The sequence below is a fragment of the Sorghum bicolor genome, chromosome 6 (assembly GCF_000003195.3).
Source record: "Sorghum bicolor cultivar BTx623 chromosome 6, Sorghum_bicolor_NCBIv3, whole genome shotgun sequence".
Lineage (NCBI taxonomy): Eukaryota > Viridiplantae > Streptophyta > Magnoliopsida > Poales > Poaceae > Sorghum > Sorghum bicolor.
Window position 1 is genome coordinate 6,214,677 of NC_012875.2, and position 72,089 is coordinate 6,286,765.

At 45.3% G+C, this 72,089-nt stretch overlaps 2 protein-coding genes and 1 long non-coding RNA gene across 3 annotated transcripts; 1 reads left to right on the forward strand and 2 right to left on the reverse strand.

Annotated features, from left to right (window-relative positions):
• On the reverse strand, nucleotides 4,365–6,526 carry LOC110436213. Its single transcript, XR_002454005.1, has 2 exons — nucleotides 5,406–6,526; nucleotides 4,365–4,644 (listed from the first exon to the last, which is right to left on the reverse strand). It is a non-coding gene; the product is annotated as an uncharacterized LOC110436213 (long non-coding RNA).
• LOC8067785 (glycerol-3-phosphate dehydrogenase SDP6, mitochondrial) lies at nucleotides 11,374–35,158 on the reverse strand. Its single transcript, XM_002447497.2, has 7 exons — nucleotides 34,677–35,158; nucleotides 33,100–33,573; nucleotides 22,431–22,762; nucleotides 21,435–21,595; nucleotides 18,519–18,777; nucleotides 12,063–12,360; nucleotides 11,374–11,990 (listed from the first exon to the last, which is right to left on the reverse strand). The coding sequence occupies exons 1-7, from the start codon at nucleotides 35,029–35,031 to the stop codon at nucleotides 11,983–11,985; spliced, it is 1,887 nt and encodes a 628-aa protein (XP_002447542.2). The 5' UTR covers nucleotides 35,032–35,158; the 3' UTR covers nucleotides 11,374–11,982.
• LOC8067786 lies at nucleotides 55,998–57,080 on the forward strand. Its single transcript, XM_021463501.1, has one exon. It carries the CDS (start codon nucleotides 55,998–56,000, stop codon nucleotides 57,078–57,080), a length of 1,083 nt encoding a protein of 360 aa, XP_021319176.1.

Consider the following 72,089-nt stretch of genomic DNA (forward strand, 5'->3'; position numbering starts at 1 on the left):
TCCGTTTAAAATCCGATGGCCTAAATTGAATCATACCCCTTCGGCCGTGACTTTTGCAAAAGAGCCCCCCTGGTTTTTAAAGATCTAACCCGCAGTCCAAAACGTAATTTCAAAAATACACTTTCCGATTTTGAAGACGTAAACTCAGTACTCAGATTCAATATATGTTTTCAGAAAATTACAAGTTTGCCACTGGTTTTATATTGCTCATAAAATATTCGTTTTAACTCCGTTTTGATCCGTTCAAATTGCGTTAGATTCATAATCACAAGATCTACATGTTAGTCTCACTGTTTTACAAGTTTACAACTTTTTATTTTCGTGATCCTATTTAATTAATTACTTTTCTAAAGAAAATCTTAGGAAAATCATAACTTCTTCGTTGTAGCTTCGATTTTCGTGATCTTTACGTCTGTGTGATCATTGTACAACGTAGATTCATTTTATAAACTTTTCATCTTTATTTTCTACTGTTGGTGTATTGTTCTAATTATAGGTTTGTTTGCTTTGTATGATTGCCTCTGGATGATTGATGTTGATGTGATGACTGAGTTTAGACGATGAGCTTTTGCGTGGTGATCAAGAAGCAGATTGTGCAAGGTTTGGATCTAAAAGAAGGATCTGAGTTTCAAGGCAAGTATAGCATGGGATCATACTTGTTTCCTAACAACTTTAATCACACAATTCATATTGCATGTGTCTCTTTGCTAAGGATTTCCTAGTATTGATCTTATACCTTGTCACCTATGGTTTTGCATTGGGTAGCTTATGCTAGTGCTCCACTAAACCATGATCTTGTAATTTGATTAAAGGAATATGCAATAAACATTAAAAGATGACTTTTTAGCAACTTTGGTAAAGAGGGCTGGAGCATTGGGCTATCTTATGGTGCTCTAGTTTCTCTCCATAAGGACTTATCTGTATCTGACCATTCGGGACATACAGTACAACTGTGAGGGCTACATGGCTCTGGCTTTAGCTTAGTATGAGGACCTTTTCTAGCTTGTTAGTGGTTACCCGTGTGGCGCAAATGGGGAATAGCAGACCGTGGATTCCTGCGGGTGAATCACATGGACTGACTAACGAAACCAAGCGGCCCTAACTTGTTAGACAAACCTTTGAAAGGCTTCATAGTGAACCCTGCCGGTCTTCCTTGGTAGTGGGCTAAGAGGTCGACGGGCCTCGGGCGAAAGGGTAAATCATGACTCACAGTGAAAGTGTACAACCTCTGCAGAGTGTAAAACTGATATATCAGCCGTGCTCACGGTCACGAGCGGCCTTGGACCAATACAGAATAAATGATCACTAATGGAAAATCATTAAAGTTATTGTTGTTAATATGTTGTTTATGCTATTCTTTATTCACTTTATTTGATCATGAGTTTACTATGGGACTTGACAACTTGATGCTACTCATGTGCTAAAAAAAATTGTGACAACTAAAAGCTACATGCAGTTCAACCAGTGTCTAGCCTTTGAGCCTCATGAACCCTATGTTATTCTTGCTGAGTACGAGATGTACTTACGCTTGTCTTTACATTTTATTTGGATAAAAATCCCGGATGGGTACCAGATTGCAAGCTTGGAAAAGAGTTTAGGCTTGTGCTCAATCAGTCAGTTGTCCCTGTGGATTTGGAGCTTTCGCCCGAAGAACAGAGTGTCTTTCCGTTGTTTGCTATCTAAGGTTATATCTTTTATACTAAGTTCGTTATATAAGCATTGTCTATTGATATTACCCCTATTTTGTGGCTACATGTGAGATTTGACTTCCTGGGCTCACATATGGTGTGTATCTGGTTTTGTTCTTAAAACCGGGTGCTACAATGCAAAAGTGATCCTTGATTATGCATATTTCGGAGATGTAGTAACATTTGACACTAGGTTTGGATCAAACAAAGAGTATAGGCCGTTTGGCATTTTTCTTGAATTGAACCAGTTCAGAGAAACCACTATTTTCAGTGCTGCAATTCTCTTTGATCAAATTGAAGACTCTTTTACATGGCTCTTTGAGACTTTTCTAGCTGCACATAATGGAAATCAACCTAGAACTATATATACAGATCAAGACACAGCAATGGGAAAGGCTATAAATAATGTGTTCATAAAGTCAGGTCATGCTTTGTGCACCTTTCACATAATGCAGAATGGTGTCAAACTTTTATCTCAAACTCAAGATGAAGATGAGGGTGTAGAGGAAGATGAAGAATCTCATATTCTCTTAGATTTTAGTGCATGTGTGTATGGCTATGAGGACAGGGCAGAATTTGAAGAAGCATTTGACAATATGAGAACTAAAGTGCAGAAGCAAACTTGGTGAGATCCTTTCAACCAAACAACTTCATGTAGTTGTGCACAATAGGACAGGTATATTGTGTGCACATGGTTTGAAAGTTCTTGATTTAATGAATGTAAAAATATTGCCAACACATTATATCTTAAAGAGATGGACTAGAGAAGCACGCATTCTAGATAGGCAAGGAAGACAAGTGGTAGAAAATCCAAAACTGGAAGCTCAACTTCGGCACAAGTTTTTGTCTCATAAATTTCACAACTTGGCATATAAGTGGCTAGCTCTCAGGAATGTTGTTTGCTGTTAGATAATGCACTTGATTGCCTTAGTACACAGCTAGAGGATAAACTCAATATTTCTTCTAGTGATATCATTGAAATACCTTCTAAGGACAAAGAAAATGTTGAGCCAAATGTGAAACAGAGAGATGACTTGCTTAGTGCTGTTCAATTGAAGAAAAAGGAGGTTCAGTCCAAAAACCCCTAGAGAAAGAGAACTTGGATTGACAAGTTACACAAGGTGAGGCGCAAGTCAACTAAATCCGCCACACCAACAAAAAAGTACGCAAGGTAGGTTGCAAATATTGATATTTCTGCATAATGTTGTTATCATCCTTGAACTAATTGTTCAATTTTATTAGCAGCAACAAAAGAAAAGGAATGGTGCAAAAAAGGATGGTGTGCAGCCTCATGTTCCGGTGGAGAATGTTGGCAACACAGAAGAAAATGTGCTTCAAGAATACCCTGTCATTGGCAGTTTTACCCGACCCTTAATGGCTGGAACTTATGATTCTACTGCTCTATTCTAGTTGATTAGAGAGAAATTTGGACAGGGTTAATGGTATATTTTGTGTCCTAACTATAGTCTTTTGTTGCTAACTATAGTCTTTTGTGCCCCAATTGTAAAGTGTAATGGCCTATAGTTGAATGGTTGTGCTCCCTATTGTGTGGCAGAACCGCCTAATATAATGCCCTCCCACGAGTACTTGTCTTCCACTAGACATTAAGTACTCAAGAGAAAACACTAAATCATCTGATTCCGTTGAGCACACCCAACAGGAGAACTCGATGAACCACGTTTTCCCGGTAGGATCATAAATGAGAGAACAAGCTTACAACATTCTTAGTCATTTCTCACCATGATTGGAAGGCGACCAGAGAGGGAGGTACAGAGTGCCAAGTAGAGCTTGCCACCTAAACGCTGGTTCACTAACAAAGAGCCCAGACAAGCTCCTGTTGTGTTATAGCGATGTTCAAGCAATTTTTAAGGGAGCAAAGGCTCGACCACCCTGACCACAACCTGCACCACGCTTGAGTGCTCACTATGGTGCAACCAACTATGCAAAAACACGTAGCTATCACTTAAGCATTTTTGCTAGAAATTAGGTGCCAAAAGATAAGTGTCATTACTCTATTCGGACTTAGGCCCTGTTTAGTTACTCGCCCAAAAATTTTTCATCCATCACATCAAATCTTTGGACACATATATGAAACATTAAATGTAGATAAAAAAATAAACTAATTACACAATTTGGTTGAAAATCGCGAGACGAATCTTTTAAGCCTAGTTACTTCATGATTAGCCTTAAGTGCTACAGTAACCCACATGTGCTAATGATCGATTAATTATACTTAATAAATTTGTCTTGCAGTTTCCTGACGAGTTATGTAATTTTTTTTATTAGTTTCTAAAAATCCTTCCCGACATCCTTCCGACACATCCGATGTGACACCCAAAAAAATTTTATCCTCGATCTAAACAGGGCCTTAATGAATTCCGAATCCCCGTTACAACTAACAACCATTAGCTCTTTTGCCTCAATTTTAAAAAAAGGTCTAAACTTTGTTATTTCAATTATAAAGCATTTTATGACATAGCCCATACTTTATACTAACTGACAGAAGCAAAACATGTAGCCATTGTTTAAGTAATTTGCACAAGTTAATTCTCCAAAAATGGAACTTTCTAACCTTAAACTATATTATATCTTTGGTTCATAGAAATTGTTTTTCATGCCCAACAAAAAAAATAAAACACCGGAGTTTGATTCGTTGATTTCTTTTAGGCTTTAAGAGGCGCTAAACGAGCTCATAACACCAGGGGTGTTACACCTGTTTATTAGCAGACCTTATTTGCTAAGTACAAACAAAAGTGCTACAGTGTCAAAATCCAAAAAGATTTTAGATCTAAACACACCCTAAATTTTAAAGCCTCAAGTCATCCTTCTTGTTGAGGTCATATTATATCGTTACAATGATCGTTCCTACTTTTAAATCATTCAATCTTTGAACTAGAAGATCCGTTCTCTCAGCAAATTTAATTCCCATCAGTTAATCACATTTGAAGTTTCTTCTCTGCAAGAACAAAAACCACCTCAAGCTTTGTTTGTATGATGGAATTTGGCAGTAACATATATATATTGTCCTTGTGATATATAATGTATGTGATAAAATACTGTTTAGATGTTGACAAACTGTATTGAAATCTAGCTAGATAGAATGAAGTGTGTATTATGGAGGGGGCTAAATACGTTCAGGCGCATTCTACCCAGCAAGGGTGCTGACCCTTACATTTCAAACTCTTGCATGCAAAAAGGCCAATGAAGCAGCCAACCAGACCATATGCCACATCAGAAACAACCCAGCCCACGACCATGTTTCGGGTTAGTTTGACTTAAAATAAACCAAAACATATAGTTTTTTTGAGATGGAGGTATAGTATATTATTAACACAATCCTTACGTGTTTTAGAAAATTTCCTTTGTATTTTTTTGTTCTATAAAACTAGCGCATAGAATGATTATCCATGCCCATTCATTACGATCCACCTGATGTTCATTGTGGCCAAACATATTCCTTGTTGATATGAATTAGTGTGGAAAATTAACTAATTTTCATCCCAACACACGTGGATTATATGAGATGGATACGAGTGCAGCTAAACAAGGCCTCATGCAGTACGGAATGCAAGGAATAGCGAACTAATACATGGACATATATATATCAACAAGTATAATAAAATCATGTTAATAAGAAGTGAACACTGATCCTGATATAAACATGCTAAAATGGCGTGATAAAACATGCCAGGTTACTGCAGTCGAGATCTTAATTACCACAATCTGCAGCTCAGCCGTACAGGAGGTAGTAGTCAAGGGAAGCCCATGCATTAGCCCAACTACACACACCACCAGGTCTCGAGTTGTTTCGTCAAAGCATTATGTTATGAAGGATTTGAGCACAGAATCAGTTGACTCAAGTAGCAGAGGCTGATCGATGATCATACATTTATTCATTGAGTAATTAAACTCATCTGGAGACAAGAACTAAAGTCAGGAAAAACAAAATAAAGTGTAGCAAATCAATCTAGACAGGAAATGAAGCGTATAAAGAAATGTGCATGCAAGAGATGCAGATAATAAGATGCATCATGCCCCGGCCGTGCAAAGTTTGGCAGTTCATCACCAGGGGGTTCTTGCGGGCTAATTTATTTCGGTTAAAATTTGAATAGATTTGAATGAAACTTCATTCCCTCATATGTACTTAACAAACCTTTTTTATAAAACCTTTTCCATTTGCTGAGCGAGTTGAGTTACAAATGCTGTACTGTACGTCTTGACACAGCTCCATCTGCCACACAGACTTTCTGGGTGATCTACCACATCGCCCTGGAGCTCTATATCTTCCCTTTCTTGGTGATCTTCCTAATGCGGCATCGGTCATCGATCAAATTCTTATATCCAGGCATCCAGCTTCGATGTAGCTATACATGCATATACAATAATATATATACTTTCTGCTGGAGTAACAAAAGAAAATAAATAGCTAGCTGAAATATAATAATATCAAAGGAAATTAAAGCTTGTATGTAAGTATATATATATATGACCATGGAATGTTTGTGATGGAACTGCATCTGCCCCTGCACCTATAAAGGAAGAGAGCATGCATGCATCATCAAGAACACACCATATGTGTCACCATGCTTGCACGAGCTAGAGTCGCCCTTCGGAGGTGCAGGTGCAAATGCAGCTCTATCACATCACTCTTAGCTTGCATTTTCTTGATCTCTCCCATGTCGCTCGTCTCTGATAATGACGAACAGTTCAGACTATATATGTATATATATTCAGAAGATTGGCATAATAATATAAAGGCTCATGGCTTAGATAGTTAGATATAATCACGTAGATATATACTAGCTAAGCTAGCTAGCTATACACAAACCGGCTATGCGCATATTGACATATATATAGGCTTTGGACAATATAAGAAGAGCTAGCTAGCGTCATTACTAGTATTAAGGAAGAAGAGTCCCCATCATCGTTCGGCTGGCACACACTGCCTTTATTTGTAAAGATATGCACCAATTAACATTATTTCAGAAAAAAGAAAAGAAAAGAAAAGAAAAGATATGCACCAAGGATATGATATGATACAGATACACCCTCAATCGATCTCGCACGTGGGCCGCCGCCACGCTTCACATGGGGCATGCACGCCGGTCCAATGGCGGCGTGCCACGTGTGGTGTCACACGTGTGAGGCACCTGCGACGCACGAGGGGATGGGCAGTGATCGAGCCTGATGGATGGATGGAGACACGGCAGCTAACGCACGACGTCAAGCGTCACTGCTTCGCTCATCGCCGACCTAGACACACTACTCATTCATCAGTCTGCATATATATAAATAGGAATAGGAAACAATATGATATAATGGTAGAGGGGGACGGATTTGACGGCTCAGATGGAAACTGCCCTATATATATGACTAATTCCATGCATTTGCATACCATCACAATTCGTAAGTTTTTTTTATATAAAAATAGTCTGGCTTTTCATAGAAAGGGCTTATTTAGTAGAGCTCCATCCATTATGATTCTTTATGATAGTTGATAGTGATTATGTGGCTGAAAGTGATTATCTTTGATTGTTTAGCATGAACTCTCAAAATTATGATGGAGAATTACTTAATAGAATCAGGATAAACTACTTTTTTCAGAGAATTACTTCTCTCTAAAAAATGTTTGGCAAAACTCTAGGAACTCAACCAAAATAGGGCCAAAAACTCAGTCTTTCGGACAAGAACATCACTACAAGGTTTTCATTGTGGTCCCTGGCAGCATGAAACCTTGTTGGCGATGTTTAAACCATCATCAACAATGCTTGTTTCAGTGAGAATTTCATTCGTATTATAACGAGTGACACATCGGCAAACATGATAAGTAGCTAGCATAGGAATTATGAGAAGAGAGAGAAGATCAACTTCATCTAGATGAAACCTAGCACACTATCAGCATTTTTGTTTCATCCTCACACGTTGGAAACTCCATAAAACTACATTGGAGCATTTCATTTCATAACACCACACAACATTTAAATATGTAGACATATGAAACTATGAAGAAACTATGCGTTGTGGGACTTGTTTCGTTTTATTTCCTATAATTTACACTTGGAAACATTGCAATGAGATCTAACACTAGAAATAGCCCAAGCTGTGTAAAAGTCATAATAAAAGTATAAGTTGTATAAAAGCATCAATAATCTTTGAGGAAAAACAAGGATATCATTTCCGTACTTATGAGGTGAGATTGATCATTTCAAGGATCATAGCCTTTTATGTGGGGGAAAAGTTCAGTGGGGACAGTTTCTATGGGTATCCATAGGCACTTACGATGTATTCACGACACGTGCGCATCAAAATCGTCTAAAGCATGTGGGAGTTGTATACAAATTTAGAAGTAATAGTTAGAGATAAAAACTACACCTCTCTCATGTGTTCAGTGACTTTACATACACACGTGTCATGAATCCATGGTAGGTGCCCATGGACACTACATGAGGAATGTCCCCCACCATTTTTTTTTGTGTGAACGATACCTTAGTGTTAGGTTTTTTGTGTGCTTGTTATGTCTGCCATGCAGCTACTCTAGGTCTTTCCTCTAATTATTACTTCCTCCATTTCAAATTGTAGGTTGTTTTTATTTTTCTAGATACGTAACTTTTGATATGCATCTAGATGTACATTATGTCTAAAAATATAGTAAAAGTTATGTATCTAAAAAATTAAAATGACTTACAATTTGAAATGGAGGGAGTATTTGTTTTTGCTGGTTCCTCTGATTAATACAACCGGACAGTTACCTCGCTGGTTCATTCAAAACAAAAGTTATTCGAATGGCAAATTTAATTTTGCTTATAATCTAGATAAGAAATAGGACATAGTGAAAACAATAACAAGTAGTTCAATGGAGGTTAATAGATTTTCTAGGTCATAAAAATGAGCATTTGTTAACCCATGTTGTTCTAAATCTAAAGTTTACGTTTTCACGAATAATGAAGAGTTACCGAAGACGCAAGTATTTTTATTCTAACAAATGACTTGTACATTCTTGTTTGGTAGCTGGACGAAGAACCTTAAATATTCCAAGTTGAAAATAACAACTTGTTATTCATGACCTAGGAAGATCGCCATCAACAAGATCGGCCATTATGGTAAATCTTGTACCAAATACACATCGCACTCTAAAAAGGCAGAAGCATATAAAAAGTCAGCTTAACTTTTGTTGGGGTGACTCATTTGAGCAATTTTTAAAGGCAAAATAAATACAAAAGGCTGATCCCCAACTTAGAATTTTAGCACAACAAAATTTTGAAATTAGAAAGAGTTCAAATCGTGATTATTTCAAAATTTAACTTTTCGATTAAATAAGATATTGCTAGTTTCAATTCTAAAAATTGAACTAAGGCCAATATGCCTGAAGCTAATTAGTTTATTATCTTTATTGAACTGTTTAAGATTTGAAAGTTGGAGTTTCAAATTTTAAAATATTTTCAAGTATTACAAATTTGTAATAAAACCAATTATTTATTAGGGTCCAATATGATCAATACGTTGAGAATTTTGGTAAGGAGTTCAAACTTTTGTGTTCCAAATTTGTATTTCAAATTAACCACGACCAACTAAAGGCAAAAATAATCCCAAAACAGTAGAAGGATATTTGTTTTTTTTTTTTTGCTTTGGTGCGCGTACTATATATAGATTCACATTTCAGTCGGAGAATTATTCATGCCATTTTCAACCCTAGAGCAGTAGGTGTATTGATGTCTCAAACATCCCTCTCGCTTCTGTACCTCCTGCCCTTCTATACCTCTCGCTCTTCCCGCGTGGCTACAATTTTGTCCCCCACGCACGGCTGTTTCACGACTAAGGCATCCGCCACTGCTATTAGTCACCTTGGCAACACCTAACCAAGCAAGGTGGACGCCATATGCACACAGCGACATGGCTGGGTGACCCTTACACCCAAACATTTTCCTCAGCTGGACAACTAGACAACTAGATGATGACTTCATAACTATGGTGACAAGCATACTTCTGCTAGGTCCTAAAAGCATGTCATTGGAGGCTAAGAGCAGAAAGGATCCTAAAACAAGTTGTTTTGGAGTCATAGGGTTAGGGGCTATTTGGAAGTAAGAAACGTTCTGATTCTCTAGTGAAACCCAAGAATCGTTGCCAAACAGCCGGAGACAAGAAATGTTTCAAGTAGAATCGGTCAGAAACGTTTCTCGTTTTTACACTGCTCGAAAGAATCAGCAAAAGGCTAGTTTCGCATATGATTCACTTCCATTTTTTTTTTGCCTCCTCCTATTCTAAAAGTTATGTCTTTTTTCAATTACAATCCTTTTTTTAGCGCATTAAGTAAAATAGATTGTGTTTAAGTTGTTCTTTGTCTACAGAAGTTCAGAATTTTTTAGTTGATGAGAATTTGGTATACTAACCAAACGGTCTTATAAAGTGATTACGATTCACCACCACAAGAATCTGGATCCAAAATACTTTACGAGAATCTAAATCCCTGCCAAATGGGCTTAATTTGGACGAAATTGACCCTGCTGCCCAATCCTCGCGTGGATGGACTACATTAACAACATGCAAAGGCTCTCTTGGTCTCGTGTGCGCGTGCAGTTCCAACTGCCCAGACGCTAAACTCGCATGCGGCGGGCAAACAGGAGCGGCTGCGGCTAGCTTGCTTGTTAATTTGCGACCTTCCTTCGGTCCTATAAATAGACATTCTCACTTCCTAAGAAATCAAACATTTTTAATTTTGACTAAATATATCTAAAAATTATTAATATTTATAATACATAATTAATATTATTAGATAGATCGTTAAATATATTTTTATAATAAATTTATTTGAAGATATAAATACTGTACGTATTTTCTATAAACCTAATCAAAGTTATAAAAAATTGGCCCTAATCTTGTAGCCCATATACTCTAACTAGCAGTTAGCCGTAACCTGCATTGCTAATGACTGAAAATCGTATTCCTGTTGTTCCCTGATTAATCAAGAATCAACGTCGCAAAAAAAAAAGGCCAGAATTTTCACAGCCCGGCCAGTTTGCATGCTCCAAACAAAAAGCAGCATGTTTTAGGGGGGTGTTTCCCCATAAATGCAAAATACAAAATACCAACTACTTTAAAATAATGGAATACAAAATGCCAAAATTTTTAGAGTTATATTTAGTTCCATCCAAAATGCAAAATTTATTGCCATCATGAGAGCCTATTGAGGCTTTTTTTTGGACTCTTGAGGCCAAAATCTAAAATAGAGAATAACCACTTTTTTGCTAAAAATTTTATATGGTGTTTAGTTCTATTATACAAAATAATAGACCAAACCCAAAATTTTTTGAAATAGAAGGGGAATTAAACACCCCTTACGGGAAAAAAAAATTTTCCGATGGTCATGCTGCACCGTTTTATCCAAAAAAAAAAGGTCAAATATTTAAGCTACAAAAAGGTGATTACCAGAAGTCAAACTCATGTCAAATGCTTCAAAAGTGACGCCCTTTACCACTACGGAGAGGAAGTTTTGATTTAAATTGTAACCAGATCCTATTTAATTTTTATTTTTTATTTTTGAGAAAGACACCCAATAGTGTCTTGTATCTGATAATATTGGTAAAACAGATAATAGACATCCTAATTAAACACTCATATATACGTGAGATGATGTCTAAAGCGACATGTTTTCTGGACCTAGAGCAAGTGCAAATTATGAAATGAAACATGCAATACAAATTGATCTTCACGAGTGTTATTTCACCAACGGGAAATGACGTATATACAAGATAAGTATTCACCTCCAGGACAACCACCTATGGCCGGCCATTCGCCATAGGTTGCCAGAGCTTGTCGCCGGTGGCCAAGAGCAAGCAGGGCCAGCTAGGGCAAGGCCATGGTCGTCGGCCAGGCAGGCAACAAAAACAAAATATCTAGCGAAGACAATGGCCAAAAAGGCCTCATACCTGTGGGTCTCAATGACAATAGCGAGTTAGCGTCAATGGTGGTATCCGATGCATCAACAGGGGAGGACGACAAATACAGTCGCCCAGGAGGAAAAAAGCGCGAATTCTTGGTTGAGGAGCAAGAAATCTTTGGTCTCTGATTCCAGTTTATTTTTAAGTTGGACTAATATCCTGGGGCATTTACAATTATATAGTGCCGTGACCACATGTTATTCTGCTGGAAGTCAGGACATCGATTTCACAGCCATGCGTGGAAATGTGGAAACCGAACCTTTCAACATTCACGGGCTCACTCTTGTATCGGAGCCTGCTTGTTCAAGAGAACTTGTGTATAAGATCCACGCTTATTCACCAAAAAACAGTGTATTCGGTCATGGTCCTGCATATGATGCGATGAAATTAAAACATAAATTGGATGCAGAGAAGAGCACATTAATGAACCTCTTCTTACCATTATGTTTCCCATCACGGAATTGGGCATTCTTAGATGACTTGAATGTTTCCAAGAACTCTCTACCCTTCTGCAGCTCCACCTTCCTCCTTGCCTTGTCCCACTTGTGCTCTGAAGCTAAAATTTCAACGATTCGGGGCAATGCTCTACCAGCAGCATCTGTGTCAAGGAAAGCGAGCCGGCACCTCCTTGCAACAAAGTCCACAGCAGATTCACAGTACTCATAACGAGCACAGTATGCTACTTCAGCTTCCAAAAATGGGTAGCCATGAGCAAGGCGCTTTCCCAAGCCTTCGTTCTAAAAATATTTAAAAACTATATATTATGAATAGCCAAAAAAATAGGTATCACATTTTTCAGGCAAACAAATAAGCCATGGGATTCATTTTCATATTGATCATCCATTGAATGGAAAGATGGGATATTCATGTATACAATAATGTGAGTTGTCACACAACAGCCACACGACATGAAAACATGCCATCTTAATCTATATGGATAATTTACATAAACACCTTAAATAAAAGTATTCATGCTGACTCCGACAGCCAGGGCCTAAGCATTCTTCAATAGTACCACGAGAAATAATACAGGGGAATTATGTAGACAGTCATTGTTAGCAATAGGCGCCCTAATGGGCTGTATGGGCCGGTGCGGTTAAGCACCGTAGGGATTAAGATAGATTGATAAGGCAAGGATCACCGTTGATTGGGTGTTTCTATAAACCCTTTGGGATCCTTGCCTATATAATGTACCCCTGTACCCCCTTGATCAATTATCTAATCCCGAGGCTAATTGCTCTCATGGTATCACGCCTAGGTTAGGTCAGCTTCCGCTGCATCCCGCGCGCCGGCCTCTCGCCGTGCAGCGCCTCTTCCCCTCGCCGCGCGCCCTGCCCTGCTGTGCTGCGCACCCCTGCCATGTCGCCCTCCCCTCCCAACGACGGGCAGGACCACACTGGCTCCTCCGGTCCCGTCCAAGACGACGAGATCGCCCAACGAACCGCCCAGGAGCAGGCCAACGCTGCCGCCGCCGCCGCCCAGCAGCTGGAGCGCGAACGCGCCGCGACCCGCGATGCTGCCTTGGCCCGCGCACTCGCGGCGGAACAGGAGGCCGCGGCCGCGGCCCAGGAGCGCGACGCCGCCACCAAACGCGCCTCCGACGCCCTCGCGCGCGCAGCCCTGGAGCGGGCGGCAGCTGCTGCTGCCGAGGCTCCTTCCTCGTCCGGGACTCCACCCGGTGGTGCCGCTGCACCACACGACAGCGCCCCACCTGATCTCCGCGCCGCCATGCTTCATCACGAAGCCGTGGCCCTGCTTCAACTTCACTCCCAGGCTGTCGCTGTCAGCAACATCCGGAACCACGTCACCACCGTCCTCGACGTCGACTCTGGTAACTTCAATCGCTGGTGTGATCAGTTCCTCCTCATCCTCGGCAAATTCACCCTCCAGGATCACGTTCGCGACGAACCTCCAGTCCCGATCTCTCTGGATTGGGCCCGGATGGACTGCGTCGTCAAATCCTGGATCATCGCCACCCTCACGGACGATCTGGGTGAGATCATCCGCGCCCAGGGCTCCACAGCCCGGCACGCCTGGCTCGCGGTGGAGTCGCAGTTCCTCGGCAATCGGGAGGCTCGCTCCATTCAGCTGGAGACGAAGTTTCGCAACTTCGTGCAAGGGGACCTCTCCATCACCGACTACAGCCGCAAATTGAAGAAGATGGCTGATGATCTCACGGCCCTCGGCGAGGTCATCACCGACCGCACCCTCGTCCTCAACCTCATCCGCGGCCTCAACGAGCGCTTCGCCCACGTCGGCACCCTCCTTCGTCGTGCCAAGCCCTTCCCCACGTTCCTGGAAGCTCGTGAAGACCTCATTCTTGAGGAACTCACCATGACGGATCGTAAGGAAACTCCAGCAGCTGCCCTCGCCGCCTCCACTACTCCCGCCGCGACGCCTCCACCTTCTGCAGGTTCCGGCGGGGGTTCTAAGGCCCCCAACAACCGCCGCAGCAAGCGCGGTGGCGGCAACAAGGGGCAAGGCAACAGCAGCGCTTCAGGACAGGGCTCCCGGCCGCCTGCCGGCGGCGCACGCTGCTGCCCAGCAACCTGGAGGAGGGCGCCCTTAGCCCAGCTTCTTCAACCCCTGGTCCGGCTCCATCCAATGTGGCCGGGGGGTCCTCGTCTGCCCCTGGCACCCATCCCGGTGCCTCCTCACCTCCAGGCGCAGCACCAGGCACAGCAGCAAGCGCAGCAACAGGCACAGCAGCACGCCCTGCTCGCTCAGCAGCAGGCACTTGTTGCTCCTCAGCAGCATGCTGCACCGTGGGTCGCTCCGGGGTTTTACAACCCCATGACCGGCCTGCCCTCCTGGGACTCGACGGACCTCGCTACCTCCTTCAGCACGACCTCGCTGACGCCTCCTTCGTCCAACGAGTGGTACTTCGACTCAGGTGCTACTTCACATATGACATCTCAACCCTCCTCTCTTTCACATGTTCTTCTCCCGCGGTACCCTACTCCTTCATCTATTATTGTCGGTAATGGCTCTCTTATTCCTGTCACTGCCACTGGTTCCACAGAGTTAGCCTCAAATTTACGTCTTAATAATGTCCTTGTGTCGCCACAAATTATTAAGAATCTAATCTATGTTCGCCAGTTTACTCTCGACAATAATTGCTCTGTTGAGTTTGACCCCGCTGGTTGTTCTGTGAAGGTTCTTCCGTCTCGGAGAGAGATCGTCAGGTGTAATAGCTCCGGGCCCTTGTACCCGCTTCGCCTTCCACCAGCACTCTCCTTTGCCGCTCAGGGCTCCTCTCCAGTGTGGCATCGGCGTCTTGGGCATCCTGGTCATGAGACCTTGTCGAAGCTTGCGTCTACGTCTAGTGTTTCTTCTCCTATTCAGGATTGTTCAGATTTATGTCATGCTTGTCAGCTAGGGCGTCATGTTCGTTTGCCCTTTCATGTGTCCACATCTCGTGCGTCTAGCAAGTTTGATCTCATTCATTGTGATTTATGGACCTCTCCAGTTGTTAGCATCTCTGGTTATAAATACTATTTGGTCATTTGGTTATAAATACTATTTGGTCATTCTTGATGATTGCACCCATTATTTGTGGACTTTTCCTTTACGACTTAAATCTGACACTTTCAGCACGCTCGCTCAATTCATCGCCCATGTCTCCACTCAGTTTGGCGCCCGCGTCAAAGCCGTTCAGTGCGACAACGGGAAAGAGTTTGACAACTCCAGCACCCGCCATTTTCTTCTCTCCCAGGGCATTCACCTCCGCATGTCCTGCCCCTACACCTCATCCCAGAATGGTAAAGCTGAACGCATTATTCGCTCTATCAATAATGTTGTTCGCTCCCTGCTCTTTCAGGCATCCATGCCTCCCCAGTACTGGGTGGAGGCCCTCTCCACGGTGACTGTTCTCCTCAACATATTGCCCACCAAAACTCTAGAGTTCTCCACGCCTCACCTTGCCTTATTTGGTAAGCCTGCCACATATGATCATCTGCGAGTTTTTGGTTGCAAATGTTACCCCAATATATCTACCACCGCCATTCATAAGCTTGCTCCTAGGTCTGTCCTGTGTGTCTTCCTAGGCTATTCCGCTCATCATAAAGGGTACCACTGCCTTGACCTCTCCTCCAACAGAGTCATCATCTCTCGGCACGTCATCTTCGATGAAACGACCTTTCCCTTTGCTGAGCGCTATGGTTCTAGTACTCCAGCAGACCTCGAGTTTCTTACAGATACTACTGATGTGGTGCCTGCTCCTATTGGACCGTCGCACAAGTCTTTGCCTGCAGGAAATTCGCCCAGCCCCTCCGACGCCGTCGCTTGCACCCCTGCCGGTCCCTGTGAGGCTATGCCTAGGGCGCCCTCTGAGGATGTTGATGCTGAGGACACCCTGACGCCCGCGCTCTACGTCCCTCCTGCGCTACGGGTGTCAGGACCACCTCCACCGACCCCCGCGCCACGCGCGGCCCTGGAGCTCACACCGACCGCGCCACGCGCGGCCACCAGGAGCCCTTCCGTGCCATGCGCGGCCCTGGAGCTGCCTGACGCCCTGCGTCATGGATCAGCTTCCCCTTCACCACCCCTCCAGGCGCCGCGCGGGCCACCACCAGGATTCCCTCCTCTCCGGCCGGCTCGCTACTTCACGCACGTCTACGAGCGACGACCACGTGAGCCACTGACGGCTGCCCCGGCCATCTCTGCTGCACCGGTCGCCCCCGCCCCTGCTGCAGCAACTTCGCTGCCTCCTGCTGCACCGGTCGTCCCCGCCACTGCTGCAGCAGCCTCGCTGCCCAAGGGTGCGGTTGCAGTCCCTCCGAGGACCAACCCGCACTCCATGGCCACTCGATCGAAGAGCGGCTACAGGATGCCCTCTATCTACCACGCCGTGCCTCTCTCTCCGGTGCCGAAGACCTTCCGTAGCGCTCTTGCTGATCCCAATTGGCGAGCCGCTATGGAGGACGAACACAGTGCTCTTCTTCAGAATCACACCTGGGATCTTGTGCCTCGCCCTCCTCGGGCCAATGTTGTCACTGGGAAGTGGATCTTCAAGCACAAGCTTCAGTCTGATGGTTCCCTCGAGCGGTACAAGGCGCGTTGGGTTCTCCGTGGTTTTACCCAACGGCCTGGTGTGGACTTTGATGAGACCTTCAGTCCTGTGGTGAAGCCCGCTACTGTTCGCACGGTTCTCTCCTTGGCACTCACACGCCACTGGCCCATTCACCAGTTAGATGTGAAGAACGCCTTTCTTCATGGCAACCTGACTGAGACAGTTTACTGCCAGCAGCCGTCCGGGTTCGAAGATTCAGCTCATCCGGATTTTGTATGCCTTCTGAAGAAGTCGCTCTATGGCCTGATGCAGGCCCCTCGTGCTTGGTACAGCCGGATGGCTTCCTACTTGCTGTCTATTGGGTTTGTTGAAGCCAAATCAGACACCTCACTCTTCATCTACCAGCGCGGTTCCGACACAGCTTATCTGTTGCTCTATGTCGATGATATTGTCCTTACAGCCTCGTCCACAGATTTTCTTCGGCGAATTATCTGGCAGTGAGTAATTCAGGGATGCAAACCACATTGCTGGATTCCATTTTAGTGGAGTTTTTTAAGACATCAGAATGCATACAACAGGAATCTTGCAAGGTTTTCCAAAATACAGAAATTATAACAGAAAGGCGACAACAAATAATTACTAGAAAACACCCCACTTCCGGGGACCTGAAGGTTACCTTGTCACCTGTGACCTTATCACACAAACATTTATGCATATCTATGCAAAAAAACAAACAGAGCAATTATGCAATCCCAGCACTGAACACATATATCTTGATCCAAAAATCTGGCAATTGTTTCCGACATGGTACAACATGATGGGTTCTCATATTATAAACTATATTTACAAACATTATTGTTCACCTTGGTGAATAACTTTTCATCCAAAAGGCCAAAACTGATTCAAATTTGATATGTTATTCCATCCTCAAGATGTTACAAAATTCATGGTGTGCTAATGTTATATTCAATTATAAATAATCCATTATGTAACTCAGGGAAGAATTATAATAAGTTTTTGGTTTCAAAAGACACAAACAAAACGCAGTGCATCATGATTACTATCACAGTTATACTTAATAAGATTACGCAGAACACTGGTTCTTAAGGTGGTAACGTAAGGCATGTCAAGCCATCCCCTTTCAATCGCTTAGGCAATACCAAGGCACTTATAAGACAAGGCAAGGCAACATCATACCAACATAAGAAACTGCAAAAAGGTAGCATTGAGGAGGAACAAGGAAAATAAAAGGAGTAAGAAGGGGGCTGGTGCAGACCACATACCCCGTCCCCTAGCATAATCTACCACTCCCTTTCTCCCTCCCTCTATTTCTATCAATGACACTCACTTGCCACTCGTTCGCCAGATCAGTGCTACCGCCTGCAACTTCCCCTCCCTCTCCCCTCCTCATCTTGGTGCCTCTTGCTTCCTGCTCATTCACCAGATGTGCTACTGCCACCCGCAACTTCTCCCTGTTCCCCTTTCCTAACTGCTCTGTTCCCTCAAACCGACCGCTGCTGCCACCCATTTCCAGATTGACTGTGCCACAGCTGACCAAAGCAAGTTCTATGCCATCTACTGGCGCAGAGCCAGTGAGTATGGCAGCGGCTGCAGGTTGTTGGCCTGCTGACAAGCTCCTCTCCTGTTCTTCCTCTCTTCTCCCTCCCAAACTCTCCTTTACTAAACTTTTTTGTCACAGTAACTGGGATGCCCAGAGTCCCAGTGCACCTTATTGCCTAAGTGGCGCCTTGAAAACCATGCATATAACATTTTACTCCCCCAACAGATGAAAAGACAAACTGGAGCAAGGTCTTCATTTTTCTTTTCCATCCTGCTCGAACAGACTTCACATAAATAGCGCTGCGGAGTCAAAGGAGAACACACCTGGGCAATAGTAGCCACTTGTTCAGCCAAAGTTCCATATGCATGTGACAAATGCTTCGATACAGCACTGTCCATTGCACCTGGAATAACCTTGCCACCATATGTCTTTTTCATTCGCTTATAATTCTGAGCAAGAACTGTAAAAGCAGCAGGATCCCATCCATATCCACCAACAATATGCAAATTATCAGTCACACAACCATTAGCTGGTTTCAAATTCCCAGACCTGACTGCTGCATTTACAGCATCTTCAGCCATACTGAACAAACAAGCTCATTAGAATTCAACAATGGAATATCTTGTAGTGCGCAACATGATCATGCATGTGTACAATCAAACAAACAACATACACATGGAACTTGAATATAGTCCACCAAGGATCTTTTGTGTAAGAGGCTAAGGGCAAATATATCCTAATAGCAAAAGAAAACCCATGTAGTTTTGCCTTAGCTACACTGACAGTCAAACCAAAATGAAGTACTGCCAGTAAATCACATGACACTCTGATTGTAACATATATTATATATGCTATGCTATGCTATGCTATGCTACTTCAAAGTTGGATTTGGTGGCAGCGTCTGCCATAGTTCACTCGTGTTTCCTCATTCTCTTTCACCAATCACTGCACTAAAGTAACCCAAAAACAAGAGGGAAACAAACTAAGTAATTCTTAGCAAAATTTTAATTATGCATAAGCTAATCCCAGCTTGCAAATCTTTTTCATTGGTTCATCTCCCTTCATCTTCTCATGATATAGGCACTGTTCCAGACCATCTTCATTCCAGGCATAATGCAGATGAACAAAACAGTGCAAGTGCAATGCAAGCATGGCAGAGTTTGGCTAGGTACCACAGAAATGGCACAGACTAATATAGGCATAATTCCGCTAGGCGCTCGCCTAGGCGCGATTCAGCGCGACTAGGCGGTAGTCGGAGGGTGCTCACCTCGCCTATGGGGGTAGGCCGACCCCAAGGCGGCGGCAGCTCCGTGGCGGCGCCGGTGGAGGTGGCGCAGCGTCTGGCGGAGCGTGCGCTGGCATGCTGGTGGCGGACGGCGGCGAGCGCGGGCGAGCGCGGCTGGCGGCGGGCGCACAGAGGAGGGGGAGATGCCGGAGATAGAGAGGAACCGGCGGCGGGCGGCGGCTGATGCAGGCGGAGGCGCGGGGGTCGGGTGCGGCGGGGGTCGGGTGCGGCGTGAGGGAGCAGGTGCGGCGCGTGAGGGTGAGGGGGATAGGGTTTAGGGTTTGTAGTCTGGAAGATGGGCTGGGCCCTTGCCTGTTGGGCCTTTTTACCTATTTAGGCTAGCCTTTCTATCTATTTGGACTCACTATTCAGCTGTTTTTTTCTCTTTAGAAGGTAATATATGTATTATCAGTATATATATATATATATATATAAAACGCCTAGCAAAACGCCTAGAAGCGCCTAGGCGCGATTAATCCCGCCTAGGCGCTAGGCTAGGGGTCATCGCCTAGAGAGCGCCTAGCGCCTAGCTGAACCTTGAATATAGGCACTGCCAGCAAAGCATATGATAGCTAGATGGTAATTTATTCTTAGAAAAAACATGAAGCAGTCTTGTTTCTGCTTGATAGTCAAGCTCCACTAATTTTCATAAATCATAATTTCCAACTGTCTATGGCAATACAGTCCATCATAACTGTAGCTGTAGGCATACCTTAACTTTTTGATATGGCTAGATTGGTGGCCGAGCAACTCCAGCACTAGCCCCAAAATAGAGCCCCTACTTTTCATTTGAGTGCTCAACCCTACTTTTATTGGCCCAACAAATTTCTTCCACTCTAGCAGCAGCCCCCAAACAAAGCCCCCCAAATCCACATCAGCAGCCAATGACATAGGGGGCCCACGCGTCATTGAGCCAGACCTTTCTTCTCATCCTCTTCACACACAGGGCAGGGAGGCGCGCGGAGCAGTGCGTCCACGTGGCAGAGGGAGGCGAGGGAAGGGGCGCCAGCCACGAGGGAGAAGGGAGCCGGTGAGAAGGGGAGGGAGCAGGGCAGCCGCGGACGAGGAAGACGGAGACCTTCGCGTGACGGCATGAGCAGGTGGTGGATCTTGCGCCATGAATTGCAGGCCAGGGATGCTGAACCCGCAGCGGAGTGGAGATGGGTGGCTCGCTGGAGCATAGGCCACCAGGGAGGGAGCGGATTCGGCGGTGCAGTGGAGGCAGGCAGCTCACCGGAGCAGAGGGAGGCTTGTACTGGTGCAGTGGAGGAGAGTTGGAGGCGCTCACGCAGTGAAAGCAGGCAGCTTGCCGGAGCGGATGTGGGCTCGCACTCGCGCGGTGGAGGGGAGGTGGAGGCGCTCGCGGCAGTTCCGTACCGCGCGGGGATGAAACGGATGGATGGGGGCCGGGAGGTGACCCAACAGGAATGGGGTTTGAGGGGAAGATTTGAGTGACCAGCCAAATTTAGGGGCCCTAGTATGGGCCCTGCTGGAGCTCATTTTTTTGGCCTGAGGCCCCATATTTAGCTATGGGGGCTCAAGTAGGGGCCCTGTTGAGTTGCTCTCCGTGATAGGCAGAGATATATTGCACTCGCCCTTTAGAAGAGGCTCTGAGTTCTTACGTTTATTATCTCTGCTTGATTACAATCAATCTATCAAACTCTACATTAGAGCTGGTTCTAACAAACTTGCTACCTATCCTCTCACAACCAATCTGAAACAAATTCTGAAATGAGTCAAACAACCTCTAACAACTTAACTAGCCACCTGTGAATGCCAGTTCCTTCTAGCGGCGTGCATATGTCTCTCGCCTACAAATGTGTCCACAACACTTTTCTTTAAAAAAAAAGTGCCCAATAAGCAAATTGGCAACGCTGAAAGCTTCACCAGGTCAAGCCAGTTTCATCCTATCAATACTACCAATAAATTATAGTGGCAATTAGGTAGGCCTTACCTCCTATAGGTTGTCCATTTTCCACCAGTAATTGTTATTAGCCCTGGGTAGTCTTCAAATACAACATGATCTCGAGAAATACTCTCAGTGTTCTTTGCAGACGGATCTGTGGCCAAAGGACGTATACCACTCCAGGCAGAAAGAACATCTGAACGCCTTACCTGATGAATGAAGACATTAAAGTATATTTGTACAGTCAATATTTCTCCATTTGTGTTGGAAAATATGATTCTAATTACAGTCTCACAAAGTACTTTTTAGTATGAAACTAAAAAGAATACACAGTAGATTATTAACAGACTTTAAATGAAAGAAGATGTAAAGTATGTAATCATTTTAATCCCATCAGATTCCGAAGAGGATAACCAGTATGTATACAGCATGTTGACATGCATAGTTAGTATTAGCAACAGTCTTTTTTTCCTCAAACAGTGTTAGCAACAAAGGGAGCATTAAATATTTCTTCCTCTAAAAAATGGTCTATTTAACAAAATATTAAGTAACTGGGGAGGCTGATATAGAATGTAGGATTTCATAACATGGGCAGATTGCCAAATGAACTTCCCTTCTAGAAGCATCCGATAGAAGATCTCTTTACTAATCTAGCATGCGGAGACGGAGCAAGGTGGAACATAGTAGCATAGTGATGCAGCATCCTCATATTGATGTGGACTGCCACCCACATATTTTTGACCCGAAAATACAGCAGGGGAGACTCCCACTGTAAGAGTTATTATTATTATTATTTTGCAAAAAAAGGAAAATGAAGCTGTAGAAAGAGAGGCTAAAAGAACTAAACAACACTGAAATGCGCTTTTGGCTTCATAAAGCACAAAACTGAAATGAGTTTAAAATGGCAAATAAAATGTCCATCCATCTCCAGTTTTGCAACCAAATACATGATAAAAAATATGTGGAATAACACTACAATAACAAAAGATCTTTACAACATTATTTTAGCATGTAAAGAAAAGGATAGCATATATGCAAACACACCTGAACATTAAGATAGTCAGAGATTGCATCCAATATGAACTGTATTTCATCCTCATGCGGTTCAGGAAGCATTGTTATTGCTGTGCTAGAATCAGTTGTTCCCGCCACGGTCCTTCCTAACCATGGCAACATAAATACAACTCTGCCATCCTTGGTTTTAGGGACAATTAGCCCCATCCCTTCGGGGGAGTAGTAATCAGGAAGTACAATGTGCACTCCACTACTAGGACAGATCATAGGTGCTACGTTACTGTTAGCCATCTTCCTCACAGAGTCACAGAATGGTCCTGCTGCATTAACAACCACCTTTGCGAAGGTTTCAAACTCCTTACCTGGCACATATTTGCAAGTATTAGGTGACAATTCAGGTAATCTTTGCTGTAATTTCATTGCTTACGGTAATGGAATTCAGGTTTCCCATTGTGGAAAAAAATGACGCATTTGCAAGCATTAAGTCACCGCAAGGACTATATCCCAGTTACATAAGCAACAATACTCTAGACAGTGTTGTATTATTAAAACACGAAGTGGATGACACAGTCAATTTCACATAATATGTGCTTAACACGGGGCAACCAACAAAACAGAATCATATGCCAAAATATGTAGTATGGCCAAAATACTTGTCAAGTTGGCAATCCACAATTACACAGAATGTGCAATGACATGTTGCTATAGTAAAAATGAGAAGGTTTATTCTCAATGTTTCATTTTGGCTCTTCATCTCCAAAACCAGATCCAGCTCTCAAAACAAATTCAAATAACATCCCAAGATTTTTTTCCTTCTTTTGGGTGGTTTTGGGTGACACGATAGCCACATCAGTCCTTTTGCCATGTAGCAGCCATCATCCGCAGATATAAATGATTACTGTCAAGATGTTAACATATTGCAGAACGATCTTCTAACTAAATGAAAAGTGCAAAATATATTAAGTGTGAAATACACATCCATACTTGTTTTAATAAAAAAATCCACATATTTTTGAGAAAAAAAATATCAGCATCTTAATTTTACCAAACATATTGTATTCCTGTTAGTTAGCAAGTAGCAATAGATTAAGGATGTAGCCATGTAGGACTGTTTATGGTTAATGATTTTAGGCTCCTGGCAATGAACTGAATAGTAAATCAGGCTAATGGATCTTGGAAGGCCAGCATCTAATCTAGAGCAAGATCAATAGGCGAACAGAGTATCGCCTGAAGTTTCCATTCCCGGAGGGAGGTGGATTATTGTCCACAGTTTCAATTGTCTACCTAAAAAAATCCTTAAGAAAGAAAGCACAAAGTGATCCTTTGTTTCAAATTTCTGTTAAATATTAATAATGCTAACATCAACAAACAAAGAAATAACTAAAGCAATAAGTCATTTCAAAAGAAAATGCAGTACTTTTAAACATCATAGTTAAAAGCAACTTCATATAGACATCTTAAGGTGCAAGAATTTCTTGAGATCAGAACTATATATTAAAAAAAACTCGATCAGGGCAGTTAAGACTGCCACCACAGCTTTCAAATTAAGAAGAAAGTGCCTTCTTGTCGGTGTTTTCCCCACGGGGGGTCACACCAACGAGTAAATTTGTATGCGTGCTCGCTTTTCCAGATGGTGATGCAAAAAGACACAAGAATTTATCCTGGTTCGGGCAAGAGAAGGCCCTACGTCCAGCGGGGTGGGGAGAGTTTGTATTATTTTGCACCTAAGTGCTTGTACAGGGGTGAATACAAGCGTAGTGTGAGCGGGATGAAGTATGGGAGTTCTCCCGTGTGTGGGTGAAGTGTTGCCTGGTGTCTATCTATTCCTGGGCCCTTCCTTTTATAGCAACAAGGAGAGACCCAGGGTACATGCATAGGTGAAAGAGTAGGGGTCGATAGGAGCATGGCGCGCTGACCTACTCGAGGCCCCCGTACCGGCGTGGTCTCGAGCCGTCCCGTCTTAGTAGCCTGGTGATGATTACGCGTGCCCCTGTAGCCTGCTCTGCGCGCCGTCTTGGGCTGGTTCACCGGTCGCCTGCCTGTACGATACGGCGGCAGATCCGGCGGAGTGGTTGCGGTGCTGTCAGTCGACGCCCAACTCGTCCCTAGGAAGGAACCAGGTCCGGTCGAGGGTCAGACCCCGTGCAAAGCCCTGATGTCCGGAGCGCTGACCTTGGTTGTCTCGAGAGGGTCCTGATTAGACATTCCATCCCTGTTTCCCGCGCCATGACACGCCCTGGGTCGCTTGGTGGGGAAGGCTGCAAAAAGAACGACGGGATGGGTGCCTGTTCCCTATCACGCTTCCCGTGACCAGCGTGTTAGGTGGGAAAGCGGCAGGCGCATTTAATGCCCCGGCTCTCGTGCACGCATCAGGCGGCGGACAGTGTCCTTGCACTCGACGCCTCCTGGTTCGCTCGAGCCTGTCTCCGTATTCGACGGTAGCTGGCGCTCGACCCCTGACTGATTCGCTCGACGCTGTTTCCGTCTTCGAGGCTGCGGCCGTCGACCGCACACATGTATGACCAGAGCGTCGAGTTGAGGACCTCGACCTGCGTATGGGTAATCTCGTTATATGCGTCGGTGAGGGTACCCCTTACTGATATCCTCGACAGTAGCCCCCGAGTCTCCATTTGAGCGCTGGCGCTCGAGTGGAGGCTGTATTCCTGGGTCGAGCTTCCGTGGGGGCGCGCGAGCGACCCCGCGGGGGTAGCCCCCGAGCCCTTGGAGGAGTTTTTTGACTCCTTCGAGGGTTATTTTGCCTAATTCGCAGAAACGCTATCGACACCAGTGGTGGAAGGTTCTGATTGGCTTGTTTTGCGCGGAGGTTTCGACGTACTCTCGACAGAGCGAGCGTCTTCTACCCCAGGTTGAGTTCCTAGCGGATAGTCCAAGTGAGAACCTGTGCCCCTTTCGAGGGGGTCAGCTGTAGCCCGGAGGCGTTCTCATGAAGCAAAGTCGACGTGGTCGGGGATACTGGTCTCATTCGATAGAGTCCAGCGGCTCGACGCCTCCCGTCAGGGGGATTCCTCTCGACTGTCTCGACCCTACCTTGGACATCACCAGCGAGTCTTCGAGGCGGGCCTCGATTTTCGACCGCTCGCTGGGGATCCCTGACTCTGGTGCTCGAGATCGGCTGTCGAACCCTTTCGGTGGGCCAGTCTGCGACCTCTCGAGGCTTTCGCGGATACGCCCCTTGGCTTACAAGGGAAGGAAGAGGCCGTGGTGGTTCGCCTTTTTGCCCGTTGGGCGCGCCTTTTCAGGCGGGTGACGTTACGACACTGCGTCGGCGTGGAATTCAGAGCGTCCCATCTGTGAAGGGGGTGAGGACTGTTAGGTGGCGCATTTATGGGGGAGTTACCTTATTTCTCGGATCTATTCGTTGGCGGATCGCTGCCTATAAATACGCCATGGTAGCGCCGCTGCTCTTTGTTCCGCCTTCTTGCCTTCATCCTTTCGTTGCCTTAGCACTCTCGCTGTCTTACGCGCGCGCGCACCCCCTCGAGCGGTAGCGAATCCACCGTCCTTCCAACCAGGATGCCTGTGACACTCGTCGCCGCCGACGACTGGCGCCCGTCGTCGATGACGGAGCACCGGTTGCTAGAGCTTGAGAGTGAGGGACTCTTGCGCCGCCGCACCTCGTTGTCGTCTCCAGAGTAGATCACGCCGCCGGCGGGCCACAGGGAGCCCCAGCCGCCCGAGGGCTATGTGGTGTCGTTCGCCAAATTCCACCGCCACGGCCTGGGCGCTCCCCCGAGCCGCTTCATGCGGGCCCTCTGCTTCCACTATGGGGTGGAGCTCCAGCATTTCTCCCCGAAAGCCATCACCGTCGCGGCGGTCTTCGCCGCGGTGTGTGAAGGCTATCTGGGGATGATGCCCCACTGGGATCTGTGGCTCCATCTCTACAGGGGCGAGCTTTTCAACGCCCCCACCGGAACCACCGGCGTGAGGAAGCACGTGCGGGCCGGGTGCCTCAACCTGGTGTTGAAGACGAAGAAGACGGAGAGGCCGCGCGAGTACATCCCGGTGGGGTTGTCATCGAACCATGCCGGGTGGACTCGCAGTGGTTCTACCTGAGGAACGACGACGGTCTCTTCCCCGCTTACACCGGTCGTCTGATTACGGAGCGTCCGGACAACTGGACATACGGCGTCGTCCAAGAGCACCAATCGCGGCTCGACCCCTCCTCGACGCCATGAAGAAGCTGCGCCTGGAGGGCTTGTCCGCCGCTCTCGTCCTCTCGGCCGTCCATCGTCGAAGGGTCCTTCCTCTGATGTCTCGGCCGTTGAGGATGGACGAGATGGGGCCAGGCGTTTCGTCCCGGGATCTCGAGGCATGCCGGATGTCCAACGAGGCTCTGGCAGACGATGAGACCGCTGCCCGAGTTAGGGCGGCCATCGCCGGTGACTTTAAGTCGAAGCACGTCAACGGCTTCCCTATGAGGCCCGACGAAGGCTCGGTCGACCTGGTATGCTTTTTTCTCGCACATAACTCCGGTTCTGGGTTTTCCTCGATCCTTTTTAAACCTTCCTTTGTTCTGGCAGGGACGTATTGATATCCGGTCCTCGAGGCCCCCTGTGAAGGAGGACGAGGTCGATCGCAACAGACGGCGCCAGTCCGCCGAAAAGCTGAAGTCCGCCAAGGACTCTGCAAGGAAAGGGGAGAAAAAGAAGAACCTCGACCGCCAAGCATTAGATGCGCGTCGAGCTAAATCCAGGCAGAGGGGGGAGCCTGAGGAAGAATCCTCCAGCGAAGATGATAACGACGACAAGGGCAGCGATGACTCTGAGGGGATGGCGTCTCGCCTTGACCGGATCATCGAGGGTCCGCCTCGAGGCGACGTTGATGTCCCTCGGACGGAAGCTCCAATGGAGGGTCCGAGCGGATCTCACCGCCCTCGGGCCGACACCCCTCCTGCGCCCATGATCAGGTCTCCTTGCCGCTTTGATTTGACGACAATGTCGTCGACATAGGCCTCGATCGTCGACCCTATGTGCTTGCCGAACACATGGAGCATACAACGCTGGTATGTGGCTCCCGCATTTCGAAGTCCAAACGGCATGGTTACATAACAATACATCCCGAAAGGTGTGATGAAAGAGGTCGCGAGTTGGTCGGACTCTTTCATTTTTATTTGATGGTAACCAGAATATGCATCAAGAAAAGAAAGGGTTTCACATCCCGCAGTAGAATCAACAATTTGATCAATACGCGGTAATGGAAAGGGAACTTTTGGACATGCTTTATTTAAACTCGTGTAGTCGACACACATCCTCATTTTCCCATTCTTTTTCTTAACTAGTACAGGGTTTGCTAACCAGTCGGGATGGTGAACCTCCTTGATGAATCCAGCCGTCAAAAGCTTGTGGATCTCCTCGCCAATGATCTTGCGCTTCTCCTCGTCGAATCGGCGCAACCGTTGCTTCACTGGCTTGGAACCGGCTCGAATCTCCAAGGAGTGCTCGGCGACTTCCCTCGGGATACCTGGCATGTCCGAGGGACTCCATGCAAACATGTCGGCGTTCGCACGGAGAAAGTCGACGAGCACGGCTTCCTATTTGAGGTCGAGGTCGGCGCTGATCGTCAGCACCTTGCCATCGGAGTTGTTGGGGTCGAGCGGGATCTTCTTGGTTCCTTCTGCTGGCTCGAAGTTGCCCGCGTGGCGCTTGGGCTCTGGGGCTTCTGCAGCCAGGGCCTCGAGCTTCGCGACGAGCTCGGTGGAGTTCTCGACCGCCTCCCCATATTCGACGCACTCGATGTCGCATTCGTAGGCGTGCTCGAAAGAGGAGCTGATGGTAATGACGCCTTTGGGGCCGGGCATCTTCAGCTTTAAGTAGGTGTAGTTGGGTATGGCCATGAACTTGGCGTAGCCCGGGCGCCCGATGATGGCGTGGTACGTGCCCCGGAACCCGACCACCTCAAAGGTGAGGGTCTCCTTGGCCGTCGTGCCAAAGCAGACCGGTAGGTTGATTCGACCTACTGGCAGCGCCTTTTTCCCTGGCACGACACCATGGAAACCACCGGCACTTGGCTGGAGTCGTCCCCTATCGATGCCGAGGAGGTTGAGGGTCTCGAGGTAGATGATGTTGAGACTGCTGCCTCCATCCATTAGCACCTTTGAGAGCCGGGTGTTGACGATGATGAGGTCGACGACGAGCGGGTAGACACCTGGGGCAACCACTTTGTCGGGGTGGTCCTCTCGGTCGAAAGTGATGGGTGTGCTCGACCAGCTGAGATACTGGGGCACTGCCATTCTCGCCGCGAAGACCTCACGGCGTTCCCTCTTGCGCTGCCTTGCAGTCAGCTGCATCGAGGGCCCACCATAAATCATGTAGCAATCGTGGACGGCAGGGAAACCGTCGTCGTCCTTGTCGCCCTCCTTGTCGCCTCCTTTCTCCGAAATGCTTTTTCAGCATTCGACAGTCCTTGAGTTTATGGTTGGCTCCTCCTTTATGGTAAGGACACGGCTCCTCTAGCATCTTATCGAAGATACCTCCATCTGGTGGGCCTCGAGGCTTCTTCCGCTCCGTGGCGGCGACGAGGTCGTCGTCGAAGTTCTCCTGCTTGAACTGTCGCATTTTCTGCTTCTTCTGTTCTTCTTGAGCCCTCGCCTGGGGGGCTCGTCTTCACCGGCAGGTTGCTTGTCTTTCCTTCCTTCGCAACTGAAGAAGGCGCCGACTGCCTCCTCCCCTGCCGCGTAGTTTGCTACTACGTCCATCAGCTCGTCGACGGTCTGAGGTCGATTCCGACCCAATTCCCGCACTAAGTCTCGACTGGTGGTAACAGAGACAAAAGCTCGGTGCGCTGCTTTGAGAAGCGTCGAGCGTACTCTCGAAGAGTCTCCTGACTTCTGTTTACACTTGCTGAGGTCCCACGAGTTCCCGGGCCGTATGTAGGTTCCTTTGAAGTTACCCTCGAAGACTCTTAACCAAATCGACCCAGTCGTGGATCTGATTAGCTGGAAGTTCCTCGAGCCACCGACGGGCGGTGTCGGAGAGGAAGAGTGGCAGCTGTCTGATGATGGCTCGATCATCTCCTCGAGCGCCTCCTAGCTGACAGGCCAACCTAAAATCGGCCAGCCACAACTCTGGTTTGGTCTCACCATTGTATTTTGCGATGCTGGTCGGCGGTCGGAACGGACTGGGCAGGGGCGTGCTGCGGATTGCCCTGCTGAACACCCGTGGGCCTGGTGGCTCGGGGGCCATCCGATCTTCGTCGCTGTCGTACCTTCCACCGCGATGCGCGCTGTAACCGCGCTCTTCCGCATCCCCATACCTACGGCGTCGATTCTCTTCGATGTCACGCCGCGCGTCGTGTCGACGCTGATTGTCGACGGGGAGGACGAGAGCGGTCTTTCTACCTCGAGGGGGAGGCTGTTGATGGACTGACGCCTCCTTTTCGTTTTGGGGTGGCTCATCGCGCTTTTCGGTGGCGGCTCCTCGTCGTCGAGATGCCGAGCTTTCGGCTTGTTGTACTGCTGCTACCTGGAGCAGAGTTTGCACCTCGTCTCGGATGCGTCGAGCTTGGGAGTTCGATGGCTCTGGCATGTTGCGTAGCAGCATCGTTGCTGCCACCACATTTTGGCCCGCTCGAGGGAAACGGCTGACTGGCTGCTCTGGCTCCGCGTCTCCGACGATTTGCCGGTGTACCTCTCGAGCTCGCCTACGGACACTTCCGCCGGGTGGGTAAGGCAAGTCTTGTTCGAGGATTTGCTCGAGCAGGACGAGGCACTCTCGGTCCTCGTCGAGCTTTGTCTTGAGCTCTCGTAGCTGCGCAAGCTGCGCGGCCCTATCTTCCTGTGGAAGTGGGTCGACTTGTCCGCCGTCCCCAGGCGTCCTGGGGTCTTCCCTTGTTGCAGGGGCTCGACCGCCCGCAGCTGCGTCCTGTGTCCTCGTCGGTGGTTTCTACTGCCCCGTCGATGTGATAGCATTCCCTAGTAGGGTCGTAGCTATCAGTTTCGGAGTCGGAGTCCGGCTCGGCGGCGTAGAAACATCCACGTCCCTCCTCCAGCAGCCGTTGCCTGAGTGAGGTGATCGTGTATCGCCCAGGGCCTAGGCGGCGGAGGCCTCGCACTTGGGAGAAATCCGGCAGTTCGGACGTCGGCCGTAGTGCTTCAGAGTCACGTGGGAGGACCATTGGTCTCTCCACGTATGTCTGGGCGTTTGGGCATATTGCTCTGGCGAGCGACGCCGCGGCGTTGTCCAACCCGAATGGCAGTGCCCTTCTTGGGGTGGACAACCCGTGGGGAAGTAATCTGGCGGCGGGGGAGAGCGCGCGGGGCGCGTCACCTCTTGTCGTCGTGTGATGCTGGGCCGGCACGTCCATGGTCCCGGCACGCGGGGCTGCCGACTCCTGCGTCACCTCCTGCCTAGCGCGAACTGCTGGTCGTGATGAGGCAGAGGGGCGACGATGATGTTGTCCACGCCTCTTCTTGGGCGGGGAGGCGTGGTGGCGAGGGCATCTCGGGGCCCTCAACCGTGCTGGCGCAACGCGGGCTCCTTCCGGTCCTTTGACCGAGAGCAAGATCATGTCGTAGCCAGAGCCGGTCGACATGAACTCAAGGCTCCCGAACCAAATCACGGTGGAGCGTGGGATCAGCGAGGCGAGAGTGGCCATCTGGAAAGGAATGGGAAATCGATGAAAAACACGCAGGACCCCTACCTGGCGCGCCAACTGTCGGTGTTTTCCCCACGGGGGGTCACACCAACGAGTAAATTTGTATGCGTGCTCGCTTTTCCAGATGGTGATGCAAAAAGACACAAGAATTTATCCTGGTTCGGGCAAGAGAACGCCCTACGTCCAGCGGGGTGGGGAGAGTTTGTATTATTTTGCACCTAAGTGTTTGTACAGGGGTGAATACAAGCGTAGTGTGAGCGGGATGAAGTATGGGAGTTCTCCCGTGTGTGGGTGAAGTGTTGCCTGGTGTCTATCTATTCCTGGGCCCTTCCTTTTATAGCAACAAGGAGAGACCCAGGGTACATGCATAGGTGTCAGAGTAGGGGTCGATAGGAGCATGGCGCGCTGACCTACTCGAGGCCCCCGTACCGGCGTGGTCTTGAGCCGTCCCGTCTTAGTAGCCTGGTGATGATTACGCGTGCCCCTGTAGCCTGCTCTGCGCGCCGTCTTGGGCTGGTTCACCGGTCGCATGCCTGTACGATACGGCGGCAGATCCGGCGGAGTGGTTGCGGTGCTGTCAGTCGACGCCCAACTCGTCCCTAGGAAGGAACCAGGTCCGGTCGAGGGTCAGACCCCGTGCAAAGCCCTGATGTCCGGAGCGCTGACCTTGGTTGTCTCGAGGGGGTCCTGATTAGACATTCCATCCCTGTTTCCCGCGCCCTGACACGCCCTGGGTCGCTTGGTGGGGAAGGCTGCAAAAAGAACGACGGGATGGGTGCCTGTTCCCTATCACGCTTCCCGTGACCAGCGTGTTAGGTGGGAAAGCGGCAGGCGCATTTAATGCCCCGGCTCTCGTGCGCGCGTCAGGCGGCGGACAGTGTCCTTGCACTCGACGCCTCCTGGTTCGCTCGAGCCTGTCTCCGTATTCGACGGTAGCTGGCGCTCGACCCCTGACTGATTCGCTCGACGCTGTTTCCGTCTTCGAGGCTGCGGCCGTCGACCGCACACATGTATGACCAGAGCGTCGAGTTGAGGGCCTCGACCTGCGTATGGGTAATCTTGTTATATGCGTCGGTGAGGGTACCCCTTACTGATATCCTCGACACTTCTCACCCGGCAAGAAAACCCCCGAACCCCCACCCCCATCCATACACGGTGGCCTTTCTGTCACCCAAGTGGGAATTGTGCCAAGCCCCCAGTGCTTTGGTAAGAGGACGGGCGAGGGGATTTTTTTAACCCAGCCTAAAATTCGCTCCCACTGGAATTCGAACTCAGGACCTGGGAGGTGCCGCCGGATGGCCGGAGTGCCTAGACCAACTGATCTAGCATTCTTCGGCGATCAGAACTATATATTGTTAAAATACTAACACAACATGTAATTTAAATTTTCATAAATCATAGTATCAACAGGTTGTCAGCTAACTGTGAAAACAGTGAGAAAGCTACTAAAATGGTCATTTAATAACCCTATGTCAAACTCTATAAGAATAAAAACTCAGCAGTGCTATATGATGGTAAAAAAGCATTAAGTAACAATTGAAGACAAAAGTTTCACAGCTCTAAAGTTTGTTGTTAAATTAAAGGCCTCCATCCAGAACTCAGAATGAATTAACATAAATACTTAACCCATATCAGATTCTGAACAAGAACAAAAACTGCAGAAGCAATCAGAATATATTTCATCATCTACAAAGTACAAACATGCATCTACCTACTCAACTTTCTTGTTATTTAAATGCTTAGTTGTTGTAATTGTACAGATATTTCTAGGATATCACGAAAGAGTTAGTGATGTGTAACTTCCAACACAAGCATATGCAAGTTATTTAGCCTAGAAAGAAAACCAAGTATAACTTGAAATCAGAAAGTGGTCTAATAATTTATTTAATTACTTTAGTTACATATTTGTAGCGTTTAGGAATACTAATATATAAACAATGGCATTAGAAACTAGAAAGATTGTTTGTATTCATCAGTTCAGTATGGAGGAAAGAAACACATGACTATCAAAGAAAACAGATAACTTGAACCACTCTCTGAGATGGCTATTTTATAGTGGGTAGAGATAGGACATACTTTATTCTACCTGATAGTGTGTCACGAATGCGTGCACCAATGATTCTCTCTCCCGATTCATCCTTAATGAGGGAGACCACTTCAGCATAATTGAGAACAGCTGCACCAACAACTGCAGCAGTGCATGCCAACCCCACATTTAGCCGAGAGTCATTCATTTGACCATCATAGTACACAACTGTTCCTCTTAGGCTACGATCATGGCCATTTTTTGCAAGGGTTGGGAAAAGCTCAACTGATTCATCTACAGAATAATATCGTGACAAATGTAGTAGCCTTTTTCCAGCAACAAGATCATAAAACTTCAAACCAAACCAGTAGTATACAACCTCAAACCAGTTAAAGCAAGGAGTCATGCATGGCAAAGCATGGCACAAATGGGGAGCATTCTCAATAACCTGCTTGCGTTCCTTAAGGGCATGAAAAACAAGTTTCAGCTGCCCGTAATCAAGATTGAACACTGCCTTCTCCAAGTAGCGGACGCCTGGACAAATTGAATGAAATATAATAAGGGACAACAATAAATTAAATTTTCAATCCCAAAAAAACACAAAAAAAACTAGTGCAGTTATTTCTTGTTTGTAATTAAGCCGTTTCTGTTTCACAAAGTATTTTTTAAAAAATACAAAAAAAAATTACCCAATCTTTATATGTTCATCCGTACATTTGTTTCAAGCTAGCCATCTATCTGCAAATGATGGTACTATGGCAGAAAGTAGAATAAATTTATTGAGTATTCAGTAAGAGACAACACAAGAGCAAGACATTTTCACAGTAACGACAGGGAGATATTAACCTTATATCTCAATTTCGTTAGGTCAAAGTTAACAGCAGATTAGGCATAGTTGGCACGGTATATCAAGAAGTGAAAATCAACTGATTTTTGGAACCTTGGAAAAGGTTTTAGTTTGAGCATCAAATTGACATGAAAAGGTCACAAGTTCTTTTTCTGTTCTCCTAGCTCATTTTGAAGTTATCCTTGAAATTTTAGAGCATAACTCAATATCCAACCTGTCTACTCAATGTTTTTGATGATCTTTCATGTTCCCACCTCAGATTTTTCTTTATGTACAAGTAAAATAAAATACAGTTAAGAATGTTTAGATGCAAGATAAGCCTCATGTTTTGGATAGCGTATTGGATAGTAAATATTTTATGAACATGTTGACAAATAGCATCAGTCAGGAACGGTCAGTATCATAATACAGGTTCCTACACAGGCATAAATAAATATATTAGAAATTAGAAATAAATTTGCATTGCTCAAATAAAGCCAGGGCTTGCTAAGAGCAATTCTTGTGCCACTAACAAAGAAGTGCAATGCCATTGTAGAACAACTATTTCCAACACAAATTCAACAGATCCACTTGCTAATGTAGCCAGGCAATAATTATGTGTGCTACTACGATAGTGCATCGCACTACCAGCCCTAACATAAAAGCATCAAATAGACAACATTAGTTTCACCAAACTGCTACGAATGGGTCTTCCACTCTTGGTCATACCGGTGTTATAGGAGCCCAAATTTTGGGAAAAGCACAGAAAAGGGATATAGGTGAGCCCCAGGGTTTGGAGAAGGCCACGCACCGCCATGTATAAGTTTGGTGGATCGGGAGGAGGTTCCAGAAGAGAAATCCTCGCGCTCCACGAGGCCTACCCGGAGCCCGCGGGTGGCGGCATCGAGCGCGACGCCGCATCCGGTGGCGCCACCGCCAACGACGAGCACGTCCAGGGGCTCAGCGGGGGTGGACCCCGCCAGCGCCGCACGCTGCGCGTCTCGCGGGGGCGGGGCCGCCCCCGGCCGCGCAACGCGCTGCCGGGCCGCGTCGAGGGCGGCGGCGGAGGGGTCGGAGGCGGACGCGGATGAGGCGGCGAGAGCGGCGGCGAGCGCGGAGGAGGCAGCTAGGGCGGCGCCGGCGCGGCGGAGGCGCCACGTGGCCATGGGCGGCGCCTGACGCGTGGGTCTGCTTTTGGATTGTTCGGTTGGGGGATCCAAGGCCGGCACCGGCGGGCGGAAGTTGGGAGGAATGGGGGAGCAGTAGCGTTTCTTTTCTTCCTGATGATGCCCGCAAGTTGGGAGCGAAGCGTGTGTTTGGCCGTGTTTTTTTTTTTTTTTGAACACCTTTAAAAATGCAGTTTGGCCGGTTGTTTTCTTCGTGGTAGTATACGTGAGCTTTACACCCCAAAATCCCAACAAATTTCAGTCACATTAAAGGCCTGTTTGATTCTCTTTGCTAAATTTTAACTAACTAAAATTATTTTAACTACTCTTAGATGACTAATGAAACTAAACTATTTTAACTCTTTTAGTTAATGTGTTTAAAACTTTAGCTACTAAAGTGACTAAAGTTTAGCTAGCTAAAACTTAGTTGGTGGAACCAAACAGGGCCTAAATTTTTAAATACACATATTGAGCATTAAATATAGATAAAAAAATAAAATAATTACACGGTTTACCTCGAGACGAATCCTTTGAGTCTAGTTACTTTATAATTGAAAAAATAATTATTAAATATAAATTTCACTAACTAAACAAGACCTAAGAGCACCTCAAGTGTATCATGAAATCGCATACAAGGGTGTCGCAAAAAAAATCGCATACAATACGTGAACTTACTGGAGTACACGATAAGAGCACCTTCAGTATATATCATATCATGAAATCGAACCATAGAGTAAAAAAATGAAACCATGTACACTGAAGCGATTGAACCGTATTAATTAATCGGATTAAAAATCACATGTTATAGATGAGTCAAACCATACTACTCTAGAAAGCTAAGAGCATCTCCAGTGGTTTGCTAAACACACTTGTTATCTTATATAATTTGTCAAAACTAAATAAATGACCCCTCCAATGGTTTGCTAATCAACTTGCCAAAAAATGGCAACTTGCCATTCTGCAGCCTTCGACGCGCAAATTTGCGCGGCTCGTTCCGCTTGCCATCGCGAGATGCGGACGCCGCGGCCTCCTCTCCCGCACGAGTGAATTTTCATCATCGGTTCCCGCGTCTCTCGGACTCCTCGCGCTTGGCATATCTCTCGGTCTTTCGTGTTGAAACCTGTTCCCTGGCGACTCCCCTGCTGATCGGCGAGTCGCTCGTGGCCCTGCGTCGTCCGGCCTCCGCCCCCCGCCCACGTGTCGTCGGCCCTGCGTCGTCCGGCCTCCGCCTCCCGCCCGCGCGCCATTCAGATCAAGGTACATGGTACCCTGCTTGCCTGCATCCTCCCTAGGGCCTGATCTTCTTCGTGGAACCTTGCTTGATCTGCAGATAGAATCCATATGCTTGATCTTCTTGATGTGCTTCTTCTTCTTCATATGATTATACTTGTGAGTTTTGATCTTCTTCATAAAAATTAAAACTGTTGTATATATCTAGGGGCTTTGTCATTGATCAGTCCCTGCTAAAGTTCTCTTATTCAGTCACTGATTGATCACGTGATTGGAAAATAGAAGGTATATTTTGTATGTCATATGCCATAGTTTTCAATCAACAGATTTATAATCAGGCTATTGTATGTCAATTAGTAGAGGCTACTGTCGTTTTTTATTTTTTTCGAAGACATGGCAGCAACCTGTTATTTTCTGCAACCTGTTGTTTATTGCAAACAGTACCGTGCAAGTTATTTTTATTGTAGCAACCTGTTGTTTATACATTTTTTTGAAATGTATATTTGTGTAGAGTTATGGAGATGCAAGGAGAAGATGGAGGTTTCTTGTCGGACATTCTCAATGGAGCAAATGGTAGTGTTGCTGGTTTGGACCAATTAGACTTTGGACTGACTCAAGACACTCAAGACACTCAGCAGGAAGTGCAAGCTAGCAAGAGTACAAAGGGAAGGACCAAAAATTTTCATTGGAGGGATGATGAAATTATATGCTCGGCTTGGTTGAATGTAAGCAAAGATCCCTTTGTTGGTGCCAATCAATCTCGGTCGTCTTTTTGGGGTAGAGTTCATGCTTTTTTTGAGAAACACAAGAAAACTACAGCTGTGAGGACAGAGAGTTCCATCATGCATAGGTGGTTGACAATTCAGTACCAAGTCAACAAGTTTTGCGCATGCTATGAAGCAATTCTACGAAGGAATCAAAGTGGTTTAACTATCGATGACAAGGTAAAAGTCATGTGCTGTTTTTTTAAGTGTGGTTATTTGTAAATGACATGCACTGATTTTGTTTGTAGATTGATAAAGCAAAAAGGTTGTATATCGAATGGGACAAGGACAACAAATCATTTGGTCTTCTACATTGCTACACCTTACTGAAGGGGGAAGACAAATGGCAAGCGAAGATGATAGAACTGGCCGAGATTGAGAAAGAGAAACAAGCAAACAAGAAGAAACAGAAGACTTCGACTAAGGTGTCGAGGCCGAGAGATGATGAAGTCATTAGTGAGGATCAAGTCAATGAGGATCAAGTCATTGAACTTGATTCTGAGTCTTCGAAACCAAGGAAGAGATCAGATGGAATTAAGAAGGCAAAAGCTAATTTGAGGGGTAGAGGAGGCGAGGCTTGCATGGAAGCTTTCGTAAAGATGATGGCTGAGAAGAAGGCCTTGGACATGCAAAAGAAGAAGGCCAAAGACGAGAGGTTCATGGCTTCATTAGAGTTAGAGAAGGCTACATTTGAGCTAGAGAAGAAACGGGTAGCAATCGAAGAAAAAAAAAGCAAAAGCCGAAGAAAAAAGGCAAAAGCTAATCTAATGAAGGAAGAGAAAGAAATTATGTTAGCGGACATGTCCTCCGTCAATCCAATCCAGCGTGAATGGCTTGAGAAGATGCAGCAGCAGATTGTCGAGAGGATGCTAGAAAATTAAGTTTATTCTAGTTCGGCTTATATAAATTTTAGTTAAAGTTCTTGTTAAGTTCAGACTATGTATCCTTAATTTCAGTTGAATTTTGTTGCCTTGTGATCTGGGCAATATTTGAGTTATTAAATGTGCTGTACAATTTGACGGCAACATGACACATGTATGTGCTAGTAACAAAACGGTTCATGGATCAACATTTGTTGCTCAACAGGACGAATAAACAGATAGCATAAAATAAAACACTCAGACAGAGTCTGACAATGATAAACAGGTAGCAAATGATCATTCCACTTAAACATAAACACTCAGACTTAATCAAACGTTGATTCTTCCTAAACATAAACAGATACAAATGCACTGAATAAACATAAGCTAATATAAATCCGGATGACGGTTCCACAGGTGCTCGATAATGTCTTCTTTTAATTGATCATGTGTTTCCTTACTTCTGATTTTTCTGTGAGCAGCAATGTATTCGTCAAGTGTCCGAGTAGGTCGTCCATGAGCAGGTTCGACATTATCTCCACCGTAATCAAAACGCTCATGAGGATCGACTATGAATCCTTCATCTTCCACAATCATATTGTGCATAATCACACAAGCTCTCATAATCTGAGATATTGTCTCTTTGTCCCAAATGTGAACAGGACCTCGAACGGTAGCAAATCTAGCTTGAAGAACCCAAAAGCTCTCTCGACCATCTTCCTAGCTGATTCTTGCGCTTTGGCAAAATATTGCCTCTTGTTCCCCATAGGAAGACTGATCGACTTGACTAAAGTAGCCCGTGTGGGATATATGCCATCAGCTAGGTAGTAGCCCATTGTGTAATCATGGCCGTTAATGGAATAGTTAACTTGTGGAGCTCTACCTTCTGCCAAGTTATCAAACAAAGGAGACCTATGCAGAACATTGATATCATTATGAGACCCGGGCATTCCAAAGAAGGCATGCCATATCCAAAGGTCATTTGAAGCAACTGCCTCCAAAATGATAGTGGGCTTCTCAACATGCCCCTTGTACTGACCTTGCTTCTCGTATGGACAATTCTTCCACGCCCAATGCATACAATCGATAGAACCTAACATGCCGGGAAAACCTTTTTGCTCACCAATTGCAAGTAAGCGTGCTACGTCCGCCTTAGTGGGATATCTAAGATATTCCTCTCCAAAGATTTCATCCACTGCAACAATAAACCTCTGTAAGGATCAAAAACCTGAAACTCAAAAACTCAAGTTGCAGAAGTTAAATGCATGTCGGTACCACCGACAGTTTGGGCCGGTACTACTGGTGTAAGACAGCCGGTACTACCGACGCAAACTGCTGGTACTACCGACCTCCTAAGAGAGCTACGAAATCAGAGTATAATGAGTTTTGATTTCAGATCTGGGAGTTACCCCACTCTCCTAGATGTAGTTGAGGATGATGTTGAAGTTCCCTTGACTCGGTTCTTCCCCAAAACGTAGATCGGCCCTTGTTCACCTATGAAAATGGGTAGAGAGGAAGAAGACAAGAACACAAGAACAAGGATAGTCGAAGCTACCTCCACAGCAAGACAAGATATTTATCCCGAGGTTCGGCAATCCCCACTAAGGAGTTCCTACGTCCTCGTTGTTGAGGTGACCACGAAGGTCCGACCACTTAGGTCTCCTCCCTCAAGTAACCACGAAGGTTAGCTAGAGATTTCCACTAAGAATCAAAGGGTAATACAAACACTTCGGGGTGCCCTCACAAGTGAAACAACATGGGCAACCATGAAGAACACCTAGCCGGCTAGGGTTCCAAGAACCCAAGAGTAATAAATGCAAACCAACCGGTAAGACGAAGAAACCAAGTGCTCAAGTCGCGAATCGAAGCTCCCAACTCTCTAATCTCACTTCTCTAGCTCGAATCTCTCAAGGAGTGAAGTCTAGGAGCAAAGAAGGAGAGAGAGTGGGTGAGACAAAGATTGGAGACTGTTTTCTCAGATGTGGATTCAAAGGAATGGAAGAGCCAACGGTCAGAAATGAGGGAAGAGCTATTTATACATAGGTCCTGAACAACTGCCGGTACTACCGGGGCAACCACCGGTACGGTAAGAAGTCTCTATGATTTGCGAGAAATAAGCCTACCGGTACCGTCGGGCTTTTGTCGGTACTACCGACCATTGCCGGTACCACCGGTGGAAGGCCGGTACCACCGGCAGTTCAAATCTCCGCAACCAAAGTCAGCGCAGATTTGGCCTGCCGGTACTACCGGCGTTTCACACCGGTACTACTGGTGCTGGCCGGTACCACCGGCCCGAGCCCGGTACTACCGGTAGTTCATTTTCTCGCAAAACTTAGGAGAAGGGCTGGCACTGCCGGTACCACCGGCCCTGAGGGTTGGTACTACCGGGTCACCCTGGCAGAGAAGAAATTTCCTGAGTGCCTATGAGTGCAAGTGTGTCTCTCATGCGCATTAAGTAAGTTGACTTGAGCACCCCTATCCTCATCTTACCAACTTAATTTGCATCCCTCTTGATAGTACGACATTTCCTAAAACTCAACAAAAGATAAAAACTTTGTAGCCACTTGAGTCGAAACGCCATTCATCTGTTGAAAACTTGGGGTGCTAAAATTGACCGAATGTTTTCGTTCAACTCCATCAATGGACCAACACATTTGGTAAATTGGGCTTTTTCCACATCTCATGTGTTATCCTCATTCTTATTTTACCTGCTTGTCATCTCAACAAATCTCATTAGTCCTCTAATTGTGTGGTCATTATCACCAAAACCCACAACTAGGGCTTGATTGCACTTACAATCTCCTCCTTTTTGGTAATTGATGACAACATAACTAGAGCTTACAAAAATATTTAAAGTACAACTGAGATTTTGAAGTCATGGGTGTAGAGACTCCCCCTAAATATGTGAATGGAGAATTGAATTCTCAAATTGGCATAAGAGGCCAAAATTCACGTTTCACATATAGAGTTAAGTGATGGGGCTCCCCCTACATCCATGCTTCTGTGGGGGCACATAGTGTCACAAGAATATATGTGATGCGTATGACAAGTATGCACACCATCAATTAAGGCAAGGAAAAAAAATTGTACCCCCCTCTCATTCTCCCCCTTTGGCAACAAGCACCAAAAAGTGAGAAAGGAAGAAAGAGGGATACAACACACTTAACATGTTATGGTCAGCAACAGATAAACAAGAACAAGTAATGACCATAAAATGCAAGTTCTCTTTTGATAAAGCATTTTGAACCATATTATGAACCTTTTTGCAAACCTTTTGCCTAGATACTAGTTGATCAATCAAAGGTGTGCTAAATTTCAAACCACGTTATGAGAATCAAGTATATTTAGCTCACTACGCAAAGCACAAAACCTTGTCTCGTCAAGAGGCTTAGTGAAGATATCGGCTAGTTGCTTTTCGGTGCTCACATGTGAAAGGTCCTAATATGGCTAGAGGGGGGGTGAATAGCCTATTTAAAAATTCTACAAACTCACTAGAGCAAGAGGTTAGTAAATAACAAAGCGAAGCTTTTTGCTCTAGCTCTAATGGGGTGTTTGCAAGCCACCTATCCAACAATTCTAGTTGATATAATCACTAGGCACACAAGAGCTATGTCACTACTTACACTAGAAAGCTACCTAAAGTTTCTATACAAGAGAGTAAGCTACTCTAATTTGCGGGAATGTAAAGAGATGGTTTGAACTTTATACCGCCGCGTAGAAGGGATGAACCAATCAATAATATGAAGTCCAATCACCGGGAGAAATCCAATGAACAATCACAATGGAGACACCCAATTTTTCTCCCGAGGTTCACGTGCTTGCCGGCATGCTACGTCCCCGTTGTGTCGACCAACACTTGGTGGTTCGGTGGCTAAGAGGTGTAGCACGAATCTCGTCCTCACTAGGACACAACAAGAACCTACCCACAAGTGAGGTAACTCAATGACACGAGCAATCCACTAGAGTTACCATTTGGCTCTCCGCCGGGGAAGGTACAAGACCACTCACAATCACCGGGAGATGGCCACGAACAATCGCCAACTCGTGCCAATCCTCCTTCGCTGCTCCAAGCCGTCTAGGTGGTGGCAACCACCAAGAGTAACAAGAAAACCGCAGCTAGAACGATCCTCAAGTGCCACTAGATGCAATCACTCAAGCAAATGCACTTGGAATCACTCCCAATCTCACAAAGATGTATAATCTATTAAGGAGATGAGTGGGAGGAGTTTGCTTAGGCTCACAAGGATGTCAAGTATGTTAGAATGCCAAGAGTGTGAGCCCCAAGCCGGCCAAACACGTATTTATAGCCCCTCAAACAAATAGAGCCGTTGGCTCTTTCACTGGGCGAAATACGGGGTCACCAGACGTTCTTAAAGGGGCACCGGACGCTCAACACCAGCGTCCGGTGCTCCAACGTCAGCCGTGTGTCAGAGTCTAACGGTAACCTGCAGAGCACCGGACGCTGAGCAAGTTCCGGTGCACACCGGACTCATGCGCAGAGAGCTTCGCAAACTCACAAGGTCACCGGACGCGAGCCACCGGACGCACCCTGAGCGTCCGGTGCTCACCGGACTCATGCGCAGAGAGGTTTGCAAAACCTCCTCACACCGGACGCACACCACTGGACGCTCCAAGCTGCGTCCGGTGCCTATCGTCCGGTGCCTAACCCTAACCGAGTCAGGCTGCCTGCTCACCGGACGAACAGGAACAGCGTCCGGTGCTTCTGAGTCAACGTCCGGTGAGTGTTCCTCAGTGAGAAACACTCCCGCGACTTCTCCAAATTTCCCACCGGCGCAATAGAAAATATGCACTTCATTTTCTCAAAAGCGTCGAATCCCGCCGAGAGGAACCCATCCTCTCTCTACCCTTCAAACTCCACCTCCTCCTCAAAGTGTGCCAACACCACAACGAGTGTACCAACAAGTGCACGTGTGTTAGCATTTTCACAATCGTTTTCTTTGAAGGAGTTAAGTTAGCTCACTAGGTTCTAAATGCATGCACATGAACAATGACACCTAGTGGCACTTGATAACCGCTTAGCCAAGGAATTCCCCTCTTTATAGTACGGCTATCTATCCTAAATGTGATCACACCCTCTATGGTGTCTTGATCACCAAAGCTAAAACCCTAAGCAATACCTTTGCCTTTATCTCCATAGGGTTTTGTTTTTCTCTTTCTTCTTTTCCAAGTTGAGCACTTGATCATCTTGTGGTCATCACCATCATCACCATGATCATCACTTGCTCCATCACTTGGCATGTACCAACCTCATTAAGTCTACACACACTTAGTATAGAGGTTAGTACTAGGGTTTCATCAATTATCCAAAACCAAACTAGGGCTTTCAACATGGCAAATTTCGATATCTCCTTTGGCTTCGTGGTCTCTCAAGAAGTGATGTCGGACGTCTATGTGCTTAGTTCTTGAATGGCTTACGGGATTGTTTGCAAGCTTTATGGCACTTTCATTGTCACACAATAATGGGATTTTGGTAAAACGACATCCGAAGTCACGAAGGGTTTGCCTCATCCAAAGTAGTTGAGCACAACATGCACCGGCTGCAACATACTCGGCCTCGGCGGTGGAAAGGGCTACACAATTTTGTTTTTTAGAACTCCAAGACACTAGGGACCGTCCAAGGAATTGACATGTCCCCGAAGTGCTTTTTCGATCCACTTTGCAACCGGCGTAATCGGAGTCCGAATACCCAAGTAAATCAAACTTAGAGCCCTTAGGATACCACAAGCCAAGGTTAGGAGTGTGTACTAAATATCTCAAGATTCTCTTAACAGCCACTAAGTCGCACTCTTTTGGGTTAGCTTGAAATCTAGCACATATGCACACACTAAGCATAATATCAGGCCTAGATGTACACAAATAGAGTAGAGAGCCAATCATGGAGTGATATACCTTTTGGTCGATGGCTTTCCCTTCCTCATTAAGATCAAGATGTCCATTGGTTGGCATGAGAGTTTTTATGGGCTTTGCATTCACCATGTCAAACTTCTTTAGCATATCATGGGTGTACTTAGTTTGGCTAATGAAAGTTCCATCGTTTAATTGCTTGATTTGAAAACCAAGAAAGAACTTCAATTCACCCATCATAGACATCTCAAATCTCTTGGTCATGATCCTACTAAATTCCTCACAAAACTCTTGGTTAGTACTACCAAATATTATGTCATCGACATATATTTGGCACACAAATATATCTTTATTGACTTTGCGAGTGAAAAGGGTAGGATCAGCTTTGACTATTTCAAAGCCTTGTTTGAGCAAGAATTCCTTAAGGCATTCATACCATGCTCTTGGTGCTTGCTTAAGCCCATAGAGCGCCTTTTGGAGTTTGTAGACGTGGTTGGGGAACTTGGGATCTTCAAAACCTGGTGGTTGCTCAACATAGACAAGCTCTTGGATAGGGCCATTGAGAAATGCACTTTTGACATCCATTTGATATAGCTTGAAGTCATGATGGGCAGCAAAGTCTAAAAGCATTTGGATTGCCTCAAGCCTTGACACTGGTGCATATGTTTCTTCAAAGTCCAAGCCCTCTACTTGAGTGTAGCCTTGAGCAACCAATCTTGCTTTGTTCCTAGTCACCACTCCATTTTCATCCTGCTTGTTGCGGAAGACCCACTTAGTGCCAATCACGTTCGTCTTGGGTCTTTCCACCAATGTCCAAACTTGATTTCTTTCAAAGTTATTCAACTCTTGTTGCATGGACATCACCCAGTCCTCATCTTCAAGAGCCTTTTCAACCTTGACTGGTCCCACAGGAGAAACAAAAGAGTAATATTGACAAAAATTTGCTAAATGAGAACGTGTCAATACCCCCTTTTGAAGACTCCCAAGGATGTTGTCGATGGGGTGATCTCGTTGAATGATTTGCTTGAGTCTTGGATGCTCGATGGCCTCTTGATCACTTTCTAGATCTTTAGCTTCTTCTTCTTCAAATATGGGTTGTAGGTTTTGTCCTCGAATTTGAGTTGGACTTGCTGCTGTTGTTGAAGGGGGTGCGGCATTACCACTCTTAGGTGTGGCACAACTGCTCTGTTGTGCTGCAGCAGGGGTTTGCTCCCCCTCAATATCAGGTACATCAGCGGAAACTTGTTCACCAGCAGCTTGGGAAACCACCACATCAGTGACTTCATCTTCTTGTGGCCTAATATCACCAATAGCCAATTGTTTGATTGCATCACAAGGTGGATCCACCTTTCCTACAACACTTGAATCAACTTGCTCTACTTGAGAGCCATTAGATTCATCAAATGTCACATCTACCGCTATTTCAACTCTCCCTGAGGTTTTGTTGAAAACACGATAGGCATGCTCATTTGATCCATAACCAAGAAGAAAACCTTCATCAACTTTAGGTGCAAACTTAGATGTTTTGGGTTTCTTGTTAAGTATGAAAAACTTACACCCAAACACTCTAAAGTAAGACACCTTTGGTTTGTTACCGGTTAGAAGCTCATATGAAGTTTTCTTCAATTTCTTGTGTAGGTAGAGGCGATTGATGGCATGGCAAGTGGTGTTGACAGCGTCACACCAAATAAATCTGAAGTCTTGTACTCATCTAGCATTGTCCTTGCCATATCAATGAGTGTTCGGTTCTTCCTCTCTACTACACCATTTTGTTGAGGGGTGTATGGACTTGAGAACTCATGCTTGATGCCCTCTTCATCAAGGAACTCCTCAACTTGAGTGTTCTTGAATTCGGTCCCATTATCACTTCTCATCTTCTTGATGGGGAGACTAAACTCCTTTTGAGCTCTTCTAACAAATGTCTTCACTTTGTCCCTAACTTGACACTTATCAAACAAGAAAAATACCCAAGTGAAACGGGAATAGTCATCAACAATAACAAGGCCATATTTGTTACCCCCGATACTTAGGTAGGCGACCGGTCCAAGGAGATCCATGTGGATGAGCTCCAATGGTTGTGTGGTGGTCATGATGCTCTTTGGTGGGTGAGGTACGCCAACTTGATTTCCGGCTTGACAAGCTCTACATATCCTATCTTTCTCAAAGTGAACATTTGTTAGTCCAAGAATGTGTTCATCCTTTTGAAGTTTGGCCAAGTTCCTCATCCCAACATGGGCTAGTCGGCGATGCTAAAGCCAACCCATGCTAGATTTTGCCACTAAACAGGTCTCAAGATTAGCTTTACTTTTGTTGAAATCAACTAGGTAAAGCTTATTCTTTAAACGACCCGTAAAGACAATAGAGGAATCCTCCCTTCTAAAGACTTCCACACCCTTATCCGTAAAGAGACAATTGTAACCCATCTCACACAATTGAGAAACGGATAACAAATTGTAGCTCAACGAATCAACATGCAAAACATTTGTAATTGAATGCTCAAGGGTTATAGCAACTTTACCGAGACCAAGCACCCCCCCCTTAGAATTGTCTCCAAAGACAATATTCTCATTTGAGTCCACCTTTGGGGTATATGATTGGAACATACTCCTTTCTCCGGTCATATGATTTGTACATCCACTATCAAGCACCCAACTTGATCCACCAGAGGAGTATGCCTGCAAAACAAGTTTAGTTGCTAGATTTATGTCCCCAAATAGACTTGGGGCCTTGCATGTTAGTCACAAGTATCTTAGGAACCCAAATGGAAGTATTCTTGTAGACATTGGTCCCCTTGCCAACATACTTAGCAACAACTTCACCACGGTTGTTGCTCTTCAACACAAAGCATGATGACAAGCTTTGTCAAGGTGCATGCACCTTTGGTTGATAAGCATACTTGTTTGGAGTTCCCCATATTAATTCCTTTGGCTTTTGGGAAATCTTCTTTTCCTTGTATGTCACTTTCTTTTTGGGCTTAGTTTGATCAGGAACAAAATTGGTAGCCTTCCCATTTTTGCGGGGCGTGATGTTACCGCCCTTCATCATGGTATTGCCACTATGTGGCACTACCGCTCGCGGACGTTGTATTGTCACAATCTGTGCAGGCCGCTCTACACCAATTTTGCCCTTCCTTTCAAACTTGACACACTCATAGCCATTGATTATCTTTCTTCCATTTGTCTTGGCTCCTATTGTGTGTCCAAGCCCATGCTTGATTGAGGGATGTCTCCCTTGCTTGAATTGAGGCCCTTTTGGATCATTTTCCCTTTTATCACTCACTTGAGCCTTACCACCCAAGCAATTCTTACTAATGATCCCATTGAGCCTTTCAATCCCCTTTCTCATAGTCTCTAAGTTTACAAGGTTAGTAGAATAAGCATTCAAATCAAGATTATAACATTTTCCACAACCTTGACTAGTGGAGGGAGTAGAGGCATCCTTTGCCTTAGAGGGATGTGAGTTGCTATCCCAAAGAATGCTATACTGTTCCTCAAGTTGCTTGTACTTTCCATCTATGTCACAATACTTTTGCTTGAGGGCAATATTTGCTTTCTTTGTGATAGCATGGGCCCCTTGCTCTTTGGCCAAAGCCTCGCGCAAGGATTCCACCTCACTTCTCTCTAATGCAAGAGCTTCCTTGCTAGCAATGTAGAGGTTCTCTTGTTTTATAAGAGTCTCTTCACTAGATTCTAACTCAGCTTGAACACTCTCTAAATCCTCCATTAGTTTAGTGATGAACAGTTTGGTCTTGCTATCCAAATTTTTAGTTATATTATCAATTTCTTCATCACTAGACACATCATCACTAGAGTAATCACTTATATCACTACTAGATGTGTCACTAGGGGGAGAAGGTTTGGATTTGGATTTTACCTTCTCACTCTTTGCCATAAGACAAATGTGAGGGGAGTAGTAGTCATCATCAAACATGTTGTTGAAGAGCCTTGGTGTGGAGGATGGCTTGTGAATAGCCACAGTTGCAATCTTCTCATCCTCCTCACTTGAGCTATCTCTTGTTGAGTCCCATTCATGTCCAATGTGAGCTTCTCCCATGTGCCTTTTGCTCTTTTTGTAGTCGGTCTTGCTCTCTTTCTTGTCTCTCTTGTAATTGTTGTCTTCGATTTCATGAGGACAATGAGCAATGAGATGTTCGGTGCTTCCACAATTGTAGCATAGCCTCTTCTTCTTGTTTGGGAACTTCCTCTTCACTACCTTGTAGCCTTGCTTTTTGAGTCCCTTTTGATATCTTCTCAAAAAGAGAGCAATATCTTGCACTTTCTCATATTGTTCACTATCACTTTTATCTTCACTTGATGATGATGTTGTCTCTACTTCTTTGACTTGCTTTGGTGCTTTGGTCTTGCTAGTTGATGCTTGCTTGTTGGACTTGGGCTTGCTTGTGGAGGGTCGCTTGGTTGACTTGTTGGCTTTGAGAGCTACATCATCATTGATCTTGATGCCTTCTAGCTTTGCTTGCAGCTCACCAAGCTTCTTTCTTTCATTTGCTTCCTCTCTTTGCATATCAAATGTCAAAATCCTCCCAAGTACATCATTTGGTGTGAAGTACTCAAACTTCTTCTTGTCTCTAATTAGAGTGACTACGGTCTCATTTCTTAGTGAATAAGCTTCCAACATAATCTTGACAACCTTATAATCATCTAACTCATCACAACCATAGCCTCTAATATTGCCCACCAAGGACATCAACCTATCAAACATCTCTTGTGGCCCTTCTCCATCCAATATAACAAACCGATTGAGCTTGGCCATCATCAAATCAATTCTTGCCTTCCTTACTTTGTCAACTCCTTCATGTGCAAGGTGCAAAGTATCCCATATTTGCTTGGCAATGTCAACACCAATCACTCTATTCTACTCATCACCATCCAAAGCACTAAGCAACACACTTGTGGCTTGACCATTGAGGTGAATGATTCTCATCTCTTCTAATGTTGGGTTCTTGGGATCAACTGGTGACTCAAACCCATTGCAAACAACCTCCCAAATACGAGGGTGGAGACCTATAAGATAAGCTCTCATCAAGTGCTTCCACTTGGCAAAGTTAGTCCCATCAAAGTGAGGTAACTTCCCTGCGGGCACATTAATGAAAGACTTGCGATCATGGTTAGTCATAGACATAGAAGAATAGTTAAAGGATATAGCGGCATATTTGTTGTTGTCATTCTTCTTGCCCTTTCCTTTCTTGTCCTCCTTACTATGCACTTGATAGGACTCATCATCATCCCCATCTTCGGAGCTGCTAGAAAGCTCACTAGAAGATGTATTGGGAGCTTTGGCTTCTTCTTTCTTCTTCCGAGCTTCCCTTCTCTTTCTTCTTTCTTCTCTTTTGAGCCTTCTAGCTTCTTTTCTTGCCTTCTTCTCATCTAATCGTTGTCGCTCTTTCTTCTTTTCTCTTGCTTCTCTTTTGAGCTTTCTTGCTTCTTTCCTTTTTCTCTTCTCTTCTTCATTGAGAGCCCTTTCACCATCGGTAGGCTCGAGATGAGGAAGTGTGGTATTGCTTGCTATCGACACACTGAGTTGGCTGCTATCAGTGTCACTGTCATGCAAGCCCATTTCCTCCGGACGAACTTCCATAGACTTTGCACCGCTTGATCTTCCTCCGGGCTCCATACCTCACGCGGTGAAGCGCACACGAGGTAACCGGCTCTGATACCACTTGTAAGGATCCTTGGTAGCCTAGAGGGGGGTGAATAGGCGTATCTAAAAAACCTGAAACTCAAAAACTCAAGTTGCAGAAGTTAAATGCCTGTCGGTACCACCGACAGTTTGGGCCGGTACTATTGGTGTAAGACAGCCGGTACTACCGACGCAAACTGCTGGTACTACCGACCTCCTAAGAGAGCTACGAAATCAGAGTATAATGAGTTTTGATTTCAGATCTAGGAGTTACCCGACTCTCCTAGATGTAGTTGAGGATGATGTTGTAGTTCCCTTGACTTGGTTCTTCTCCAAAACGTAGATCGGCCCTTGTTCACCTATGAAAATGGGTAGAGAGGAAGAACACGAAGAACACAAGAACAAGGATAGTCGAAGCTACCTCCACAGCAAGACAAGATATTTATCCCGAGGTTCGGCAATCCCCACTAAGAAGTTCCTACGTCCTCGTTGTTGAGGTGACCACGAAGGTCCGACCACTTAGGTCTCCTCCCTCAAGTAACCACGAAGGTTAGCTAGAGATTTCCACTAAGAATCAAAGGGTAATACAAACACTTCGGGGTGCCCTCACAAGTGAAACAACACGGGCAACAACGAAGAACACCTACCCGGCTAGGGTTCCAAGAACCCAAGAGTAATAAATGCAAACCAACCGGCAAGACGAAGAAACCAAGTGCTCAAGTCACGAATCGAAGCTCTCAACTCTCTAATCTCACTTCTCTAGCTCGAATCTCTCAAGGAGTGAAGTCTAGGAGCAAAGAGGGAGAGAGAGTGGGTGAGACAAAGCTTGGAGACTGTTTTTTCAGATGTGGATTCAAAGGAATGGAAGAGCCAACGGTCAGAGATGAGGGAAGAGCTATTTATACATAGGTCCTGAACAACTGTCGGTACTACCGGGGCAACCACCGGCTACCTCAGATCTAACAGTAAGAAGTCTCTATGATTTGCGAGAAATAAGCCTACCGGTACCGCCGGGCTTTTGTCGGTACTACCGACCATTGCCGGTACCACCGGTGGAAGGCCGGTACCACCGGCAGTTCAAATCTCCGCAACCAAAGTCAGCGCAGATTTGGCCTGCCGGTACTACCGGCGTTTCACACCGGTACTACTGGTGCTGGCCGGTACCTAAAACTCAACAAAAGAGAAAAACTTTGTAGCCACTTGAGTCGAAACGTCATTCATCTGTTGAAAAGTTGGGGTGCTAAAATTCACCGAATGTTTTCGTTCAACTCCATCAATGGACCAACACATTTGGTAAATTGGGCTTTTTCCATCTCACATCTCATGTGTTATCCTTATTCTTATTTTACCTGCTTGTCATCTCAACAAATCTCATTAGTCCTCTAATTCTGTGGTCATTATCACCAAAACCCACAACTAGGGCTTGATTGCACTTACAACCTCCGTAGGCTCTCAAGTGTAGTACTCTCGCCAATGCGAATGTACTCATCTGTGGCATCAGCGGAAACCCCATAGGTGATCATACGCATTGCGGCAGTGATTTTTTGGAAACAACTCAATCCAAGTACGTTGGCCGCGTCCCTTTTCTGCACAAAGTAGTCATCGTGTGCTTCAACGGCGTTCATTATGCGTAAGAAAAGCTCCCTAGACATCCTATACCTGAATATAACAAAAATAAAGTTTAGCAACTCCTATTTAAACACATAGATCTAGTTAATCCGAAGTGAAAAAACACCAACCTTCGACGGAATAATTCAGGACCGTATGTTGGATTAACTGCCAAATAATCTTGAAACATCCTCTCGTGTCCGCCTTGTCTGTCGTAGATCATTGTACGACCTGGGACAGAGCCACCGTGTTTTTTTATTGGCAAAGGTGTCCACAATCGCAACAGTCCCTAATATCAAACTATCCTCATCATCGGATGATGAATCATCCAACTGCCTTTCAAGAAGGGACCTCTTCCTAGGCATGATTCCTGAATGATAAATATATCCTAAATCAAAACCCCAATTCACAATAACTGAAATAAATACTAGGTTGCTGCAATAAACAAAAGAGAGATAAATTCACAATCATTAAATTTGATGGAATACCCTAAACTCTGAACAAGCAAAAACTGTGAACCTGAACATATGGCCAGTAGCCTAAAAAATCATCATCATATATGCAGTTTGCACCATGAAGAAACGAACAGAGGGCAAGATCGAGCAATAGTTTTTATGTATATACTTCTATACATTTGTAAAAAAACACAAAAAAAAACAGAACTGGAGAAGATCAGAAACATTTCTGTAGGGCTGCGAGGATCACCTGGAGGGATCAGAGAGGAGATGAGCACGTAGCAGCGTTGGAGGAGATGGCCGTCTACTTCAAGGAGAGGGGGGGGCCGGCCACCAGCTGCGACTGGGAGAAGGATCACCAGCTTCGACGGCCGAAGACCTAGCGGCAACTACAGAAGCTCGTGACGCGCTGGGAGAAGGATCACGTGCGGAAGGGCAGGGAGAAAGATCGCGTGGACTTCGACGGCCGAAGGGCAGGGAGAAGTCCTCTCAAAGTTAGTTGATGAAGTGGGCCTACTTTTACTAATTTACCAAGCCCAAATAGTAAACCACTGGAGATACTAAGAATTTACACTTGCTATATGTTTTAGTCACTTGCCAAATCACAAGATTTGGCAAGTGATTTTAAGCAAACCACTGGAGATGCTCTAAGGCCTTGTTTAGATCTAAAATTTTTTGGGATTTTGATACCATAGCAATTTTGCTTTTATTTGGCAAACATTGTCTAATTATAGAGTAACTAGACTTAAAAGATTTATCTCGCGATTTACAGGTAAATTGTGCAATTAGTTTTTATTTTTATTTATATTTAATGTTCCATGTATGTGCCGTAGAATTCGATGTGACGAGGAATCTTGAAAAAATTTTGGTTTTAGAGTGAACTAAACAAGCCCTAAACCAGATTATATAGAAAGAACCGCCCCTTAGAAAGCTAAACCATATATGTAGAAAGAGAGTTTTTTCATTGCTTTTCTACCAGCTCTAGGGGAGTAGTGGATCCTATATATCAATGGGTTGTAGGTCTTGTTTAGTTGCACCTAAAATCTATTTTTTAGATTTCATGTCACATTGAATTTTAAGTACATGTATGGAGCATTAAATATAGATAAAAAAATAACTAATTGTATAGTTTATTTGTAATTTGCGAGATGAATTTTTTAAACCTAATTAGTCCATAGACAATAATTATCAAATACAAACGAAAGTGTTATAGTATCCAAATCCAAAAAAAATTTGAATCTAAACAAGACCTTAGGCCTTCCACAATGCAGTGATGCTTAAAAAAATATTGAGCCCCATATACAGGGACGGGCATTGAAGCCTAAAAGTGCTGCAACGTCCTAAATATCGGGCACGACACTATCTGACTCTTCTTAGGACCCACCCAAATTATTTTGCTCGTCGTCGATGAGCACCACGGTGACGAGCAGTAAAATAATTTTTTAAATAACTTAACACCGCATCAAGTAGTTGTGTCGCTATATGTTTTTCTGAAGTTAGCTACACTCGTTGCAATACGAAGAGCGACATTAGAGTCTTCTCTCTCTTCTTTTGGAAACCATTCAAGCGCATGTTGTGGAAGGCTTTAGTTGCCTCACATGCAGCGTGGCTACCGAGGGAAGATTTCACACGGGAGTTGTCTTAATATTGCACACACGCACACAATCCTAGTGTATAAGCTGCATCTACGACTCATATGCTAAGATACATAAGGTCATAACAAGACTTTATACGTGACGATCATATTACTCTAGCTATTAGAACTTATTTGTATGTGAGACAATTAAAAATGGGAGCATAGTCCCGAGCACATCACCCAAACTACCGTGGCTTATCTACATGTGAGTCAACTAAAAATGGGTCGCTCGGCATTCTTGTCGGCGTCGTACTTCTTGTTACGGATATTTTACCGGGTGATCTCATCTCCTCGGATCCTCTTACGAGGAATCCTATCCTAACTACGACGTCCCCCACAACCGCCTACGGGATATCACCCATGACTACGCACGTACACGTGGAGACCGGTTCCACCTCCTTGATATCACCCACGACTCATCGTGAGCTCGAGTTTACTTGGGGCGAGAGTTTCCTCTCCCCCCGACTTGTATAAATACCCGTGATCAATGAATAAAGAAACACCGAGTTCATTCTATTCCTCTCTGTTCTCGTACTTTGGCATTCCACTCGTAACACGTTATCAGCACATCGCTCTTCCCTGCCCCAGAGGGGAATAGCTCGGTTGGATAGAACATCGTCGAGGGATCGACCTTCGCCCAGGGCATCACCCCAAGGTAGAATCATGCCTTTCCCTCGCCGTAATCCTGCCTCAATGGCTTCTCTCATCCTCCAAATCGTCTGGATGGCGATGAACCGTGCCCGGACATTGGGCACACACTTCGGCAACAACCGCCTTCAGGCGGAACTACTGGAGGACATCCGGGAACTCCTTGGAGAGGCTCGCGGCTATCGCTTTCGGGGCGAACGCCGTGATCTCAACAGGAACCCCGGGCATTTTCCTGTACGACGTCGTTTCGGGGGACACCGACGTGCAAACGTCGCCCCTCCGTCACGGCATCCGGTGGTGTCGTCCACGGCTTCGCCCGCGGTGCCATCCGCGGCTCCGCCCGCGGCGCCACCGTCGAGGGCACCGACTCCACCGGCGCCTCCAGCGCTGGTCCTCGCCTTGCCGGCTTCACCCCGGCCTCGGTGCCCGCTCCACGGCGACGGCCCGTGCCCACCACCGCCACCATCCATGGTGGCCAGCCAATGGCTGTCACTGGGCATAGAGCCTCAGTCGCCGATTCGGTACCTGACGCCAACGCCGTCCCCTGAGCGGGCTGCGCACAGTCCGCCTTTGCACCGTCCATCTCCACCAACAATAGCAGCGCGGATGTTGGCACCGACACGGCTGCCGGCGTACTTCGTTGACCCTGCACTCGCTGCACCTCCACCACCGCCACCACCTCCTCCTTCGCGACTCCGCCGCACGTGGATCAGCGTTCCCCATGGGCCTTCGTCTCGGGGGCGCGCACCCCTGGCTTAAGCTCGTCCAGGGTGGAAGGGGGAGGAGAAGGCGCTGGAGCCGCTCGGCGTGGCTCGGTGACGGTTCGGCGACGCTGTCCTCCGCGCGCGCGGTCATCCGTACATCGGCGAGCGCCCTCAGGCGACCACCGTGCGGCCCTGCTGCGGCCCACCGCGCGCGGCCAGATGGCCACCTCCCAGCGGCCTCGGCACCAGGCCGCGGCGACATCACGGCGCGGCCACGGCGCCTCGGCCCCAGCACGGCGGTGTCTACCCGCGGCCGCGGCCCGACGGCGAGCGGCAGCCGCACCTCGGCACGGCGTGGCCGGTCCGTCACGGTGGCCCAGCGAGCCATGGCGCCTGCCCGCCCGACGGCCGACTCTGCTCGGCGCCTCACGCGAGCGACTCGCCCGCCCCGTGCGCGGCAGCCGACGACCCGGCTCCTCCACACGCCCGCGCGCACGGCCCCGCCCGGCCTCGTCTCGCGACCGCGACTGCTGGGTGCTCGAGCCCGCGGCTCGGACCGCGCGGCCAGCCACTCCACTGCAGCGGCCCCACACGGGCACGCGAATCGAGGCGGCCACCGCGGGCCCACGCACAGGTGGCGGCGGCGACGCACCCCTGGGAGGCGCCCAGGGCCTTTGTGGCGGCGGTTGGCTGGGGGCTAGGGTTTCCAACCCTAGCCTCTGGCCCAATCCCCCCGACCCCCTCCCCACTTTGGGCCAAAATAACGGCCCAGGCCCAGGTTGGGGCCTGCGAGCTCTCAGCCTGGGCCAGTTATCATTGGCTTTTCATTTTTATGCATTAGCTAATTTTATTTACATAGCATTTTTCATTCCCTAAAATTACATCAGCTTTTTAGTCTAATTTTCTTGTAAATTTAGACACTGATGTATATATTGCATTGTAAATATTTTTACATTCCGCAATCATATTATGAATGAAAAAAAATTTACATGTCGAACGTGTTTTGTCTTTACAATTCCCTATCACATGTATATATGTAAATATTTTTATGGTCAATTTTTCTCCCCATTTGGAATGCTATTTTTCACTAGATGCCACCTTACTTTATTATTATTTTTGGCGACCACAAGGTAGTACTCATACTACTGCGGGATTTATTCCTCAAAGTGCACTTCCAAATTTAATAATAAACATACAAGGACTACATCCCAAAGTGAAAATATAAAATGGTCTACACCTCCATGGTGACTACCTATGTTCCACAAAATGAGAAATCAAAATACCATAAAACATATGCAAGTTTACCTTGCTACACATAAACAAGTTTACCTTGTTATTTACATACGCAATTTTATATTGCTTTACATACGCAATTTTACATTGCTTTACATACGCAATTTTATATTGTCTTACATACGCAATTTTACATTGCTTTACATATACAATTTTATATTGTTTTTATATAAGCAATTTACATTGTTGTATAAATATGCAATTACATTCTTGTTAATTTTACAACCCCAAAATTAATTAAATTTATGCAAATAAACATGTAGGCAATGGCCACCAAAGAGTCTGATGCCCAAGTTTCTTCTAAGAAGGAATTTACCGAGCTAGCTCTTGATGGACACAACTTCCCTACATGGGAGATGGATCTCAAAGTGAGTCTATCGTTACGCGGAATGTATAGGGCGACTGACACTCCCAAACAGGGAGATGCTCCATTGTCTGAACCATCCAAGTACCATGCCTTATACATAATAAGGAACCACATCCATTCAGATCTCAAAGCTGAATATCTGATGGAAGAGGACCCACGGGCTCTCTGGCTTGCTTTGCAACAGCGGTATGAGCAACAAAAGGCACTTATTCTCCCGGAGGCCACTCATGAGTGGAACCACCTCCGCATTCAAGATTTCAAATCTGTGAATGAATATAACCATGCCATGCACAAACTCAGTTCCAAACTGAGGTTTTGTGAAAAGGAGCCATCTGATGCAGAGAAAATTGAAAAGACTTTGTCTACCATGCTTCCCGCTCAAATGATCCTCCAACAGCAATACCGTGAGAGGGGATTCACAGTCTATTCTGATCTCATTAAAACATTACTTCAGGCTGAGAGGCACAATGAGCTCCTCATATGGAACTCCAATCAAGGCCCTGTCGGTGCCAAGCCTTTGCCCGAAGTACATGCAAATGCTCAGAAACAGACACCAAAGGATGCCAACAAAAATGGCAATCCTAGATCCTCCAAAGGCAAAAACAAACGCAAGGGACCCCGTAAGCCTCGAGGTGCTAAGGGCAAAGGCAACAACTCTAAGTCAAAAGACAAGTCCTCAACTTGTACAAAGTGTGGTTGCTACAACCACCCGACAAAGAAATGCCGCACCCCTAAGCACCTTGTGGAACTGTACTTGCATTCCGTGGGACGAGGACGCTCCAACCAAGGACGCTCCAACCAAGGTGGACAACCATCTGAAGCACACTTCAACGATCTGGCAGCCCCAAGATGTTCCAACCCCGCCCCAGTGGGACCGAGCAACACAATGGCGCCTCTTCCACCTGATGGCATGGCAAATGACTCCACCAACAACATGATCATCGAATACAATTCTGATGATCTGTTCGGCGACTACAATTAGATTGATAGTCATTTGAGATTTTAGTTTCATCATTCGCCTTCGGGATTGTAATAATTGACAATTTGTTTTTGCTACACTCTGTTTGATGTTCATTGACTTATGCACAATTCAACATCAATAAATGTTTATATTTCATATATATTCATGTTGAGAATTTCATTCTCTTTTATATTCTCTATTTTCATAGATTGTACAGGAGTCAATCCGATGGATGAGGAAATGTGCCTAGAGGACAGTGGCACCACTAACTCTATACTCAGGGAAATAAAATATTTCCAAACTCTCACAAAGAGCAAAGGAAATGTTTTAACAATCGCTGGACGCGATGCCGTAATAGCAGGTTCTGGAACAGCCATTATTACGCTCCCTATGGGTACAACGATTACAATCGAGGATGCACTTCTATATCCTCATTCAACTCGTACCTTATTGAGTTATAGAGATATCCGCAAAAATGGGTATCATATCGAAACCCATCACCAAAATAATGAGGAGTTCCTCCAAATTACAAAGGATAACGGATATGGCAGAGATACTCTCGAAAGAATTCCCTCAACTTCGTCTGGATTGTACTATTCATACATAAAACCCGTACAACATGTTGCGTACAAAGTAATTTTTAGAATGTCAATGCATTCCAAACTTGGCATGATCGCCTTGGTCACCCTGGCATAGGGATGATGAGAAAAATTACTAGCAGTTCTGTTGGTCACTCGCTAACCAATGCAAAATTTCCTCAATCCTCAGATTACACTTGCACCGCATGTGCAACAGGGAAATTAATTTTGAGGCCCTCTTCCCTCAAAATCAAAGTTGAACCACTCAACTTCCTTGAACGCATTGAAGGGGACATATGTGGCCCGATAAATCCTTTATCGGGACCGTTCAGGTACTTCATGGTTTTAATAGACGCATCCACATGATGGTCTCATGTGTCTTTGCTATCGACACGAAACCATGCTTTTGCCAAAATAATTGCGCAAGTTATCAAACTCAAAGCGCAACATCCTGAACATCAAATAAAATCCATTAGGATGGATAACGCTGCTGAATTTTCCTCTCGTGCCTTCAATGACTATTGTATGGCCTTAGGAATACAAGTACAACATTCTGTCCTATATGTCCATACACAAAATGGGTTAGCCGAGTCTCTCATCAAGAGAATCAAGCTCATTGCTAGACCGCTATTGCAGAATTGCAATCTACCAACCTCATGTTGGGATCATGCAGTCTTACACGCTGCTGAACTAATTCAATTGCGACCAACTGCATACCATGCAACGTCCCCGTTGCAACTAGTACATGGAAATCCCCCAAGCATTTCCCATCTGCGAAAGTTTGGTTGCGCTACATACGTACCGATCTCAACACCAAAGCGTACAACAATGGGCCCCCATAGAAAATTGGGGATCTATTTTTGGATACAGATCTCCGTCGATCATAAAGTATCTAGAGCCCACCACAGGGGACCTCTTTACGGCCCGGTACGCTGATTGTATCTTCAATGAAGATCATTTTCCGGCATTAGGGGGAGACTTACCACATCACAAACAATGCCAGGAAATCAATTGGGATGCCCCAGACATACCCAACTCAGATCCACGTACTTCAGAATCTGAACTCCAAGTTCAGAAAATCATAAATTTGCAACACATTGCAAACAACGTGCCAGACGCATTTACTGATTATAAGGGTGTTACAAAATCCTATAATCCAGCGAGAAATGTACCGGAAAGAGTAGAGGTACCAAACAAAACTACTCAACTCCCTAGTAAGAGGGGGAGAAGTACGGCTATCTCCACGGATACAACTTCTAGCAAGCAAAGGAAACGGAAGACAAAATCTTCTGATCTAGTAAATACAGCTCAACTTCATGTTGAGAAACACCAGTGGAGGTTCAACCTTCACATCCCACATCAACAGTGCACTCAATTACTGATGCTAGGACATCGAAATACCCTGATGCGACCATATTGGGAAATGATGATGCATCGGAAAGGGTCCATGAAATTTCCATCAACTATGCAGAAACTGGAGAGTCATTTGATAGAAAGACTACAATTGTTGACTCATATTTCTCCGCAATGATTGCCGAAATCCTTGAAAATGATCCAGATCCTAAGACCATGGAAGATTGCAAAATGCGCTCGGACTGGAACCAATGGAAGGATGCAATCCAAGCAGAAATATCCTCGCTCACAAAAAGACAGGTATTCTCACAAGTAATACCTACACCTCCACAAGTATTCCCTGTGGGATTCAAGTGGGTTTTCATCCGAAAGTGGAACGAGAACAATGAGGTGGTGAGATACAAAGCGAGGCTTGTAGCACAAGGGTTCACGCAGAGACCCGGCATTGACTTCAATGAAACATACTCTCCAGTCATGGGTGGAATAACATTCCGATACTTAATCTCTCTGGCTGTACAAAATCGTCTATCTATGCAGTTGATGGACGTAGTGACTGCATACCTCTATGGGTCACTCGATTCGGACATATACATGAATGTTCCTGACGGAATCCTAATACCGAATCAAAACGCAAATCGCAACATGTGTTGTGTAAAGCTACAGAAATCACTCTATGGCTTAAAGCAGTCGGGAAGAATGTGGTATAACCGACTCAGGGAGTACCTTCTACAGAAGGGCTTCTCCAACAGTGATGATTGCCCATGTGTCTTCATCAAGAAATCCCAAACGGGATTCTGCATCATATCGGTGTATGTCGATGATTTAAATATCATCGGCCACAAACAAGATATTGATGAGGCATGCAAACATCTTAAGACAGAGTTCGAGTTGAAGGATTTGGGTAAAACCGAATTCTGCTTAGGCCTAGAGCTTGAGCATCTTTCAACTGGAATCTTTGTGCATCAATCTGCATATGTCCAAAAAGTATTGGAGAGATTCAATATGGACAAAGCATATCCTTCCAAAACCCCTATGGTCGTTCGGTCTTTAGGACTAAACATTGATCCATTCAGACCACAAGATGAGGGGGAGGAAATCCTAGGACCTCATGTCCCATACCTTAGTGCCGTCGGAGCACTGATGTACCTTGTGAAAGCCCTAGTTTGGTTTTGGATAATTGATGAAACCCTAAGTACTAACCTCTATACTAAGTGTGTGTAGACTTAATGAGGTTGGTACATGCCAAGTGATGGAGCAAGAGATGATGATGGTGATGACCACAAGATGATAAAGTGCTCAACTTGGAAAAGAAGAAAGAGAAAAACAAAACCCTATGGAGATCAAGGCAAAGGTATTGCCTAGGGTTTTGGTTTTGGTGATCAAAACACCATAGAGGGTGTGATCACATTTAGGATAGATAGCCGTACTATTAAGAGGGGTAATCTCGTTGTGAAAACGGTTGTCTAAGTGCCACTAGGTGATTGGATTCCTTGCATGTGCATTAGGACCTAGTGAGCTAACTAAGTAACCCTTGAAAAATGTTTTGAAATATGCTAACACACGTGCACAAGTGTGGAGACACTTTGGTGTTGGCACATGGAAGCAAGGGAAGAAGATGAGTTCTTTGTGTGCAGCGCGTTCAGGCCGGACGCGTCCGGTATGAGGTCGGACGCGTCCGAGTTGAGGCACCGGACGCGGAAACGGTTTTCGCGTAGAGTCCGGTGTGCCTCGTCCGGTGAGTTCGTTTCTCGGTGAAACTCTCTAAGTTTGTGTCCGGTGCACACCGGACGAGTCTGGTGTGAACTAGGACACGTCTGAGTTGGCGTCCGGTGCAAACTCCTCTTGCAGAGCTCTCTGGGTGTGAGTCCGGTGCACACCGGACCGTCCGGTGTGTGCGTCCGGTGTGGCGACCGGTGTTGGCTCAAGTTTGCGACGCTCTCTGAGTTTGGGTCCGGTGCACACCGGACGCGTCCGGTGTGAACTAGGACGCGTCCGGTATTTCAAAAGTGAGCGTCCGGTGCCTTGTCAGTGTCAGAGGCAACGACTACTTTTCTAACGGTCAGGAGCACCGGACGTTGGTCTGGCTCATACCGGACGCGTCTGGTGTGAACTAGGACGCGTTCGGTGTGAACGCAGACAGTGGGATTTCCTACCAACGGCTAGTTGAAGCTTGGGACTTCTATTTATAGGCCTTGGCCGGTTCTTGCTCACTCTCTTGACTCTCTAACTTGTTGATACACCTTGTGAGCATACTCCCACACATCCCACTCACCTTGTTCAAGATTTGTTCATCCAAAGTGAGATTGGGAGAGATCCTAGTTGCGTTTGCTTAGAGTTTGAGCATCTAGTGGCACTAGTGATCGTTGAGCAGCGGGTTTGCTTGTTACTCTTGGTGGTTGCCGCCACCTAGACGGCTTGGAGCTGCGGAGGAGCTTTGGCACGAGTTGGTGATTGTTCGTGGCCATCTCCCGGTGATTGTGAGAGGTTTGTGCCTACCTCGGCGGAGTGCCAAAGGCAAGATTAGTGGATTGCTCATGTCATTGAGCTACCTCACTTGTGGGTAGGTTCTTGTGGTGTCCTAGTGAGGACGAGGTTCGTGCTACACCTCTTAGCCACCGAACCACCAAGTGTTGGTCAACACAACGGGGACGTAGCGTGCCGGCAAGCACGTGAACCTCGGGAGAAAAATTGCTTGTCTCCATTGTGTTTGTTCATTGGATTTCTCCTGGTGATTGGACTTCATATTATTGATTGGTTCATCTCCTCTACGCGGTGATATAAAGTTCAAACCATCTCCTTACATTCTCGCAAACTAGAGTAGCTTACTTACTTGTATAGAAACTTTAGGTAGCTTTCTAGTGTAAGTAGTGACATAGCTCTTGTGTGCCTAGTGATTATATCAACTAGAATTGTTGGATAGGTGGCTTGCAAACACCCCATTAGAGCTAGAGCAAAAAGCTTCGCTTTGTTATTTACTAACCTCTTGCTCTAGTGAGTTTGTAGAATTTTTAAATAGGCTATTCACCCCCCCTCTAGCCATATTAGGACCTTTCAAGTGGTATCAGAGCCGTGGTCACCGTTTGTGAAGGCTTAACAACCTCAGTGCTCAAATTATGGCTCAAATAGTGTTCAACCATGTTGGGGGCAAACCACCATTCTTTGATGGCACAAGTTCATTTGACTATTGGAAGAGAAAAATGAAGATGTACCTTGGATCAATAAATGATAGAGTGTGGGAAGTCACCGAAAATGACTTTGTGATTCTTGATCCCGCTAACCCCACCGACAATGAGAGAGTCAACAAGCAATGCAATACTATGGCTCTCAACACAATCTATAATGGCATTGATTCAAAGGTGTTTGAACAAGTCAAAGATCTTGAGAAGGCTAGTGAAGTGTGGACAAGACTAGAAGAAACATATGAGGGCACTACAACGGTAAAAAGTGCAAAATTGTATATGCTCAAGGACAAGCTATCCAACTTCAAGATGAAGGATGATGAGTCCATACCGGAGATGTTCTATAGGCTCCAAGTCATCATCAATGATCTCAAGGGACTTGGTGAGAAAGTAAAAGATGAGGACTTCATTCACAAGTTCTTGATGTGCTTGCCCAAGAGGTTCAAGACATTGAGAACAATCATCTTTAGAGGTGGATTGACGGGAGTATCTCCCAATGAGGTACTTGGAGATGTCATGACCGAAGATCAATATAATGACAATGATGATGATGAGGTCATGAAGAAGGATGATGATGACAAGAAGAAGAAGAGTGTAGCATTCAAAGCTAGCTCTTCATCCAAGAGCAAGAACAAGGGCAAGGCCAAGAAGGAAGAATCAAGTGATGAGGAGTGCTCCAATGATGATAGTGATGATGAAGCACTAGCACTCTTTGTCCGCAAGTTTGGCAAGATGATGATGAAGAAGGGCTATCACACAAGAAAGAGAAGAGATCACTTCAAGAACAAGGACCATGTGAGGCTATGCTACAAGTGCAAAAGCCCTGATCATATTGTGGCTGATTGTCCTTACAATAGTGACAATGATGAGCATGACAAGAAGAACAAGAAGGAGAAGAAAGAAAAGAAAGAAAAGAAAGAAAAGAAGATGGTCTTCAAGAAGAAGAAGAAGGGTGGATCCTATGTTGTGACATGGGATAGTGATGCTTCTTCGGATGATGATTCTAGTGATGATGACAAGGCATCTAAGAAGAAGGCGCTTGCAAGCATTGCTATCAACAAGCCATCACTCTTCGACACTCCTTCATGCTTCATGGCCAAGGGCCACAAGGTACAATATGATGAGAGTGAAAGTGAACATGAACATGATAGTGATAGTGATGATGAAAATGAATTCACTAATGAACAACTCATGAACATGTTAGAACAAGCCGATTCTCTTATTCAATCTAAAAACAAGAAGTGCAAAGAATTGGCCAAGAAGTTAAAAGCTCTTGAGCAATCCTTTGATGAGCTCAATGCTAATCATGAGAGGCTAGTGGAAGCCCATGAGAAGCTTGGCAAGGCTCACACCAAGCTTGAGAAAGCTCACTCCTTGTTGTTAGAAGAGAACAAGGAAAAGGTTGTTGTATCATGTGATGTGGGCACAACATGTGACTTAATTAAAGAATCACCCAACCTACCTATTGTTGTTGCCACTAACTCTTCTTGTAGGTCTTCATCCACCACCACCAACTCTACCTCCACTTCCAGTGTTAGTGTCACTTGTGATGCTTCACTAAAGGTTGAGAATGAGACTCTCAAGAGAGAGGTGGATGAGCTTGCTCACGCCCTAGGCAAGGCCTATGGTGGTGAGGCCCGCTTGCTAAAGTGCTTGGGTAGTCAAAGGTTTTCTCTCAACAAAGAGGGATTAGGCTATACCCCCAAGAAGGGCAAGAAACCTTTTGCAACTCACAAGCCTAGCTTTGTGAAGAGCAATGGTCGGTATTGCAACAAATGCAAGCAAGTTGGGCACCTAGAGCTTAATTGCAATAAAATGAACAAGAACAAGAAAATTGCTAATGTACCTTACATTCCTTTTGATTCTTGTTATGTGCTTACCAAGGGTGAGAAGGGTGTGCATGCTAAGTTTGTTGGTACACCAATTGTGGGTCCAAAGAAGAAGGCCATTTGGGTACCAAAAAGCTTAGTCACTAACCTCCAAGGACCCAAACAAGTATGGGTACCTAAGAAACATTGATTTGTTTTGTAGGTAAACTATAAAGCCGGAGGAAGGCATTGGGTGCTTGATAGTGGGTGCACACAACACATGACCGGAGATTCAAGAATGTTCAATTCAATCAATCCAAATAATGACAATGGTGTTGATAGTATCACATTTGGTGACAATGGCAAAGGCAAGGTCAAAGGGCTTGGTAAAATTGCTATATCTAATGACTTGAGCATTTCTAATGTGCTACTAGTAGAGAGCTTGAACTTCAACTTACTATCCGTAGCTCAACTTTGTGATCTTGGTTTCAAATGCATATTTGGAGTTGATGATGTAGAGATCATAAGTGTAGATGGCTCTAACTTGATATTCAGAGGCTTTAGATATGAGAATCTATACTTGGTTGATTTCAATGCTAGTGAAGCTCAATTATCAACATGCTTGCTCACTAAATCTAGCATGGGTTGGTTATGGCATAGAAGGCTTGGTCATGTTGGAATGAAACAATTAAACAAGTTAGTCAAGCATGATCTTGTTAGAGGCTTGAAAGATGTCACATTTGAGAAAGACAAGCTTTGTAGTGCATGTCAAGCCGGAAAGCAAGTTGGCAACACTCATCCAAAGAAGAGCATCATGAGTACATGCAAGGCATTTGAGTTGTTGCACATGGACTTATTTGGACCAACCACATACACAAGCATTGGTGGAAATAAATATGGATTTGTGATAGTGGATGATTTCACAAGATATACATGGGTATTCTTTCTTAGTGACAAGAGTGATGCTTTTGCAACCTTCAAATCATTTGTCAAGAGAATACACAATGAGTTTGAAACAACCATCAAGAAAGTGAGAAGTGACAATGGAAGTGAATTCAAGAATACAAGAGTTGATGAGCTTTGTGATGAATTTGGTATTAGGCATCAATTCTCGGCCAAGTACACTCCACAATCAAATGGTCTTGTTGAGAGGAAGAATAGAACCTTGATTGACATGGCAAGATCAATGTTGAGTGAGTACAATGTGAGTCATTCTTTTTGGGCTGAAGCAATCAACACGGCTTGCTACTATAGCAACCGACTCTATTGTCACCCAATGATGGAGAAGACACCATATGAGCTCCTGAATGGTAGAAAGCCCAATATTGCATACTTTCGGGTTTTTGGTTGCAAATGCTACATATTGAAGAAAGGCACTAGATTGAGTAAATTTGAAAAGAAATGTGATGAAGGTTTCTTGCTTGGTTACTCCACTACTAGCAAAGCCTATAGAGTTTGGAATTTGGCTAGTGGTACTCTTGAGGAGGTTCATGATGTTGAGTTTGATGAAACCAATGGCTCCCAAGAGGAAGATGAGAATCTAGATGATGTGAGAGGCACTCAATTGGCCGATGCAATGAAGAATATGGACATTGGTGATTTAAGGCCAAGAGAGGTGATTGATGTTGAAGATGACAAAAATCAAGTGCTTCCTACCTCTAATGTGCAAGCTAGTGGTTCTCATGATCAAAATCAAGCTAGTACAAGTGGTACACAAGTGCAAGATAAACAAGCTAGTACATCATCTCATGATAAACCAAGTGCAAGCAATCAAGTGCAAATACTCCAACCAACAAATATTGCAAGAGACCATCCATTGGATCATATCATAGGTGACATTCAAAGAGGAGTGCAAACTAGATCAAGATTAGCATCATTTTGTAAGCATTTCTCCTTTGTGTCCCACATTGAGCCAAAGAAGATTGATGAAGCATTGAGAGATGTTGATTGGGTTAATGCTATGCATGAAGAGCTTAACAACTTCAAGAGAAATCAAGTATGGGAATTAGTTGAGAGGCCTAGTGATCATAATGTCATTGGTACTAGATGGGTCTTTCGCAACAAGCAAGATCAAGATGGAATAGTTGTAAGAAACAAAGCAAGATTGGTAGCACAAGGCTATACTCAAGTTGAAGGTCTTGACTTTGGTGAAACATATGCCCCGGTTGCAAGATTGGAAGCAATTAGGATCTTGTTGGCCTATGCTTGTGCTCATAACATCAAGCTATACCAAATGGATGTGAAGAGTGCATTTCTCAATGGCTATATCAATGAAGAAGTTTATGTTGAGCAACCTCCCGGTTTTGAAGATGACAAGAAACCCAACCATGTTTATAAGCTAAGAAAGGCATTGTATGGTTTGAAGCAAGCACCAAGAGCATGGTATGAGAGATTGAGAGATTTCTTACTCTCTAAAGGTTTCAAGATGGGCAAGGTTGACACCACTCTCTTCACCAAGAAGATTGGCAAGGACTTGTTTGTGTTGCAAATATATGTTGATGATATCATATTTGGATCAACCAACCAAGAATTTTGTGAGGAGTTTGGAAACATGATGGCTAATGAATTTGAGATGTCAATGATTGGAGAGCTTAGCTATTTCCTAGGTCTTCAAATCAAGCAATTGAAGAATGGCACATTTGTGAGTCAAGGCAAGTACATAAAAGACATGCTCAAGAAATTTGGCATGGATGATGCAAAATCAATTAGCACTCCAATGGGAACAAATGGAAGCCTAGATAACGATACAAGTGGAAATATGGTGGATCAAAAGTTATATCGGTCTATGATTGGAAGCCTACTCTATGTGACCGCATCAAGACCGGATGTCATGTTTAGTGTATGCATGTGTGCAAGATTCCAAGCCTCACCAAGAGAAAGTCATTTGAAAGTAACAAAGAGAATATTGAGGTACTTGAAGCATACACAAAATGTTGGTTTGTGGTATCCCAAAGGTGCAAAGTTTGAACTTGTTAGATATTCTGATTCGGACTATGCGGGATGCAAAGTTGAGAGAAGAAGCACATCGGGCACATGTCAACTATTGGGAAGATCACTTGTCTCATGGTCATCCAAGAAGCAAAATAGTGTTGCACTATCAACCGCCGAAGCGGAGTACATTGCGGCCGGTAGTTGTTGTGCACAAATCCTATGGATGAAGGCAACTTTGAAGGACTTTGGAATCAACTTCAAACAAGTGCCATTGCTATGTGACAATGAAAGTGTCGTGAAGCTCACCAACAATCCGGTTCAACACTCAAGAACAAAGCACATAGATGTCCGTCATCACTTCATAAGAGATCACCAACAAAAAGGGGACATTTGCATTGAGAGTATAGGCACCGATGATCAACTTGCCGATATATTCACCAAGCCACTTGATGAGAAGAGGTTTTGCAAGCTAAGGAATGAATTAAACATACTTGACTTCTCAAATATGTGTTGATGCACCCCCATTACATGACATGCCTCTCCTTCGAGCAAAGCAAGGTGAAATTGTTTGACATGTCATCCATCTTTGCTAAGGACTTGTTTAGTGCATCTAGTCATTCCTTACATGTCTTAGGCTCATTCATGAAAATCAAATACATTTGATGCTTGTATGGTACCACTATTGCTTCTATGCTTGACTTGATCTAGTGGTAGCATATGACATGTTTTTGGGCTTGCAATCCTAGTGTTTGATCTAGAATATGAGCTATAAGTGTTTAACTCAACATGGTACAAGATAACCCTTATTTGGAGGTGTGAAGAAGCTTGTCCTTGGATCAAACCGAGTTAAATATCTTAGGCAAGTAATCTAGATTGGACCAATTTGGTAAAATAATCTCACTTCACATGGTTTCACACTAACCTATCTAAAATTTGAGCTCACCTTTTGTGGTCTTTGATGACAAAGGGGGAGAGAATTTCCCAAAGATTTAAGATAGGGGAGTAACATGATAAAAGAAGGGGATTAATTAAAAATTTTGAAGCACACAAGAAGGGGGAGCAAGCTCATAAACTTGTATGTTGCATTTGTATGTGCATCACATATGGTTGCTTGCATTTGCATTAGCTTTAGAAGCTTTCTTTCCAATGCCTTGCTTGTGTGGTGTATGCTAGTTGTAGGCTTGATTGATGAAATGAAGAACTAGCATGCATAGATAGTGTAACTAGACTTTTAGTTGTTTCACAAGTGGTACTAGAACCCTGTTTATAATGTTGATCTCACGAGGTGTTCTAGTTTTGTGAATGTCTAGTTACTAATGGTGCTAAGGATGGTATACATTGGCAACTCCGATTGGTATCACGCTTCAAAGGTCCATTCTTTACACCTTACCATCATTTGGTAGGAATTGACTCCTATATTTCCTATTCAAGCATATGTGCAAGCTTTCAAATCCAAACTCTTAGCACATATGTAGGGGGAGCAATTGCTACCAATTCGGGTTTATGAAACTTGTCCATAACCTTTGCACATGGTAAAATGCTTGGACAAGCAACATGAATCCAAGAAATTTTTATTGAAAATCTTTGTAAAAAGGGTTGTCATCAATTACCAAAAAGGGGGAGATTGAAAGCCCTAGTTTGGTTTTGGATAATTGATGAAACCCTAAGTACTAACCTCTATACTAAGTGTGTGTAGACTTAATGAGGTTGGTACATGCCAAGTGATGGAGCAAGAGATGATGATGGTGATGCCCACAAGATGATAAAGTGCTCAACTTGGAAAAGAAGAAAGAGAAAAACAAAACCCTATGGAGATCAAGGCAAAGGTATTGCCTAGGGTTTTGGTTTTGGTGATCAAGACACCATAGACGGTGTGATCACATTTAGGATAGATAGCCGTACTATTAAGAGGGGTAATCTCGTTGTGAAAACGGTTGTCTAAGTGCCACTAGGTGATTGGATTCCTTGCATGTGCATTAGGACCTAGTGAGCTAACTAAGTAACCCTTGAAAAATGTTTTGAAATATGCTAACACACGTGCACAAGTGTGGAGACACTTTGGTGTTGGCACATGGAAGCAAGGGAAGAAGTTGAGTTCTTTGTGTGCAGCGCGTTCAGGCCAGACACGTCCGGTATGAGGTCGGACGCGTCCGAGTTGAGGCACCGAACGCAGAAACAGTTTTTGCGTAGAGTCTGGTGTGCCTCGTCCGGTGAGTTCGTTTCTCGGTGAAACTCTCTGAGTTTGCGTCCGGTGCACACCGGACGCGTCCGGTGTGAACTAGGACGCGTCTGAGTTGGCGTCCGGTGCAAACTCCTCTTGCAGAGCTCTCTGGGTGTGAGTCCGGTGCACACCGGATCGTCCGGTGTGTGCGTCCGGTGTGGCGACCGGTGTTGGCTCAAGTTTGCGACGCTCTCTGAGTTTGGGTCCGGTGCACACCGGACGCATCCGGTGTGAACTAGGATGCGTCCGGTATTTCAAAAGTGAGCGTCCGGTGCCTTGTCAGTGTTAGAGGCAACGACTACTTTTCTAACGGTTAGGAGCACCGGACGTTGGTCTGGCTCATACCGGACGCGTCCGGTGTGAACTAGGACGCGTCCGGTGTGAACGCAGACAGTGGGATTTCCTACCAACGGCTAGTTGAAGCTTGGGACTTCTATTTATAGGCCTTGGCCGGTTCTTGCTCACTCTCTTGACTCTCTAACTTGTTGATACACCTTGTGAGCATACTCCCACACATCCCACTCACCTTGTTCAAGATTTGTTCATCCAAAGTGAGATTGGGAGAGATCCTAGTTGCATTTGCTTAGAGTTTGAGCATCTAGTGGCACTAGTGATCGTTGAGCAGCGGGTTTGCTTGTTACTCTTAGTGGTTGCCACCACCTAGACGGCTTGGAGCTGCGAAGGAGCTTTGGCACGAGTTGGTGATTGTTCGTGGCCATCTCCCGGTGATTGTGAGAGGTTTGTGCCTACCTCGGCGGAGTGCCAAAGGCAAGATTAGTGGATTGCTCGTGTCATTGAGCTACCTCACTTGTGGGTAGGTTCTTGTGGTGTCCTAGTGAGGACAAGGTTCGTGCTACACCTCTTAGCCACCGAACCACCAAGTGTTGGTCGACACAACGGGGACGTAGCGTGCCGGCAAGCACGTGAACCTCGGGAGAAAAATTGCTTGTCTCCATTGTGTTTGTTCATTGGATTTCTCCCGGTGATTGGACTTTATATTATTGATTGGTTCATCTCCTCTACGCGGTGATATAAAGTTCAAACCATCTCCTTACATTCTCGCAAACTAGAGTAGCTTACTTACTTGTATAGAAACTTTAGGTAGCTTTCTAGTGTAAGTAGTGACATAGCTCTTGTGTGCCTAGTGATTATATCAACTAGAATTGTTGGATAGGTGGCTTGCAAACACCCCATTAGAGCTATAGCAAAAAGCTTCGCTTTGTTATTTACTAACCTCTTGCTCTAGTGAGTTTGTAGAATTTTTAAATAGGCTATTCACCCCCCTCTAGCCATATTAGGACCTTTCAAGTGGTATCAGAGCCGTGGTCACCGTTTGTGAAGGCTTAACAACCTCAGTGCTCAAATTATGGCTCAAATAGTGTTCAACCATGTTGGGGGCAAACCACCATTCTTTGATGGCACAAGTTCATTTGACTATTGGAAGAGAAAAATGAAGATGTACCTTGGATCAATAAATGATAGAGTGTGGGAAGTCACCGAAAATGACTTTGTGATTCTTGATCCCGCTAACCCCACCGACAATGAGAGAGCCAACAAGCAATGCAATACTATGGCTCTCAACACAATCTATAATGGCATTGATTCAAAGGTGTTTGAACAAGTCAAAGATCTTGAGAAGGCTAGTGAAGTGTGGACAAGACTAGAAGAAACATATGAGGGCACTACAACGGTAAAAAGTGCAAAATTGTATATGCTCAAGGACAAGCTATCCAACTTCAAGATGAAGGATGATGAGTCCATACCGGAGATGTTCTATAGGCTCCAAGTCATCATCAATGATCTCAAGGGACTTGGTGAGAAAGTAAAAGATGAGGACTTCATTCACAAGTTCTTGATGTGCTTGCCCAAGAGGTTCAAGACATTGAGAACAATCATCTTTAGAGATGGATTGACGGGAGTATCTCCCAATGAGGTACTGGATCCTCCAAAGTTGTTCTCTCCAAAGTTGTTCTATCCTCATGAATTACAACAAAAAGGAGAGATTGATATCTTGAAAACCAAATCATGCGACAATCTCGCTGATCTATTCACTAAGTCCCTACCAGCTTCCTCATTTGAAAAATGCGTCAAAGGAATTGGTATGCGACGACTTAGGGATTTGCAAAGTTCAGGGGGAGAAATCTCCTAGACATTGGTCTGTCTACACCATCATATTATACTCTTTTCTCTCTATGAGTTTTTCCTCACAAGGTTTCTCATAAGGAGTTTTTAATGAGATAATATTAGCACAAGAGTGTCATATTCCATGTTTTCCCCACAGGGGTTTTTAAAGGGGTATCAAAGACACATATTGTCCTCTAAACTACAACATGAGTTTTCTCCTGCAAAGGTTTTTTCATATTAGTTTACAATGAGGTAATCATTAAGTGCTATAACTTTCTCCTTCTTTTCCCAAGCGGTTTTAAGGAGTTTTACTATAGCACATATATACACGTATTTTTCCTCATTTTTATCCTACAGGAATTTTTGGAGGAGCAATACGATTCATTGATCTCAACAAGTGATACGATCAAGGGGGAGTGTTACGGATATTTTACCGGGGTGATCTCATCTCCTCGGATCCACTTACGAGGAATCCTATCCTAACTACGACGTCCCCCACAACCGCCTACGGGATATCACCCACGACTACGTACGTACCCGTGGAGACCGGTTCAACCTCCGTGATATCACCCACGACTCATCGTGGGCTCGAGTTTACTTGGGGCGAGAGTTTCATCTCCCCCCGACTTGTATAAATACCCGTGATCAATGAATAAAGAAACACCGTCTCTCTGTTCTCGTACTTTGGCATTCCACTCGTAACACTTCTCGCTGGTGGGTATCCTCTTCTGCTGTCTGCTCTGCTTCCTTGGGTCGCTCGGCATTCTCGTCGGCGTAGATGCTCCTGGACCTGGCCTAGGCCACGCTTGCTTCTGGCCTGGCCAGGCGACGGTGAC

What these genes read in the sequence shown, in the direction of transcription:
- LOC8067786 (XM_021463501.1), top strand. Translation starts at nt 55,998, where the DNA reads ATGGCCACCAAAGAGTCTGATGCCCAAGTTTCTTCTAAGAAGGAATTT.
- LOC8067785 (XM_002447497.2), bottom strand. Translation starts at nt 35,031, where the DNA reads ATGGCCACGTGGCGCCTCCGCCGCGCCGGCGCCGCCCTAGCTGCCTCC. An exon ending in CTGACTATCTTAATGTTCAG is followed by an intron (nt 21,596 to 22,430) that starts GTGTGTTTGCAT and finishes TTCATTCATCAG; the next exon opens with GTAAGGCGTTCAGATGTTCT. An exon ending in AAGTGGCTACTATTGCCCAG is followed by an intron (nt 12,361 to 18,518) that starts GTGTGTTCTCCT and finishes AAATATTTTTAG; the next exon opens with AACGAAGGCTTGGGAAAGCG.